Source organism: Antechinus flavipes, chromosome 4 (assembly GCF_016432865.1).
Source record: "Antechinus flavipes isolate AdamAnt ecotype Samford, QLD, Australia chromosome 4, AdamAnt_v2, whole genome shotgun sequence".
Classification (NCBI taxonomy): Eukaryota; Metazoa; Chordata; class Mammalia; order Dasyuromorphia; family Dasyuridae; genus Antechinus; species Antechinus flavipes.
In genome coordinates this window covers 218,711,621-218,779,517 of record NC_067401.1, presented here as the reverse complement: position 1 = coordinate 218,779,517, position 67,897 = coordinate 218,711,621, and the positions used below count along the sequence as shown (strand labels likewise).

The following is a 67,897-nucleotide window of genomic DNA, read 5'->3' as shown; positions in this document are numbered from 1 at the left end:
TCTAGAGCTATGATCCTATTACTTCATTTAATCACAATCAGTCACTGAAAATCTAGCAATTTAGACTACCAGTTTTCATGCTTTGGTTTTGAAGCTTCTTTATTCCCTTAAAACTTATTAAGGACTCCAAAGAGCTTTTGTTTATGTGGATTATGCCCATTAATATTTATCAAATCAAATTAAAACATAACATTTTAAGATATTATTTCATTAAAAAGCGACAAGTCCATTACATGTTATATAATAACAGTTTTATGAAAATAGCTATATTTATGAATCAAAAAATTTAGTGAGAAGAGTGGTAGTGTTTTACATAATTTTTCAGGTATTTTAAATGCTGTGACTTATATGACTGGATTCTTCTATCTACTTCTGCATTTTTGTTGTGATACTTGCTTTTGGTTGAAAATAACTGCTTTAGGTCTCTTTGAGGATTTAATAGTGATAGCTAGATAGTACAGTGGATAGAGCATTGGCCCTAGACTCAGGAAGACTTGAGTTCAAATCCACATTCAGACACCCAACACTTACTAGTTGTGTGACCCTGGGCAAATCACTTAACCCTACTTGCCTTACCAAAAAAAAAAAAAAAATTAAAAAGAATTAATAAAAATGCAGAATTCTAAATTTTTTGTGACAATAAACTTTGATGCTCCAGTGGATATAGGATTTCCCAAGCATAGGTGCAAGAGATTCAAGCCTTTCATTCTGTGTGATTCTTGTTCACATCCTTAAATAAATTCTCTAGTTTTTCAATCTCTCTGAATCTCAGATTCCCCATCTGTAAAATAAGAGGGTTAACTTCTAAAATCCTTTCTAGCTTTGAATCTATGAATCTATGGTTCTCCCATTCTATCTGTAATTTTGATTTTTCTAGATCCTTGCTGTTCATTAAAAGAATAAGCTAATGAAGTACTTAAATTGCCTATAGGGTGTATGGGATAAACAGTAGAAGGACTAGAACTTCTGGTGTGAGGGCTTGCTTAGACCTTTTCAAGGTTGCTCATCCACCTTTGGTGTCTACCTGATACTCAATTCTTTCTTATGGCTCCAAAAACTAGCGTGCACAGAAGCCACATCCCATTAAAACCTTCTGGACAAAAAGGCTAAACCAGTTTAATGGCAATGACTATTAGTGTAATAATTACACTATTCTGTTGATAATTGAGGCTGAGCAAGCCATAAATTTGCTTTCACAATTTTTATTTCTCTTTAAAACTACTTGATATTGTAATGATTGAAATTAAATTAAACTGAGACAACAAAATTCCAAACATATCCAATTTATTGATAAAGCTAGCAGTTACCAATAAAAGGGGTCTTTAGCTCATCAGCAAGTCAAAAGATGCTGAAATGGGGTATACAAGGCATCTTATAGTTTAGGGAAAGTGAATAAAAATAGAATAGCACATAGTTAGAATGTATGATTAAATCATCTGGTTTCTACTGGTAAGAAAGACGAGATTTTTTTATCCTGATTGCTAAGAAAAATTGATTGGTTGTGTCTATTCTGTATTTTTGCAAGGATAGCTAGGAATACAGAGATGATAGGTGTCCTTAACATAAAGATAAAACAGTGATTTACAGAAAGACTAAACTTCTGGACTTCTAGTCTTCTAAACTTAATTCAGAAATAAAGAAATATGATGTAAACACATATGAAAGATTGGTACAAAATGTCAACTACAACGACATCCATTTGATTTTCTGAGTTATCCTGTTTTGGTTTTGTGCTCTCAGGAATCCACAAGGTCCTCTGCTTGTTTGGATAGTGATTCATTTTTCATACTCCTGAAATAATTACTCAGCTATCTGGGCTTTTTTAGTTGATTTGGAAGCCACATTCCCTTCTGTTATTGATATCTATTTTTTTAGTTCATCTGGTTAGGTTCAAAGTGTTTTAATGTTTTTTTTCCCTCCATCTTTTTATTTAGTTGCAACTTTGTGAGAATATTGATGTAGTCCAGTTCTTTCATGAATACAGCAGTCAGTTGGTTTGTCAGTGGATTCACTTGTCCAGTACCAACAGATAAAGTGATGTTTGTAGATGGTCTGTGATTTCTAGCATCTTGCCATAGCCTTGGAAATTGCAAAACCAAAATCAGAGATACAAACAAATTTAGGAAAATGGCCCAGGCATTTTAGGACTGCCACAAATCTCTCCCAATTTCAGTTCATCCTCTACCTAATTAGTAGAGTGATCTTCCTAACATGTCATTTCTCAATAAACTGCAATGATTCCCTATGTCCTCTAGAATCAAATATAAAATTCTGTTTTGCATCTTCTTCCTCCTCCTCCTCTTTTTCCTCCTCCTCTTTTTCTTCCTCCTCCTCCTCCTCCTCCTCCTCTCTTCTTTTTTCTCCTTATTTTCCTTCTCTTCCTCCTCCTTTTCATCCTCCTTTTCCTCTTCTATCTCTTCCTCCTTCTTTTCCTCCTCCTCCTTCTCTTCTGTATGACCTTTTTTTTGGACTTCATGTGCCCCGTCTGTAAAGTGAGGAAGTGAGAGCATTGAAGATGACTTTAAAAGTGCCTTCTAGCATTAATATTCTATGAGCTACCAACATCTGAGAGTTCTCTAGGTATTAGTAGAAATTACAATTCAAATTGTAATTCTCCCCAACAAACACAGGAGGCCGCCATAGAGCTAGCCCTGTGAGTAGGCAAGAAGATTACCTTCAATCTGGTAGAATCGAATTCATTGAATCAGGAGAACTAAAAGGCAAGAAATCTATGAGACTAGAGCTAAGACCCCAGAAGAAGGTTTCTATGACTGTTTTACTCATATTTTTCCCATTAGTTTCAATTTGATGAATTGCCTTTTCCATCTTTCCCATTAGCTTCAATTTGGTGAATTGCATTTTCTATCTTGGTGAACTCCTCTTTCAGTTTTAGGGCCATTCTACTGTCGTTCTTTTCTCGTATATTCAATTCGACAAACATTTACCATGGGCATCCTATATATAAGTTCTGTCCTGAGCCTCAGGGATGAGTAGGTAGCTACAACACAAGCCCATTCTGATCTAACCAAGGGAAAAAGATAACACAAATAACCATGGAATGAGGGAGAAAGAATTAGAGAGTCGGTTTGAAGTGATGGATTGGAGTCAGGACGGCTGGGTTCACATTCCAATTCTGCCATTTACTGGCTGTGTGACTGTGGATAAGTCATTTAACTTTTTTGAGTTTCAGTTCTCTCATTTGTAAAATGAGCAAGTTGTACTACAAAGCTTGAAACCTACTATCCTAAGATAAGTGGAAAGAAGTGGTTCAGGTAAGATGTTATAAGAAATATGAAGAGATAGAGAGAAAAATACAGAAAGAGACAAATAGAGAGAAACAGAGAGACAGACACAGACACACACACAGAGAAAGAAAGAGACCTCTGAGAAAAGAGACAGAGAAATAGGGAGAGGCACAGAGAGAAACAGAGACAAAGATACACACACACACACACAGAGGGACATACAGAAAGAAACAGAGACAGAAAGACACAGACGAGAAACAGACTCAGACAGAGACACATACAGAGAGGAAGAGATAGACAAAGACAGAGAAGAGAGAGAGAGACAACGAGGACCTTTTCATTCAAGAAAGATTTAACAAACAAAGTGACTTCTCACTTGGGGCTTCAACGAATGGAGGTTGGAAAGAGAAAAAGATAAGAAGAAGAAAATATAATAAATTGTTTCAATGTGACCAGTTTCATGGGCAAGGTAGAATATAATAATAGAGGACTTTGACTATTTCATATAGTAGACCAGAGGTGTCACATATACCACCTAGGGCACACGTGGTACACAATACTACTGAGTGCAGCCAGAACCAGATTAAAGTATGATTGAGAAATGTTTAGCAAAATAAACAAAAATCCTTATGTACAGTATCTCCTGCTTCTATTTCAATTTTATATTACTGTGGTAGATGATGGGAAACATCTTAAGATGTTTGACTAGAGGAAAGACATGATCAGACTATATCGAGTTCTGATTTTTTTCTTATCTTTCCTCTTATAAGACCTTTTTTTCCCTGAGGCAATTGGGGTTAAGTGACTTGCCCAGGGTCACACAGCTAGTTAGGTGTTAAGGGTTTGAAGTCAAATTTGAACTCAGGACCTCAGGGTTGGTGCTCTATCCACTACAGCTCCAAGACCTTTTCTTTTAAATACAACAAACAAACAGACTTTCAAAAAAAAATTGTTTTAAAGACTGAGCCAGTCTTTCTGGGTCAAATTATATCAGAAGAGTTTTGGACAAACTCTGCCTGCCCTGACTTTCTGGGAAATCTTTGCAGTTTCCCAGTTCAAGTCAGTGTCCTTTCTACTGCAATAGAACCAACAATGTTCTTGGTCCCTTTGTCTAGTCAGCATTTCTTGCACAGTGTGTGCCACTTGTGCCCTGCTGCTACTTCTTACTAAAGTCACAATTCCTTGTGACAGAGTACTACTCTATCACAAATCTCAACTTCTCTTTTGAGGGGAGATGATTTTGCAGTATGGTCGGCTTCCTGGACATAGGTGAATCCTAGAGGATCCCAAGTAGAGCTAGACAGGACTTCAGGTATTATTTTTTTTCATTTTTTAATTAATAGTATTTTATTTTTCCAAATACATGCAAAGATAGTTTTCAACATTCACCTTTACAAAACCTTGTGTTCCAGAATTTCCTCCTTTCTGCCTCCCTCTTCAAGACAGCAAACAATCCAGTATAGGTTAAACATGTGCAATTTTTCAAAACATATTTCCATATTCATCATGCTGTGCAAGAAAAATCAAAAGGTAAAAAAATGAGGGAAAAAAGCAAACAACAACACAAGGGTGAAAAAACCTTTTATTCACATTCAATCTCCATAGTTCTCTCTCTGAATGTAAATGGCATTTTCCATCTTAAGTCTATTAGAATGGCCTTGAATCACCTCATTGTTGAATAGTCAAGTCCATCCCAATTGATTATCACATAATCTTGTTGCTATATTCAATGTTCTCTTGGTTTTGAGCATTTCACTTGGCATCAGATGTCATCTTGTAAGGATCAAATGAGATGCTTGTAAAAATACTATGGAACATAGAAGATGCTATATAAATATTTATTTTTTTCATCTACTCTTCTCCTGTCTGGAAATTTTACAGATGAAGAAACTAAAGCCCAATGACTTACTGAAGGTTACACAGATAGTAAGTATCAAAAGTAGTATTGGAATCTGAATCAGTGCTTTCTAATTATGGTGCTGAAGGAGACTTTTGAAAGTCCTTTAGAAAACAGGAAGATCAATTTAATCAGTACTTAAAGAAATTAATTCAGAATTCACTCTAAGTCAAATACTAAAGCTGAAGCTGAAATATCTTGGGCATATGATGAGAACATTGAACTTATTGAATAAGACTCTGATATTGGGAAAGATTGAAGGCAAAAGGAAAAGAGGATGGCACAGGATGAGATGGATAGAAAATGTCATGGAAACAATGAACTTAAACTTGGATAGACTTTGGGAAATAGTGGAGAAGAGAAGGGCTTGGTGTGATATGCTACATGGAATCATAAAGAGTTGGACATAATTGGGGAACAATAACCTCTAGGGCAAGTGCTTTTTTCACCATACCAAATTGAAAGGGAAGGAATAAGCATTTATTAAGCATCTACTTTGTGTTGATTTTGTCAGATGCCGAACTGGGATTAAGGATAGAAATGGTAAAAAGTGACTTTGGGGTCAAAGATACAAAAAGAAATGGAGGTTTTATAAAAATAAAAGTAGCAATATAATGCATTTTCTTTTAAAAATTAAAATAAAGGTACAATATAAACTAGGAAGTTCTAAGAAATTTTGATATTTTTTGAAATGTGCATCTTTTAATACCCCAAATTCTGTTCTCAATAGCATATGAGTAATTATTGTCATGTCTTACAGTGAAATCTCAAAGTGGGTAGTAATAATCAGATAGTTGATGCAGTGGATAGAATGTTGGTCCTAGAGTCAGGAAGACCTGAGTTCAAATCTGAATTCAGACTCTTACTATAGAACTCTGGGCAAATTACTTAACCCTGTTTGCTTCAGTATCCTCATTTGAAAAATGAGCAGGAGAAGAAAATAGCAAACTATTCCAGTATCTTTTCTAAGAGAACCCCCAATGGGGTCTCAGAGAGTTAAAAATGACTGAACAATGTAATAATCAATCAGTCAACAAACATTTATTAAGTACCTATTTTGTACTAGACTCTCTGTTTGGAACCAGACAATATACAGACCAAAGTGAGTCAATTCTTGCCCTTAAGTTTACAATCTATGACTAAGATGGCAGGAAAAGATAATGTTAAATTTTGGAGGGGATGTGGGAAAACTGTGACTCTAATTCATTGTTGGTGAAATTGTGAACTAATTTAACCATTCTGGAAAGCAATTTGGGACTATGCCTAAAGGACTATCAAATTTTGCATATCCTTTGATTCAGCAGTGTTTGAATACAATTGGGTCTGTATCCCAAAAAGACCAAAAAAAAAAAGGGAAAAAGACCCACCTGTGCAAAAATATTTTTATATTTTTATAGCCCTTTTTATAGCAGCAAGGAACTGAGTGGATGCCCATCAGTTGGAGAATGGCTGAATAAGTTATGCTATGTCAATATTATGGAATATTATTGTTCTTTAAGAAACGATCAGCAGGATGATTTCAGAGAGACTTACATGAACTGATGCTAAGTAAAGTGAATAGGACCAAGAGAACATTGTAGCAACAAAATTATGGGATGATCAACTCTGATGGATTTGGCTTTTTTCAACAATGAGGTGATTCATGCCAATTCTAATGTATTTGTGATGGAGAGAGCCATGTCCATCCAGAAAGAAGATTGTGGGGATAGAACATGGATTAAAACATAGTATTTGCACCTTTTTTGCTGTTGTTTGCTTGCTTTTTTCCCTTTTCTTTCTCATTTTTTCCCCTTTTTTGTTCTGATTTTTCTTGTGCAGCATGATAATTATAGAAATAGGTATAGAAAAATTGCAAATGTTTAACATATATTGGATTGCTTGCTGTCTAAGGGAGGGGGTGAGGGAAAGAGAGAAAAAAACTTGGAACACAGGGTTTTGCATGGATGAATGTTGAAAACTATTTGCATGTATTTTGCAAATTTAAAGCTATTTTTTTTTAAAAAATAAGTTTACTATCTAGTGGAGAGCAGGGAAGACAATATTACAATATAGACCTAGGAGATATAATTTTCAAATGTTGGCAGGGCACCAGAATGTCTTATATAGGCTCAGCTGAGTGAAAAGTCAGGACTTAGAAGATATAATATCACCTCTTAAATAGAGAATCACCCACCATGTTAGGAAACCACAAAATAGCAGTGCTAATGCAAAAGTATTCAGGGAAAGAAGTGCCCACAGAAAATCTTTCCCTCTCTCATGTACTTATGACAGGATAATATGAATTAATTTTTTTAATATTTGGATCTCAGAAACAGTTTCTATGTCCATGAAAACTAAAACTTAATAGAGGAGGGATACCACACCCACAATGTTTTTCCATCAGTGTCCCTGGATGCCTCTGACCTTAATGTTCAGCCTAATAGTAATAACCAGCTTAAATTTCTATTATCTGTCATCACAAGAACTCTATACTTCAGGAAGTATAAGAAGTATTATTCGTATTTCACAGATCAAGAGATCCACCGAAATAAATTAATTTAACTAAATCAGACAACCTGTTTATGGCTGGGACAGGACTGTCTTTCATAGCTACTAGACAAAAGAGATAGACAACCTTCAATCTTGAGAAAATCCTTAGCAGGGTCTCCTCACCTATTAATCCCTCTGATTCAACATAAGCCAGTCCCAGACAGCCATTTGAGGATCCAAAATATATACCCAATAATGTGTCAAAGGTGGGAAGGGATCATGGAAGCTGTCTAGTTCAGGTGTCTTGATTTTACAAATGAGGAAAATGAGACCCAGAGAGAGATGAGTGACTTGCTTAACATCATATAGACTGACAGAGGCAGAATGCCCACTTTACCACACTGTCTGTCACTGGTGGACACTTGTGAGTGTTAATTTTAGGGAAGATAATGACTAAGCACCTAAGCTGGGCCTGCTATAATTGTCCTCTGGGGAACCTGTCTTGAGAATTGAAGGAAGTTACTTTTAGGCAGTGACATATTTATCTCCATTGTTAACTTTTCAGGATGAACATTTATACTTTGAAAATCAGCAAATGCTACAAATCACAACTTAGTGTTTTGTTAATTGTCTAAACTTAAGAAAATGTTAATAACACAGACTAAGCTTAAAAGTCTGTTTGGAATACATTTTCCAACCACCCCTCATTGATTATTAAGCATTTAACAGCACATCTCCCCGCTCAGTGTTACAGAGGTCTCAGTTTCTAAGATCCAGATCTCTATTTTTATATATTTATTTTCAGAATAGGAGATTTTTATTTATTTATTTCTCACCTTTCTGTCTCAGTTTATTAGACTCAGATCTCCATGTTTATTTATTTATTTAAGCCCACAATAGGTGGGCTTTATTTATTTATTTATTTACCTTTCTGATTTGGCAATCAAGGAACTTGTATCCAACATTCCTTACTCTCTTGATCTCTTTTTTAAAAAATGCTCTTTTTTTCTCAATAGTATTTTATTTTTCCAAATACATGTAGAGATAGTTTTCAGCATTCTTATTTGTAGGATTTTGTGTTCCAAATTTTGTCTCCCTCCTTTCCGTATGTCCCCCCCGCCTTTCCAAGACAACAAGCAATGTGATATAGGCTATACATTTACAAACATTTTAAACATACTTCCATATTAATCATGTTGTGCAAGAAAAATCAAATCAAAAGGGAAAGAAACATGAGAAAGAAAAAAAAGGCAAAAATACTATGCTCAGATGCACATTCAGTAGGCATAATTCTCTCTCTAGATGTAGATGGCATTTTCCATCCCAAATCTATTGGAATTATCTTGAATTATTGTATTGCAGAAAAGAGCTAAATCTATCATAGTTGATCAGATATCTACTTTTAAAAGAAATCTTCATAAATAGAAAAAATCAGCAGTATTAGGAAGATCTATTTACAGAGATTAGGATCAGTGGATTCAAATAGATCTATTTACATAGAGATTAGTATCAGTGGAATTCAGAGCTAGCAGGGATTTTACAGGAAGCCCAACTCCCTGATTTGACAAATAAAACTGAGGAAGGATTCCCCAGGGAGTTACAATGATTTCCTTAAAATTACCATGTGGAAAGTGGGTCTTTTCATCACACTGAGCTGTTTACCCTATAGAAAGGAAATGTGTACTCCTTTATGTTTCTTCTTTTCTCTTTCCTACCTTTTGACATTTTTTTGTTTGTTAGAAGGAGGGAACAAGGGCAGCTAGAGGAAGTGAAATTCCATTCAGCCTATTTGGCCTCAAGTGAACAGGCTTAGTAAAACCTTCAAAGGGAGAGGCTGTGGGAATCATAGCGAGAGAAATTGTGGATTTAGCTTACCCAAGTCACCCTTATCAAGAGTGGAATTCCACAGAGGGTCAGATCCGTATCCTATAACACCAAGGGTCGTTTTTGTTCTATTCATTTCAATTTTGAGATTCAGGGATCTAATACAAATCACCCTTATTTCCTCTCAATACCATAATCCAACATAATTCTGTTTCCCATAAATTCACAATAACAGCATTTACTTATATATATAATTATTATGTATATACTTATATATTAAGATATTAATTATATAAAGATATAATTGATTATAATTATTAAACATTAATAGATGTTATTTGGATAACAGTTTATGATACTAAAGGGGCATTGTGGCCACTACATATGTGTATGTGTGTGTGTGTATACACACACACACACACACACACACACACACACACACACACATAGTTTATGTACAATTGCATATATATGCATATGTATATATAACACCATGTTTCCAGCTTGTGCCTTTTATGGCTAAACCAAAACAGTGTTCTTAAAGGCAGAAGACCTTGTCATGATAAATATATAACCATGGCCAAACAGCTATTGGGGGCTTCAGTTTCTTCATAAGTAAAACAGGAATATACTTGTGTTGAGCTAATGGGGTGCAGTCAGACTCTCCTTTTATAAGACCACCAAAATGATGATGTATGAAGGTGATAGCCCAAAAGTGTGCTAGGTTATGGGTCAGTGTCATGTCATGTCAAAAGAATTTGTAGGCTTACTCATCCTTCAAATTAAAGAGAAAAGATTTTTATTACATTGCTAAAAGTGGGCTAAATCATAAGTTTTTTGTAAGAAAGTGATTTTAGCAATAAATAAAGCAGAAGACAAGTTCCCTAGCAGGAACCAGAATGAAGATGCTATTAATGGCATTACATCATTCATAGGAGGGTTAAATTTCTAATACATTTAGCAAGGATCTACCATAATAGCAGATTTTTTTACAGGGGAAATATAATCTCAGGGGTTTGACATCCTAATTTGGCTTTCTGATTGGATAGGTGGAGTTTCTAGAGACCTCCATCTGGGGTGGGACTGTAATCAAAAATCTAAAAGGCTCACTTAAGGTTGAGCTGATCCCATTAGAGTTTCTTCTAGTATACTTCAGGGAGTGGCTAGATTTCCAGATTATATACTATAATTTAGGCTCTCTTTCAACACCCATCTAGCAACCCAGGACTTCATCATTTGTATTACCCATCTCATTAGGGCAGTAAGAAAAGTATGTGACAAATACTGAATAGAATGATGGATCTGGACTCAGCTATGTTATCCTGGGCCAATCACTCAACCTCAGTTTGCATCAGTTCCCTTAATTGTAAAATTAAGACAGTAATAGTATCTGCTTCCCAAAGTTATTGTGATGATCAAATGAGATATTATCTCTAAAATACTAATCATGGTACCTGGCACAGAGTAGACATTTAAATAAATGTATATTACTTTCCTTAAGGAACTATATAAATGGGAGATGATGATGATTGTTATTATAGTCTCATTTTACATCTAATTATTCACCTAGGGCTACAATATAGAACATTTGTGTACAATGTTTTGGTTCTGCTCACCTTATTTTGCACCATTTCATATAAGTAAAGATCATTTCCTCTGAGTCTTTCATTTGAAAGATGAAGAAATTGAGATCCATGTAAGAACTTTCATGGAAATTTGCTCAAGGTTACACAGATAATAAATGTGAGAGCTAGAATTTGAACTTGGTTCCTCTGACTTCAAAACCAGGTTTTTTTTCCACTATAGCTTAAGTACAGAATCAGAGACTACAGCCCACAATACATCTCGGGCATATGACTAGAAAGGGGCCCTGATAAATAACCCATGTTACTGAGTTACACTGTATGTTCTTCTTTACATGGGTGGGGCTTCTGATATATAACTACAAGTCCCAAGCTCTCATTCTGTCAAGAACAGCGGAGAGACAGCTCAGGAATAAAAGGTTAGTGGTATTTTCATAGAAATGTCTTAAGATTGGGTCAACAAGAATAGATTTATAAAAATGCATCTTTAACAGCTTAATTCAGCAAATCGGCTTCTTCGGGAATTAATATCTTGTTTCTAGATTTCACACCTCAATGCTAATTGACTGTTTTTATGCTTGTCTATAGAGGAGAGAAAATCCCATCTGCATAAGTGTTTAATTCATTTGGTTCAGAGATAATCCCGATAAGTGGATAAAAAAAAAATACAAGGCAAATTGTTTTATATAAGCAAATCTATTTGGTATTTTTTTTTTGGGGGGGGGGATTGTTTATTCCAAGTCAGCAATTTGACAGTATCACAAAGTTTGGTGTATACCTGTTATAAGTGTGGTGCATGGGCAGTTTGTTGGGATGAAGGGGGATGACATGACAAAACTCAAGAGTCTTTGGAGAAGAGATAGAGAGGAGGTTTTCTAAGTTTGCCTCTCTCTGGGAATCTACAAGTGATAATTAAAATTGCAGTGAATTAGATAGAACTAAAAGGCTGTCTTTTTTCTTAATAATAAGCTAAGAAACCTTCATGCCTGCTTATATAAATTCATCATTTTTAGCTGGCTTAAGCCATTTGGAGTTTAAAAAAAAAAAGAGGTATGAGTATATAAGGCTGATTTTGAATATCCATAAATTGATCCTGAAGGAAAATCCCCCAAATAGGAATTTTATAGGCAATGAGATCATTGCTGAAACAAGGGTGTAGCTTCCCATTCATCTGGAACTCTCTTCGTAAATGTAGAAAGCAAATCCAGCAGAGATGGAAATATTTTCACCTTGCACCTGGTTGTGGTTAAGAGCTTGATGAGGCTGTCATGATTTTTCATATTTTTAAAGTGAATCAATGCCTTTGGTCATTCATGTCCCCAAGTAGACAAGTTTTCCATTTTTCAATATGAAAACTCTGAGACACTGTCCCAAACTGTTGGTTTTTCCTATCTGGCCCCTTCCACTCTTGGAGTGTTTCAGTAACATATGACAGATAAAATTCAACTTTCTCTTATCCTACTAGAACGGAATGTTATTTTCTTAAAATAATGACAACTTTTTCTATTAATGATACTGAGGGTATAGGTGTGAACTCTGCTTCAGTTTGCTCAAGAGCCTGGGCTGTCCTGATAACATGTCTGGAGAAAGGGATGTCCTAATCTAGTGGTTTTGCCAGATCTAACCTATTGCTCTCTTGACCAGAAAGGAGGTTGAGGTCAATTTCTTTAGGGTTCGGTTTGAATATTCAAAATAGACTTTATCAATAAGCATTAATTCAAAAAACATTTAGTAAGCTGTTATTATGTGCCAAGTGCTATAAAAAGCAAGATCAGTCCATGCTCTCAAAGAGTTTATATTCCAATAGTTACTTTTCATGTATTGCTTTATCTGGGAGGGAAATATGGAAGAGTCTCTTCAAAATGCTCACACCCATCTGGGTTTGCTGTATTCTCTCTTCTAAACATGGTGTCCAGTAATCTACTGCTTTCTAGAAAATCCTGGGCAGTCTGCAAGATATTTTCAGTGATGCTTTGTTCACAGTGGAATAATGCTCATTAGATCAAACATGTCTTTGTGTGCATCTTCATTTATTCCAGTGCTTTAATCCTTTAATGATCCAGAAACCTTTTCTATAGCTTATCCTCATACCACAGTATGGTATCCAGCTTCTTGTTATGAATAAATGAATAACTAGATGTGGTGATATACACCTGCAATCCCAGATATAGAGAAGATTGAGGCTGGTGGATTTCTTGAATTCTAAAAAAAAAGGGAGGGAGGGAAAAAAGTAGAGATGAAGAGAAGCAACATTTATTAAGCACCAACCAAGTTCCAGGAATTATGCCATTTCTTCCCTCTTAAGTTTTTTTTTTTTAAATTAAATCTTTTTAATTTTCAAAAGATATGCATGGGTAATTTTTCAACAAATTAGAAAGCCTTGTGTTCCAACGTTTCCCTCCCTTCCCCACCTCTCCCTTAGAAAGCAAGTAATCCAATATATGTTAAACATGCTAAAACATATGTTAAATCCAATATATGCATACATATTTATACAATTATCTTGCTGCACAAGAAAAATTAAATAAAAAAGGAAAAAAATGATGAAGAAAATAACATGCAAGCAAACAACAACAAAAAGAGTGAAAATGCTATATTGTGGTCCATACTCATTTCACATAGTCCTCTCTCTCGAGAAACACCTTTCTTTGGCATCAGTATGGTGACCCTTTGAGAGCAGGGATAACTATTTTTTTTTTCCTTTTTGGAGGGAGAAAGCAGGAGTTAAAATATTTGAAGATAGATTTGAACTCAGGTCCTTTTGAGGCCAAGGTTGGTGCTCTATCAACTATGCCAACTAGCTGTCCCCCAAAGTATAGTCTTAAACCAGTGAATTGTAAAGCAATGCAAAATAAATATCACTAATGAATATTGATTCAAAAATTTAAAATAAAATCTGAACAAAAAGACTACATCAATATATACCCCAAAATCATTCACTATGATCAAGTTGGAATTTTACCAGAGATGTAGAAAGGCTGAATATTAGGAAAATAATATCAATTAATAATACAATTAATTACCAATGTAAAATATAGTAGATTAATAATTTAAATTAATGATTCATAAACTACTCATGCAAAACCTTGAAATAGGGCAGCTAGATGGTTCAGTAGATAGAGCACTGGGGCTGGAGTCAGAAAAACTTATCTTTCTGAGTTCAAATCCTGCCTCAGACATGTATCAGCTATTTGATCCTGGACAATTCACTTAAACTTATTTGCCTCAGTTTCCTCATTTGTAAAATAAGCTGAAGAAGAAAATGACAAATCACTCCAGTATCTTGGCCAAGAAAACTCTAAACAGTCATAAAGAGTAGCACACAAATGAAACAACTGAATAGAAAATAGAATAACAACAAAACTTGAAAACTAAACTACAATGCTTTTAAAATGGCCACTAATCCCACAAGCACCAAGTCTTTGCAAGGGGTTAGGCTCAAAGGTTGCAAATGCAAAAATAAATGCTACAGTGGATAATTCTAGAAGGGTACACTTCAGAAAATTTTATCTTGGGCCATATACTTTACTATTCCATCATCCCATCACAAGAAGTGTGGTGTAGAAAATAAACCAGTCTGCATGGGAATGATTTGGTTTTAAGTTCTGAAAACTAAGGACCTCACAGAATAATTGCCTGAATCTCCCAAAGCACTGAGAACATCCCTAAGCACAGAATCAACATTCAGAAAATAAAACTTTCAATAACCAAATATATCATCAAATGAGTGATCTGATAAACTACAGTGTTACCTGATCTCAGTCTTTTTTAGGAGGTACCACTGAACTATGAGGGTTAGTTCCAACTCCTGGTAAAGAAGGAACAATCGGTTTAATTATAATGATTAAGCTTGTCCCTAAAGAAAAGGTTAGAAAACATTGCATCCTCCCTTCTTTGCAGAAGTGGAAGATTATAGGTGTGGAACATTGCATATATTGTTAGAATTAACTGACAGGTTGTTCAATTTCTCCAAGTTGCTGGACTATTTTTTTGTTAAAAGATATGTCTCCTTGGATAGAAGGGATACATCAAAAAATGACCATGACAAACATAAAGGATATGGATAAAAAATTATTGGGGAGGAGAGAATACAATTCCTTCATGACTCTTTTTAACAAGGAGGTGATTCAGGCCAATTCTAATAGACGTGATGGAGAGGTCCATCTGTACCTAGAAGAGAACTATGGGGACTAAATGTGGATCGCAATATAGTATTTTGACCTTTTTTGTTATTGTTTGCTTGCTTTTTGTTTTCTTTCTCATTTTTTTTCTTTTTTGATCTGATTTTTCTCGTGTAGCATAATAAAGGTAGAAATATGTTTAGAAGAATTGTACGTGTTTAACCTATACTGGAGTACTTGCTGTCTAGAGGAGGGGTGGGGGGAAGGGAGAAAAATTTGGAACACAAGGTTTTGCCAGGGTGAATGCTGAAAATTATCAGCATATATTTTGAAAATAAAAAGCTATTATTAAAAAAAGGAATACAACTACTTGTGAGATATATATATGTATATATATAGTAGATATATAGCTTAACTACACATATAAGCTATGTATATCTCATATACATACACATATGCAGGTATATATATACATATATATGCATTTATGTATATATCTATATACATCTATATCTCTGTGTGTTTATAGATATGTATATAAACACACACACACATATAAAACACACACAAAAGCTAAAAGTCAAGGTGACTAGAACTCACCTCCAAGAGATTGTTTTTTTCCTATTTATGTTTTTTGGACCTTAAAAAACCCCTCTATATTATACAAAAAATATACACACAAGAGGTACATGCATACTAATTAGCCATGCAAGTCAAAGATGTCCATTCTTGTCTCTGAGAGTTAGAAGCAGCAGAAAGGCAGCTCTGGGACACCACTTATGCCCATAATGTCAGATTAGATCTAAGTAGCCCTAACAGTTAGAGCTAATATTATTTTATAACGGGAGAGGAAAAGGAAACAGGGCCCCTTTTCAAATTCACTAACCTAAGATAAGCTGACTCTAGGTACCTTTTGAATAAATTCATTAATAATGAATTAGGTAAGAATGCACATTGATAGAAATTCTTTTGTTATCAGGGGCTCCACTAATGGACTTACAGTCATTTTATCATTTTGCATCTAAGGGAAAAAAGGGACTTGTCTGACTATACTAGCTAGAGATAGAAAGGTCACTCAACTATCCATTGTGATTCTTTCATACAGAGACATTGCTTTTGGCTTGACCATCTCATCTTTGATTGTGAACATGTCACCTCCTAGAGGGAGGTCATAGGTGGACTTCTTTTACCTAAGGACCCAATTTGATCATCTCCAACCAAAATAAACAAACAAAAATGCTATTGTCATCTTTTTTCTCTTAATGGCTTAAATGTATGTGACACTTTAGGGAATTCAAGACATTTTCCTCTCAATAACCCAGTGAAGTAGAACATGCAAATAGTTGGTTTTTAAGAGACTTAGAGAAATGGCAGATTTCATCATGTGGTGAAGTGAAGGTCAAGTTGAACTTGACCTTCCGCCTTCTTAGCCTAATATCTTTTCATCATATTTCATCATCTACCCTCATTATCATCTGTCCATAACACCACACCCTAACTATCCAAGCTCAAGCAATTCACTCTCATTATTTTCCAGCTAACTCACCGTAGGCATTGTGTGATTAGGGATTTCAATGGTATGTTCTCTGTGAACTCAGCACATCAGGTTTCAGGTAAAGCTGCTCTACTCAGAAAACATTCTCAGGTGTACAAGCTCTGTAGAGCTTACTCTCAGCTGGAGTGGGGAGTACTGGGAGGGTGTGTCTCAGAATCTGTAGGTATCAGATTTTACTTAAATCAAGACACACCTGATAAGGATCAAAAAGCCAGCTCACAAAGCCACACTTGAAAAGGTAGAACCACAATAGACTTGTGATGGAGAGAGCAATCTGCATCCAGAAAGAGAGCCATCATGAGTGAATGTAGATCACAACATAGTTTTTTCACTTTTTGTTGTTGTTGTTGTTTGCTTGCTTTTTGTTTTGTTTCTCATTTTTTCCTTTTTAATCTAATTTTTCTTGTGTTTCATGATAATTATGTTAATATATACATAGAAGAATTGTACATGTTTGTCATATATTGGATTACTTGCTTTCTAGGGGAGGGGATAGGGGAAAGGAGTGAGAAAAATTTGGAACACAAGGTTTTGCAAGGGTGAATATTGAAAACTATCTTTGCATATATTTTGAAAATAAAAAAACTATACCAAAAAAAAAAAAAAAGAAAAGAAAAGAAAAGAAAAGAAAAGGTAGAATCATTTAGCCTTAGTTTACAGGGAGTGTCAGAACTCCTAATGTCTTTGCTGTCTTCTGGAAATCCAGGCAGTCCTCAGGGTTCCCTTTGTTATCATCTGGGTTTTTTTTTTTTTCTCACTGGTACAATGCCTACTTTACTGCACCTGCTGTTTTGATTTGTGGTACTGTTCTACTCTCACAATGAGAATAATTGATTTTCACAGCTATCCCTTCCACAGGGCAATTTTTTCCATCTCAGTTTCACTATATCTCAAGTTGGTATAAAAAATTAAATGAGAATTTTTGGGGAGTTTGCAGAAGCTGGACAAGACACCAAGACCAGAAGATGATACAGAAAAAGTTTAGAAACTCAGAAATGCATGAAATATATTATATTATATCAAGATATTTTATTTTTTAATATTATAATAATTCAGAATTCTTCTCTGGCATGAAGGAGAGCCAAAAAATTTTATGTGGATTTTCCAGATGGCAGGATGGCACAGCCTAAACTCCTTGATGTGGAAGGAATATGGATTCGATTTTAGGAGGAGGCAGGGTGATAGAGGGATGATAGAGCTAAGATCCCTGGATTGGAATCCTGGACCTGACACTTCTTACCAGTGTTATTTTGGTCAAAATAAAACAACTTTGGGCTTCAGCTTCCTCATCTATAACATAAGGGAATTGGACTAGTCTTGGAGCTTCCTTCTAGCTCTAAGTTGATGTATCTATGAATTGTGCCATGGTGGGAATAGAAACAGAGAGGAAAGAAAGAACGTCAAAGATATCGTAGAAGGGGATTTCAAAGAATATTGTAACTGATTGAATGTGAGAAATAAAGGAAATTTCCAATAGAGAAAGTTTATTCAGTTGAAAAGCAGGCCCACTGACAGAAATGGCTAAGTCAGAAGGAGGAATAATTTTAGGGGTAGAAAGAAGGTAATATGATATAGTGGGGAAAGAACTGTATTTGGAGTCAGAAGTCCTGAGTTCGAATACTAACTCTTTTTTTTAGCTTGGGCCCAGACCTGCATGCCAGGTCCAGGCTGTATTGTCACCATGACATTATTATTCTCGTTCATCCAATCTGAAACTTTGCTTCCTGGACCATATAGATGTGTTTTATCCTATGTTGCTGATGCTCAGGCCTCCACACCAAACATATCCCACCTAAAAAGAAGGACAGTAAAACTGGAAAGCCCACGGACAAGAAGTGCATGGGAAAGTAGTTCCCCAAGTTTTGTCCACTCAAGGAAAGGAGATACTCCAGGGCACTGAGCCATCCTGGGATAGGGGACAGGCTGCTAAGCAAGAGAGAAAGTGTTTCTCTGTATTATATTCAGTTTGAGAAGCATGATAGCCCAGTTTCTGGGCTTTCCTGGGATAAGAAGTGAATTGTTGTTCCGTTGTTCAGCTGTGTCTGTGACCTAATGGACCACATTCTATTCTCTATTATCTCTCTAAGTCTTTTCAAATTAATGTTTATTGTTTCCACAACATTATGCATTCATTGCATCCTTTTGCTGTTCACTTTTCCTTTATCTTTCATTTCCAATGAGACCCATCTTTTCATTATGTAACCAAAGTATTTAAGCTTCAGCTTCAGTATTTGACCTTCCAGTGAATAACCCGAGTATTGATTGATTTACTCTTATTACTGTCCAAGAGACTCTCAAAAGTCTTCTCTAGCACTACAATTTAATTCTATGGGGCTCAGCTTTCCTCATAATATTAGTTAGAGAGAGATATAAATAGAGATGGAGATAAATATGAAGATAGAGATACATAGATATAGACATATATAATATGTATCTCTATCTCTCTCTATCTGTATCTCACATCTGTACTTTGCTACTGGAAAAACCACAGGAAAGTTGTGGGTTGGCAGACTGTAACTTTGACCATTATTAATACTACTTAACCTGTGTTTTAGTAGCTTTGGCAACTGAATGTGCTCTAAGTATCAGGGTTACTATTTATATCTCCAGCTTCTTAAAGTGTGAGTTGTGACCCCATATGGGGTCTCATAACTGGATGTAGGAGGGGGTCACAAAATAATGATCTATTATCAGTAAATGTTTGACTTGAACACCCAGTTTTTCATTCTACATATCCTATATATCCAGGGTTGCATAAAAATTTCTCAGGTGAAAAGAGGTCACTGATGAAAAAAATTTAAGAACCCTGGTCTAGACAATCTCTAAAGTCTCATCCGACTCTAAATTCTATGAATTAAAGCAAATGCATGTTTCTTTGTTCCCCAGTTGGGGCTTAGGTGACACTGTTCAATGAAATTAAATAGGGATCAAGGGAAAGAGAAGGGATACAAGAAAGATTTGAGGTTAGCTGGAAACTTGAAGGGGTTAGTTTTGAAATATTGCTTAAGAAGCATGTACTATGTAAATAGAACCAGGAAAATTAGATACGCAATAAGTAGAACAATGTACACAGAAAGAACAATGACCACAAAATAATTGAAAGTAAACATTGATGGATAATATGGAGATGTTTTGCATGACTGAACATGTATATCAAATTGCTTGCCTTTTCAAGGAAAGGGGAGGGAAGGAAAGGAAGAAGAGAACATAGAACTCAAAACAAAAAAAAAGTTTTAAAATTTTGTTTATATATAATTGGGGGGAAAAAAGAAAAAATGAATATTGAGAAATTGTAAAGAAAAAATTCAGCCCCAAAGAAGAGATATAAGGTAAGTCTCTTATAGGACTTTAGAATTGATTGTGTGACATGAGAGACAATGGCAGAGGACTGCCTAGCATGGCATGCTGCCCATATCAGAGAAGAATTGAATTAGTTCAGAAGAAATGCAAGACACTCTAAGTTAGCCAATCCATCCCAAATGTTCATAGGGACTATTTGTGTCAACCTGTGGCAGGGCATTCTGAGTTCATATTGGTTTAATCAGCCATAGGTCAACACACTAACTTGACTCTAACAGTGATATCATTTTGGTCTTCTTCAAGAACAAAGGACAACAACCAACCAAAATTAATATGTATTGTTAACATTTTTTTCCTTAGTTTTTTAAGTTTAGACAATTAAAAAACAATAAATTAATCTCTGATTTGTAACAGCCTTTGCCTTTTTTACACTAAAATTCAACAAATGGTTCTCATGAACCACTATGAATCCAACACCGTCTTCAAATGGGGCAATTATTAGTTTGCCTGAGGCTATACTTCCCTAGTTTCACCTGTAACATCTTGATCAACTGGGACTGAATGTAAATAGCAATCATTTCTGCTTTAACCAGAAACCCTAAAGGGCTTCCCTTTCCAAATTTACACATACACATTATATATAAATACATACATATATACATGTATATACACATATACATATACATACATACATGTATATACACATATACATATATACACATATACATATATATATATATATATTTTTTTTTTGGACTAGACAAAAAAGGAGATTCTTTGCCTCGATTGCTATCTAGCTTTAATCATTGAATGGATGCACCTCTCAGTCAAACCTAGACCTGTTGAAGACGTTAGCTTACGTATATATTTATTTTCTCCCATTCATCCAGGACCATCTCCAGTCATCCTGATCTATATCTGGCCACTGGTCCCAGATAGTCCTGGAGGGGAAAGTGATCTTGTACAATCTTCCATCTCTTAAATCCAATTCACTTGCATGTCATGGTATAACCTCCCTGATGTCTTGGTCCTCTTCAAGAACAAAGGACAAACAACAATATCATCATGTTAGTCTACTCACAGTTTGCATAGCCTAGCTCTCTTATGACCTGTATTTTTCTGTTCCTCTAGCTGAATTGGTTGTCAGTGTCAGCTGAATCTCTTCCTCATCAGATCTATAGGTCAGAATTTCAAACACCAAGCTTGATGAGAACCGTTATCAAGATTTTTTATCTTCTGTGAATTGCACTTGGACATTAGCAATTTCTAGGGGCATAGATCTAGACAGAAAAGGTCCTCTGGGCTCATATTTCTCCCTCTGTCTGAATTATCATTCTCTTTAGTTCAAAGCAAGGTTATTGAGTTACAGACCAATGTTTTCTTTCCTAGAAATATGATTTTCTTAGTCACCATCTGGTTCAAACAATTTTTTTACAAGTGCTAGTGGCAATTTTTACTCAGACTCTGCTAGAATATGTGTCCAAGAGTGAAAATCTTCAGATCAGTATCAAGATCTTCACTGAGCTAAAAAATCTTGGTGTTTATGAAATATCTAAGTTAACAGGTAAATAGAATGGGCTAGAATTGGTTTCAGGAAATGCTGATACTCCAATGAGCTTTGGTGGATCTGGCTGTACCAGATCCACACAGTACCTATCTTGTTTCTGACACCATGAGCTTCCTTCTGAAACTTCTGGGTAATCTCCATATAGATATTTGGTCTATCAAGTCCCAACCATTTCACAAGATATACCAGTAATTTTTTTTTCCAGTATGTCATCTAAAATAATTGAAATATAATAATCCCTTGAAAGCATTATCCAGGATAGTGGACCCATAAGGGATTGATGATAAAGTCATTTTATTATTTTTTGAGGCTGAATGACTTCCTTCCTCTTCCTAATGCTTAAATCTTGAAATACACATCAATATTCTGCATTAGTTCTTCTCATAGGAGCAAGCATCATTTACATCTACCCAGATCACAGTTTTAGTCCAGAGTAATTCTGTCTCCTTTAGTTGTGTCTTGCTGATGGTGTTGTTGTTTTTTAAAATTTATTTTAAACTTAAATACAAGAAAAGAAACAAAATTGCCATGTGCACAGCAGAACCTCAGAGGGTTCAAAATATGAAGTAATAAATTTCCATGTCAAGAAAACCTATATAATAAAATATATTATGTTTAGAGCTGTCCATTTTTTTTTGCTTCCCTGTAGATTTTCTTCTCTTCTCTATTGTGCACTTTTTACTTTATTTTCCCCCTTTCTCCCAAGAAGGCTACAATTAATACATTTATCTATCTATCTAGAGATATACACACATTTATACATACATACACACATATACATATGCATATATTGATATCTTTAATTATACACACACACATCTATACGTATGTATGTAAGACCATATTATGCTTATTTTCACTTGTCCTCTATTTCTCTGAGGGTGGATAGGCTCTTCTTTCAAAAATCCAAATCTTTCCATATTTTAAAAAAACCTACCAGCTTATCATTTCCTACCCCAGCAATATTCCAACCTTATACTGTCCAGTTATTTTAAATAGTCTAAAACTAGTGTGGTTTCCCTACTTTTTTCTTCTGATTAAATCTATTTTACCTTTAGCTTTGAGATTGTGATTAATATTCCTCGCTTTTTTACATAATTCTACTACTGATTTTTATTTTATGTTAATGTGTATCTCATTTTTATAACATTTCTTGAAAGCAATATATTATTGAGTTCAAATTTTTAATCTACTAACTGTTTCTATTTTATGGGTGAATTCATCCAATTCACATTCTAAGCTATAATTACTTGCTTATTCTCCTCCTTCTTCCTATTTTCATAACTGTCCTCACTTTATTTCTATTCCTCCTAGCTCTTTTACTTCATTTCTACCTTTTACCTTGTCCTCTAATTACTTAATCTGCTCCTCCTCCAAGAATCCCTCCTTTATCTTCTCCCCCTCCCTTCTTATATCTATCTGAATTTACAAGACTTTTATACGCTTCCAAATATATGTGTGTGTTTATACCCATATATAGAGAAAATGAGAGTTCCTTCTTTATCCCATTCCCATTAATCTTGACATCCTTCTATATCCTCTCCTATTCACTCACTCTCTTATTTTTTTTTTTATAAATTTAAAAGACTATTGTTCTTTTCTAAATATATATGTTGTTCTCTCTTTAATCCAGTTCTAATGTGAGTAGGATTCCCTCTAAAAATCCCTCCCTTATCCTCTCTTCCCTCTATATATCTTTACTCTCTTGTTTCTTTCTGAATTTAAAAGATATCTATCTATCTATCTATCTATCTATCTATCTATCTATCTATCTATCTATCTTTAGGCTGTCCAGACTTACCAATCCTCCTGTACCATCTAATAGCTCTGTATCAGTTCTTTCTCTCACATGCCTCATTTGTGTGAGATAGGTTTTGCTTTGTAGAACCATATCATACTTGGCTCAATCCAAATCTTTCTTTCAAACTACCCAATTAATAATGACAATCAGACATATGGCTTACATTTCCATTTATTAAAAGTAAACACGTTGTCCTCATTGAATCCCTCGTAATGAATCTTTGATGTTTATCTTATATTTCTCTTGCATCTTTTATATCAAGTTTTCTATTAGGTTCAGATCTTTTTTGCAACAAAATCCTGATAGTTTTTTCACTCATAATCATGTTTAACTTTGCTAGATATGAGATTTTTGTCTACAACTCCAGTTCTTTTGCTCCATGACATATGTTATTCTAAGATTTGTGGCCTTTTTACTATAGCTGGTTCTAGGTCTTGTGTAATTCTAACTGTGACTCCATTATATTTGATTTTTCTTTCTTGTTGCTTGTAATATTTTCTCCCTATTTTGGGGGTTTTGGAATTTGGAATATTACTGTAGGTTTTCTTCCTAGGATCTCTTTCAAATGGTGATTAGTGGATTTTTTCTATTTCTATTTTCCCTTCTTGTTCTAACACTTAGGGACAATTTTCTTTAATTATTTCTTGTATTATTGTATCAGGATTCCTTTTTTGATTTTGTCTTTCAAGTAATCTAATTATTCTTATGTTTTCTCTTCTTGGACTGTTCTCCAGATCAGTTATTTTTCTTATGGGATATTTCACATTCTCTTTTATTTTATCATTCTTTATATTTTGTTTCATTATTTCCTGGTCGCTTATGATTTTGCTAGCTTCCATGTATCTAATTCTAGTTTTCAAGGAATTGTTTTCTCCCTTAAAATTCTGGATTGCCTTTTCCAATTGGCTAACTTTTCATAATCTTGTTCTTGGATTGTTCTTATTTTTTAAATATTTTCCCCAGTTTCTCTTAGTTGATTTTTAGAGTCTTTTTTTTTAGTTTTTGTATGAATATTTTTAGGTGGGTTTGACATTATTCTTTGGTGTAGGAGAGGTTTTTTATGTGTCATTATCATCCTCTGAAGATGAATCCTCAGATTCTCTATTCTCACAGTAACTGTCTAAGCTTGGGTTCTTTCTCCTTTATCTGCTCCTCTTTTTTTTAAATAGCAGCTTGTTATTATTATCACCTCTAAGGTGTCTCTGATCTCAGGTCCTTTTTACTATTATTTTTTGCCCCACTCCATTGATTCTGCACTTACCAGAAGTGTGCCGGTTCCTTCTCACCCAGGGTCTTGTCTCAGGAGCACAACTGAGTGTGGTATCCCTTGTCAGCAGTTCCCTCAATCTGCCCCTGCTCACACACCAGGAGATGAAAATACCTGTGGCTGAGGCAGAAGCTACTTTCCAACTCTAGAGCCCTCAGGACCTGCAACTTGCTGTTTCAGAGGAATTAGCCTGGATGAATTTATACTTCACTTAGACCTTCCTGGGATCTTTTTTCAGATCTTCTCAAGACATCCCAGGAGCACCACTGTTCTTCCCCAATTCTTCTTTATTTTTGCTGAGGCATTATTTTGTTTGTTTGTGAAGGAAACCTGGAGAGCTTAGAATTTTCTGACCTATTCCTCTATTATCTTAGAATCTTTTCTCTTGATGGTGTTCTTATATTGAGTCATTATGATATCCATTCCCCTGATCCCTTATTTTTCCAAGAATAGTTTGGGCCATGATTCCATCGCTCAGTAATTTTTTTGTTTGTTTTTTGGTAAGGTCTTACATTTCTTGTTTTGTTCTTTTTCTTTGCTTCTGTGGTCTATACCTGAAAATATATTCCTAAATCAGTCAAGATTGAGCCTTCTTGAAGCAAATCCCTTTGACCAGCTTCTACCAACTGATATAAATCAAAGATCATTATTGATTAGATACCATTTTGTCTCTTGGCTATGTAATGTCACACTACACATGTACTATCATCTAATCAGATCCACAAATGGATGTTTACAACTACAGAATATCTGGGTGAAAAATATCCTCTAATCAACTTCTAATTTGTTTCAAAAACCTATTTCTCCTTATTTTATTCCCTAGGTAACTTGATAACCTGAAGTCATGGCAGAGAAACCCAAACTCTACTACTTTAATGGAAGAGGTCGGATGGAGTCCATTCGATGGCTCCTAGCAGCAGCTGGAGTTGAGGTTTGTTCTTTATAAGGCCAAGATTTGTACAGGATTTGGACTTTATTTTAAATAATCAGCACTCTAGCACAAAGTAGAAACCAGGTTCCATGGGTTGTTGTTGTTTGCCCTTTGTTCTCAAAGAAAACCATGATATTAGCCCATGACATACAAGTGAGTGGGATTTAAATGAGGGAGGGCTATGCAAAATCATTAGCCCCATTCTCTCTTCCAGAACCATCTGGGTCCAAAGGCAAGTTATAGATCAGAATGACTGGGGATGGCCCTCTCCATGGTATACTACTAATCTGCCTGCTTCTCCTGGTCCCACTTTTTAATTTATTTATTTTAAATGGCTTTTTATTTTTCCAATACATGCAAGGATAGTTTCCAAAATTCACCTTTTAAAAGCCTTGTGTTCCAATTTTTTTTCCCTCCTGCCCTCTTCTTCCCTTAGACATCAAGCAATCCAATATGGGTTAAACATGAACAATTCTTTTAAACATATTTCCATATTCGTCACAACACAGGAAAAATCAGATCTAAAGAGGAAAAAACATAAGAAAGAAAGAAAAACAAGCACACAACACTAAACAAAAAAAGTTGAAATACTATTCAGTCTTTATTATTCTCTCACTCTCTGGTGGCAGATGGCTCTTTCTATCACAAATCTATTGAAATTGACATAGCCCTACTTTTGCATGTAAAAGAATAAAATTATTGTCTGGAGAAAGAAACAGAGAAAATTAGAGTTCTTTGGGATATTCTTCTGTTCCAGTCAGGTCTTAGTCTACCCACTACATGTCCTGATCATTTATCTTCCCAGTCTCCACTGTCTCCCACTGTTTTATTAGCAACTAATCGTGGAAAGAGAAGTTACCAGGTACATAGAGAAACCTCAGAGAAAGGAAGAAAGGAGATTAAATCAGAAACAGATATAGAATTACAAGTTTTGGGGATTGAAGCTTTATGCTCCCTTCCACATGCTTATATTTTCATTCATGAATGCGTCCATTTTTAAGGATACATTGTAGGGAAGTGAAGGGGAAGGCTATGGCAATATCATAGAGAAGGAGAAACAAAACATGCTTGTATATGTTGGAATAATTTGGCATCTGGCCTCAAGAAAATAAACAATTTAATATTTTTTATTCACTACTTTAAGTTGTGGTTCTGATGAAACCCACTAATGAAAGAGCTTATTTTCCTATGTCTTTATTTGAAGTTGAATGGAGCTTTTTTTTTGCCAAGTTTCTGTGGGTAAAAAACTCCATCCATTGTTTCTCAGAATCTTTTTTTTTTTTTTTTTAAATCCATTTAGTGACATTGTGCTTAAGTACAAAGTCTGGCATTAGCTATGCTTCCACCTTGGTAGGATTTTCTGGGTGGTTGACTGGAGACCTCTTTTGAAATTCCTTTTTCTTTAACTTCCTTTTATTTGTTCTGAAACAGCTTGATAAGTTCCTGCCAATATGAATATGACGTGACAACTGTAAACAGCTCACCTATGTGGATTATAAAGATACTGCATTCAAATTTCATGTTCTTGTTCAATTCAACAGCTTAAACTCTGCTTGTTTAAGTTGCTATTATAATCACTAATGGATTCAATAACATAAAACCATTTGTAGTTTATTATTATAATTGTTAGCAGTCTATGGGATATAATCTCTCTGAGGATGGGAATTCTTTAATCTTTTTATGTATATACCTAGGATCTATCACAGTATCTGAATGAATAATTATGAAAATGGAATATCAAACTCTATTCAAGGTTCAACTCATATAAGGCACTCTGAGGTCTTTTTTTTTTGGTCCTTTTCTATCTCCTACCTTCCTTCCCCCATTTAGAATTTCACCACTTCCATGAAATTATTTAGAATTTATTTTTTACATATTTTGTATTTACTTATCTGTGTGCCATCCCTCTCACTTTGGATGTAATTCATTTAATTTCAATTCAACTCAATTTAAATCAATTCACATTTATTAAGTGCTTAAGAATAACCTTTACTATGCTAGGTGCTGGACATACCAAGTCAAAAACATAATAAACCTTAATCAGGACAGCTAGATGGTGCAGTAGATAGAGAACAATTTCTGAAGTTGGGAGAACCAGCCTCAGATACTTAACACTTACTAACTGTGTGAGTTTGGGCAATTGCACTTAAGCCCAATTGCCTCTCAAATAAATAAACAAACCTTGATCTCAAAGGAATTTATATTCTACTAGAGGCGGGAATCAAATATAAACAAATAAATAGATAAATGAATGAATGAATGAATATATAATGCAATTCAAGATCAAATCAGCTTTTTGGGGGGAGGAGAGAATACTATGTCATATTGTTGGCTCACCTTGAGATTTCAGTCTAGTAAACTTTTTTTTTTTTCAGATGAACTGCTATCTAATCATAATTTCTAAGGTAGTTCAAGTGACTAAGGATTATAGAAACCTCACAAAGCCAGCTAATCCAACTCTCTTTATAAATGGGAAAACTGAGTTTCAGTTATTATTTATACAAGTTCGCATAGGTGGCATAAATTTCACCTAGATCTTTTGGGAGGTAGAGGGTCTCGTTATCACTGGAGGTATCTGTACCGTTAGCTACAGTTTGGACTAGATAATACCTGAAATCCCTTCCAGCTTTGAGATTCTGTGTTTACAAAACTACTTTTTAATATTATTTTCTACTTTCTCTTTTTCCTTCTATGGTAGAAGTGTGTCTTTATCTAGAACTTTGGAAACAAAATAATGTCTCTTTTTTATCTTATCTTTTTTTTTTTTAGTTTGAAGAAGTGATTTTGGAAACAAGAGAACAATATTTGAAGTTACAAGAGGGTAAGCTAAATTATTTTACTGGTATCTTATGCTTGAAATAGAAAGTAATTCTTTAAAGAATATTACCATAGAATTTAAAGTACTTAAAATGTTTAGAAAAGATATAATATACTTTAAGCAAATGTATACATATTTCAATTCACATGTGTGAATAATTAAGCCCATTATGGTCCTACTTAATAATAATAATAATAGCTAACAATTATGTAGTACTTACTATGTGTCAGGCAGTGGGCTAAGCACTTTACAATCATTACCTCATTTGATGTTTGATGCTCACTATTATTCTGGGAAGTAGATGCTCTAATAATTCCCATTTTACAACTGAGGAAACTAAGGCAAACAGAAATTAAATGACTTGCCCCGATTCACACAACTAGTAAGTGTCTGAGGCCATTAAGTTTTCCTGACAGGCTCTGTCAAAAAACATTGACTCTAAGGTCAGGATGTTTAAGAGGGTTGGGGATGGGGAAGGATGGAATTTACTGTGTTGCTACACAGAGTTCTTCTAAATTCTATACTCCTTCAATAATTCTCATATTTAGCACCTATACGGCATTTATCCCAGTTCATTCTGAGGTGGGAAGGCACAATGATCCTGAGAGTAGATCAGCTTGGGAATTGGCTTATGTAACCACTATTCTCTTGAAGAATATGATGAAGAACATTCCACACATAGAGGTGGAAGATGAAATATTCATTATGAAGGGGCAAAGAAAACTTTCTTGCAGTATATCCTTTAAATAAATCTTATGATGATGAAACAAAATGACTACTTGGAGAGTTAACTCATAGGAATTTTTTTTCCTATGTTTGATAGTGTACCTGATGTTTCATGCAAATATTATGGGGTTGACTGATGAGTTCATGGTCTGGAATTTAAGCTGAGGGTTCTAGGCTTGAATTATATGATACTTTCTCACTCTTAATTTGTAATTTCACTCAAGAAACCTGGGAAGATATAATTCTACTCTCTAAGTATTTTAAGACTGACTTCCAACTTGCAAGCATTCACTACACTTTTATAGAAGATATTTTCATTTTCAAAAAAGAAGAAAACAAAACCAGAAAGTCCTAAAGGAACAACAATTAATTCCAAACATGTATGCACATCTCCAGAGTCACAGATCCAAACATGAGCTCTACCTGGGGAGTTCTTTTGCTCTTATTTGTTTTGGTTCCAAATGAAGATTTACTGGAAGTCTTCATCCTTCTGTGTCTTTCTATCTCTGCTCCTTTGTCTGCCTCTCTAACTCCCTTTTCATTTTATTTTACTTCTCTCTTCCTCTTTCACTCTACCTCTTTTTCTCTCCTTCTTTCCTGTTGCTCTTCATGTCTCCATAACATGACAATAATTTTCTTTTTTAGTTTAGACCCAAATTGAGCGTGAAAACATGCACTAACTATTATCAAACACTGTGTTAAGTGCTGAAGATAGAAGTAGATGAGCAAGACGGTCCCTACTCCCAAGCATCTCACATTTTAATTGGGAGAGAGATCACATACACAAGACTTCAGTTACAAGGGATATGGAAACTTGCTAGAATTTGAGAGAGGAGTTTGTCCTTTATCATGTTTGCACCTTACAGGAGACCAAGACTGTTTCTACTGTATCATACCATCTCCTCAAATGAGTCCTGATGGCATTCTACAGTTCCATGTGTGTATTTATAAATGCACACTCATATTCAATACACATACATATATACCTACATACATGTATATATACACAGAACTACATATACATATATACACACATAACACACATACATATATACATACATACATACAATTTATTTTATCCTCATAATATTTTTGGTCCACATTATTCCTGTGTCAGGTATACTCAGAGGATAACTGTCTGTCTTTAATATATGAAAGTTACTTTCATAGGGCCTAATTACCATGTGCTTTTGCATACTTATGTTCCCAATTATTTGTGAGTCTGAAAAGCAGTTTCCCAAAAGGCAGCGGTGTAGTGGGTAGAACACTGGACTTGGAGTCAGCAAAATCTGAGTTCATATCTTGTCCTGTCAGCTCTCTATGACTGGAGGTATCAATTGCTTAACTTCTGAGTCTTAATTTCCTCACAATAATAGCACCAACCTCACAGGATTATTATGGGGACCAGAAAACATATTAAAGTATTTTGAACACCTTAAAGCTATTATTATTATTATTAAATATAGTTTCCCTTTCTTTTCCATAAGATGCTCTCTCCAAGTTCAGTGATCCACTCAAGAGTTCAATGCCTAACACAAGGGAATTTATGCAAGATGAAAGACAAATGGTCACCATTCCTCTTTTGTTTGGCTCTTCCTTGTATTGGTTCCCTTTCCTAAAAGTTTTGCCAGCTTTTCCCTTGGTTTAACTGGAGGTAGGAATAAGCAAGCAAGGAAAACTCCAACACAGAATACACATTTATTGAATCAAGTCAGCTCTTTCTTCTTGAATACCTTAATTATTAACTTTTGAAACAATCCCTAGTATCTTGCTCTTTGATCCTGAGATCTTTGATAGGGATCCATGACTACTTTTATCAATTTTTTCCATGTTTGATTATCTAGGCTTTTGAGGGAGTTGCCTTTATTTTGTCAACTCCTGTGTATTATTTACTTCTCAAACACTCTGTGGATCTTGACACAAAGGCAAAGTCCACTGTCTATTCTTCTTTTGTTCCTAATTTTATTTGTAATTCTCTCACTTTGGGCTTTGTTCAGCATTGGAGGACCCAGCCGTGGGAAGTGGTCATGTCTCATTCTTCCTCTTTGGAGCATCTTAGCCTATGTTGTTCTAGAGCACACCTGTGGTTCTCTTTATTGTTAAGACTGTTTTTATATTTATTCAAGTGGGAGTGCAAATTGAAGAAAACATGGGCATAGGACTTAAGTCCTATTGTAGCAAGATGATGGGAAGCAAAAGCAATAGGTTAAGATGGAGATTTTAAACTCCTAACTCCAAGAGTCAGAGTACACCAAAACTCTACTTCTTTCTTAAATTATTACTTATTTCATTTTAAATTTATAAAATAAAAAAGTATTTTCATAACACAGTATAATAAAAAAGATGATTGTCGATCTCTTTCTGACATTAGTAGTTGTCAACATGTGACCCAATAATAAAAGTCTACATTTATAAAACACTTTTCCTATATTACCTCATTTAATTTTTACAACTTTGTGAGGCAGGAAAAACAATACCTATCATTTATATAGCACTTTAAGATTTATGAATTGCATTATATATGTTAGTTATCTCATTTGCTACTCACAATAATCCTGTGATTATGTATCAGACTATGTATCAAACACTATGATAAGTGCTGAAGATACAAATAGATGAGTAAGACAGTCCCTGCTCCCAAGGATCTCACATTTTAATTGTGAGAGATCACATGCACAAGACTTCAGTTACAAGAGATATGGAAATACCCAATTTCAGTGACAATAGCTATTATTATCCCCATTTTATAGATGAGGAAATTGAGGTTTAGCAAGGTTAAGTAAATTTTTTCAGGATCACACAGCTAGCAAGTATCTTAGGCAAAAATTGGAACCCTGGTTTTCTTGAATTCTAGTCAAGCACTCTAATGACTATGTCATGCTGCTTCATTATTTTTCTCATTTCATAGGTTAAAAATGGGATTTCAGAGAGGTTGAGTAATCTGTATAAGGTCAGAGAGTTACTAAGTGATAGAGTGCAACTTTGAACTTGAGATCCTGTGAAATGTTCTTAAAGTTTAACTATCTTTTGTATTCCTAATCACAGCATAGAAATGATATTCAATGTAGAAAAGTTCATGATCACTTGGGGTAGAAAAAGAAAAAATACATTAAATCTTAGTAGGAAATGACTATTTAGAAAGTCTCAGTCAAAAAATGTTAGGAATTCATTGATTCACTTCATTCATTCATTTATCTAAAAAAATGTTTATTTAGTGCTTCTCCTGTGCAAAGTACTATACCAGGCACAGAACACATGCACTGACTAAACTTACAGTCTAGAAGTAGAAGATGCAAAACCAGATAATTTTATGGCATAAAATTATGGGATAAATGCATGAAACAGATACAAAACAAAATGCTGAGGTATAAAGGACAAGGCTGTCCTTGTGATTAGGGAAGGTTTCATGGAGAAAGTTGTACTGTTTCTTTGTGTGATATGTTGTTCATTCATTTTTCAATCATGTCCAACTTTTTGTGGTACCCTTTAGAGTTTTCTTTGCAAAAATACTAGAGTGGTTTGCCATTTCCTTCTCCAGCTCATTTTACAGATGAAGAAACTGAGGCAAACTTCAAAAGCGGGGAGTAGCTATGTTCAGGGTCACATAGCTAATAAGTGTCTGAAGTCAGATTTAAATTTGGATCCTCCTAACTCCAGGGCTGGCACTCTCTCTACTATGACATTGATCTTCCAAAAAGTACAGGATTAATTAGTTGGGGAATTGGGGGTTGTTGTTTAATCAATTAGTTGTACCTGACTCTTTGTGATCCCATTTGGGATTTTCTTAACCAAGATACTGGAGTGGTTTGCCATTTCTTTCTCCAGCTCATTTTTATAGATGAGGAAACTGAGGTAGACAGAGTTAAGTGATTTTCCCAAGGTCATACAACTAAAGTCGCAGGCCACATTGGAACTTACTTCTTCCTAACTTATGACCTATTGCATTATTTTATCTGCTTTCTTTGTATGACACTTTGATATAAAAAGTGAGTTTCTACTTGATATACAAGCCCACCACATAAAGCCTCAGTCTTATGGGCTCCATCTTGTTCATACATCTTGGGGATGTTGCTTAGTAGTATTGCTGGGAAATGAATGGGACTAATTAGTGGCCTATTTAGTCAATGTCTTTTGCAGCTGTTGAAAAAGAACAGCTGCAGTAACTTTGCTTCTTGGAAAATTTAGTTTTAAAGGAGATTTTATTACCATCCTTGCCAGAAACCATTTCTGCTCATCTGTACAAATAGATGGAAAATACTTTTGAGCTTTTTATCCAATGTATTTAGTGTCTCCTACATGCAAGACACTCTACAAAGTTCTTCAGAGACAAAGATAATAATAATAATCATAATGAAAAAGGATGCTGATATCTTAGAAAATATTTTAGTCCTTACTGTTGTTCTGTTCCTGCCCCACAAAAAATAGCCAATAAAACATCAATGACTCAAATAACAGTCATAATTTTTGGAGATACTGGACTTATTATGTTATTGATATATATGGTGAATTACTGATGGAAGAACTCTTTTACTGATACAAATTGTCATTAATTTCGCAATTTATAGCTTTAGAAAATTTCTTGGGATACTGAAAATTTATATGATTTTCTCAGTTCAGGCAAACAAGTTTTTTTTTTAACTTTTTATTGCCAGAACCCATGCCAGGGTAACTTTTTACAGAACTATCTCTTGCACTCACTTCTGTTTTGATTTTTCCCCTCCCTCCCTCCACCCCCTCCCCAAGATGGCAAGCAGTCCTTTACATGTTAAATAGGTTACAGTATATCCTAGATACAATATATGTGTGCAGAACCAAATAATTCTCTTGTTGCACAGCGAGAATTGGATTCAGAAGGTATAAATAACCCGGGAAGAAAAACAAAAATGCAAGCAGTTTATATTCATTTCCCAGTGTTCTTTCTTTGGGTGTAGCTGCTTCTGTCCATCCTTGATCAATTGAAACTGAATTAGCTCTCTTTATCGAAGAGATCCACTTCCATCAGAATACATCCTCAAACAGTATCGTTGTTGAGGTATATAATGATCTCCTGGTTCTGCTCATTTCACTTAGCATCAGTTCATGTAAGTCTCACCAGTCCTCTCTGTATTCATCCTTCTGGTCATTTCTTACAGAACAATAATTTTCCATAACATTCATATACCACAATTTACTCAACCATTCTCCAATTGATAGGCATCCATTCATTTTCCAGCTTCTAGCCATTACAAACAGGGCTGCCACAAACATTTTGGCACATACAAGTCCCTTTCCCTTCTTTAGTATCTCTTTGGGGTATAAGCCCAGTAGAAACATTGCTGGATCAAAGGGTATGCACAGTTTGATAACTTTTTGAGCATAGTTCCAAATTGCTCTCCAGAATGGCTGGATGTGTTCACAATTCCACCAACAATGTATCAGTGTCCCTGTTTTCCCACATCCCCTCCAACATTCCGCATTGTCTTTCCCTGTCATTCTAGCCAATCTGACAGGTGTGTAATGGTATCTCAGAGTTATCTTAATTTGCATTTCTCTGATTAATAATGATTTGGAGCATATTTTCATATGGCTATAAATTTAATTTCTTCTTTTGAGAATTGTCTGTTCATACACTTTGGCCATTTATCAATTGGAGAATGGCTTGATTTCTTATAACTTAGAGTCAGTTCTCTATATATTTTGGAAATGAGGCCTTTATCAAACCTTTGACTGTAAAAATGTTTTCCCAGTTTATTGTTTCCCTTCTAATCTTGTCTGCATTTGTTTTGTTTGTACAAAAACTTTTCAATTTGATATAATCAAAATTTTCTATTTCATAGTCAATAGTGATCTCTAGTTCTTCTTTGGTAGTTCAGGCAAACAGTAAGTGTCAGAGGCAGAACCTGAATTGCAGACTTTCTCAATTTGAGACCAGCTCTATCCACTATACCACATTACCCATTTTAATGTTCTATTAAGAAATTTTTATGGGAATAATCTATATTGAGAACATCTTTCATAGAGTAATAGAAGGTGACAGGTAGGCAGACTGCATTATTACAGTCACATAATTGACTGAAAAATAGAACAAAGAAAAGATTCTACTGTGCTTTTTTGTTTCTTGACTTACCAGCATGTTCAGAAGAGTTAAGAGTTTTGCGTTCAAATCCCATCTTTGCCATTTACTACCCAAGCAACCTTGGGAAAGACATTTAACCTCTGTTAGCCCTAATTTCTTTATCTGTATAATGAGGGGATTGAACTAAATGGCATTTATGTTCACTTCCAATTGAGATTACCAAACCCTTATACACAAAAAGTAATTGTAAACCCAAGCTTGACTGGACCTTGGCCTGCCTCCAATCTGTTTACACAAAATCATGATCTCAGTTTGTTTCTCACAGACATCAAAAAAATAAGCTGAAATTCTACTTTGTATTTTAATTATGCTGCTAGAGTTGCCTGGTGACATGCTCCAGATGGGCAAACCCCATTTGTAAGGAGTGCATTCACCAGAATAGATACACCCTGATGTGCCCAGGCCATAACCATTCCAACTCTACACTCAGATTTCCTTCCATGAATGAGATTGGGCCAGCTGTGCCAGAGCCATAACAACATGCCAAGGATTATAGTGAAAAGATTACAGCCTTCCCAGTTTAGGAGATTATTTGAACAAAAGAACCATACGTTTAATGAGGACTTAAGTGCTGAGTCACCTTGAATGTCCAGCCATGGGGAGCAATAGCTGGACCTTACTATTGCCAGGGTCTTACTATTACTCAGATTACCAGCTTTTAGCAATAGGATATCCACAACCTGCACAATCAATCAAATCAATATGGAGCCTCTTTTGCTATGGTTCATTGCTCTCATTAACTCATCTCTCCCTGATTTAGAATGGTATGTAACTTCAGATCTGTGGGATTGTATGGACCTAAACTTTTAGAAAAACAATTACTATAGCTGTCCAATTTATCTTGTTCCATTAACAATTCAATGGCCTCATTGTTTATCTGCCTTCAAAGCAACTATATGTACTAGAGGATAGGGAGGAATCAATAAATAGTGAAAGAAATATTAAGCTTCAATAAAATAATTCAATAAAAACCCCACAGAAATATACACAAAACAGTTTAGAAAGGAGCACAAGCAAACAGGGTAAATTTGTTGTTACTGAGTTTAATATATACTTTTTGAAAAAAAATTATATAGCAGAAGTTCACAATTTCTAATATACTTCTTTTTGTTCTTTGCAAACTGAAATATTCATATATGATGTTCATAGTTAATTTAATAATTACAAATACACTTTTTAAAAGCGCATAAGTAACAGTATCCTATATACTGGATGTGCAATGAGAAGAGTTGGATTTGAATTGCAGGGTCTTTGATGTACCCAGGGCTCTGTCCTGCATCATTTTATCTTCTTTTTATCTCTTCTACTATTTTACTTATTGATCTCAAACTCCCATGGATTCAATTATCTTTCCTCTAGTACTTGTTTCTTATATCTAATGATTCAGACTTGCCCTTTCTCCTAAACCCTAATTTCCTCTTTCCAACTGCCTATTGAAAGTCTCAAACTATTCTTGTTGACATATTAAACTCAACATGCCCAAATCTGAATTCATCATCTTTCCCCCAAACTTTTCCCTCTCCTGAACTTCTCTGTGATTGTCATCCGACTCCAAATTCCCCAAGCTTGCATCCTGGCTTTTATTCTTGTCCTTTTTCTCTCTCAGTTCCTATTTCCAATCTTGCCAAGGCTTGTGGATTTGATCTTCATGATATCACTCATATATACCTCCTTCTCTCTTCTGATATTGCTATCATCCTGATACAAGTCCTATCATTTCACTCCTATTAGTTTAGTAGCCTGAGCTGAGGTCTCTCATCCTCAAGTCTATCCCCTGCCCCCTCACTTCAGTTCATCCTCCTTAGCTATCAAATTGATCTTCCTAAAATGCAAGTCTAACCATGCTTCCTTTCAGGACTAGATCTGTACATTCTTTTCAAGTTCTAATGTTCTAGTTTACTCAGACTTGAAAGTTTGGACTTTTCTGTCTCTTGACCTGAATCTATCCCATATCCAAACCTCATCCACCTAATCAATCAATTTTGATTCTATCTTTGCAAACTCTTTCTACTTAAATTGTTGAAACCCTTGTTCAGGGTTCAGTTATCTCTTGATCTTACTCAAAGCCTTTCTTGGGGGTGGAAGCCTTGGCTTTGAGGGGAAAGCACTCATAGTTCTTTAGATGCTAGAAGCATCTGTGTGGTAGATTCAATCTTTGTGGAAACAGAAACATTATATACCATTAGGTAAAACCACCAATTAACTGGATCTTTTCTCTGATATATTTTGAGTGCTTCTAGAATGAGGTGCTGGTCTACTGTTATGTTAGGGGTCATATATTCCTGTGTCTGATCATGAAGCCTTCAGACCTATTTTTCTCTCCTCTCTAAGCCTTACCATCCTAGTACATGCTGAAAGGTCAAGATTATACCTAAGCATAATAGTTTGGGGAGTCTGTGTCCACTTGGCTAAGTATCAGATAGCTAGTAAAATATATGGATAGGTAACTAAGAATTAATAATTTTGGTACTTGGGGCTACCCTCAGGTTTCATTATAATGGAGGTTATTTGGAGACAGAAACAATGGGAGCCCAACTGGAATACTAGAGTGGATAAAGTGTGGATTAAATAGCTGATCAGGTGGTCTTTGTGTGGCCCATCTTTAGTGGGAAAAGAACATAATAGCAACAGTATTTATAGAGTACTTTAAAATCTTCAAAGTGAGCTTTATATATATTATCTCAAAAATAATCTTCTCAAAATAATCTTCTGAGAAAGGGGTGATTTTCCAGGTATCCAAGTATATATTAGTATAAGGTATTATTTTCCAGGTAAGGAAATGGAGACTGAAAGATTAAATTATTTATTTAGGGTCACAAAACTAGTAAGTGTCCAAGGCAAAATTTGAACTCAGGTCATCCTAATTTCAATTTCAGTGCTTTATTTAGTAGGACATAAGGCCCCTAAGCTTGGTATCCCAGGACCTGAGAGAGCAGGTAGTCAGTGGAAATATAAGTGTGCATAAGGGTCAAGATAGGAAACAGGTAGGAATTAAGGGATTTGATAACCAGAGCACAACCTTAGATGTTTTTTACTAGCACTCTATACAATGTATGTTAAGTCCTTGTCCATATGATGATAAGGCTGCTAGGGAGCATGGTGGATAGAGTTCAGGAAGGCTTGACTTCAGATCTGGCCACAGACACTAACTATGTGACCTGACCCTGGACAAATCAATTAACCCTGTCTTCCTCAGTTTCCTTATTTGTAAAATGAACTGGAGAATGAAATGGCAAATCACTTTAGTATCTTTGCCAAGAAAACTCCAGATAGAGTCACGAAGAGGATACAATCGAAAGAACTGAACAGAAACAATATGATGATAATTTAACTTGTTAATTTATTCAATCAGTAGAACTGAGTCTAGCTAGCTCAGAGGGAAAGAAAAACTAAATGAATTGCTGAGTCAGTTCTGTTAAAATAGTTGATCTCCTAAGTCTCTTTATAAGCCTCTGTATCCTATGAAAATAAAGAAGATTGGGTTAATTAATACATGACAATTGTTTGAACTCACTGGCCTCCTTCAGATTGATTTACTACCAACAGAACAGTATCTGATATCTTGTGTTGGGCAAGACAGAATCTCTCCTCATCTGAAGTAATTGCTACCTGCCTCACATGGCTGACTAATCAAATTGAGATGATGTTTTTGAAATTACTTTATAAGTATACATTAGTGTGAGGTATTATTTTTCTACCCTAAAACTGATCCCTTCTCAGTATCTTCTTTCTTCAATTGCTTATGGATAAGTTTATGTCTCTATCTCTCTGATAATACCACCAAAAGCCAACACTTACTTAGTGCTATTAAGATTTGTTTTGTTATTGTTGCTGAGTCATTTAGTCCTGCCTCATGACCCCATTTAGAGTTTTTTTAGCAAAGATACTGGAGTGGTTTGCCATTTACTTTTCTAGCTCATTTTACAGATGAGGAAACTGAGGCAAATAGTCAAGTGACTTGCCCAGGGTCACACAGTTACTATGTGTCTGAGGCCAGATTTGAACTCATGAGCATGTCTTCTTAACTCCAAGTCCAATGCTGCATTTATTATATCACCTAACTTCCCTGGATTCCTTTGTAACCCTATGTATTTAATTATATGCATTTAAAAAAAAAATTATTCTGAAAAAAACTCCATGGCTTCTCCAGACTACCAAAAGAGTCCATGACAGAAATAACAACAAAAAGATGGAAGATGCCTATTCCAATTGGAGATGCTAAGAGGTTAAGTCCACAGTCATACAATTAATATGTATCAGGATCAGGATTTGCATGCAGGACTTCTCTCTTGCAAGATTTGCCTTCTTTCCATACAGTATATTTCCTTCTTGTATGTAATGTACAGGCTAGCTCCCTGGAGGGTCTCAGGGTCAGCCAGAGTCAGGATAAATCAAAGTCCTTGGTCTTTAGGGGGAGAAGTGAAGGAGGCAAGCAAGCTGCCAAGCAGCTTGCCAAAGATGTATCCAGGATTCTGGAGTCCAGAGTACCCAGACTCTCTCCTCCTCTCCTGCTACCAAGTCACACTGACTTCTCTCCCCCAACCCTCCAATTGCCCTCCAATACTTCCTAGGATTACCTCACTACCACCCATTCAGCCAGAGCCAGTGGTAAGGAGAGAACCATCATCTAAATATATACTAATAGAGCCATTGTCTTACATCCAATAGGTAATTAGCGTCAAGTGCTCTGCATTCTCAGATTCAAGTACTCCTATTCAGAGTTTCAGTCCTCTACACTTGCAGGAACTTAATTTGTTGAATTGAATTCAGAGATATCACCAGAGAAATCTCCTTTTTTTTTTTTTTTTTAACCTCCCTAATGTTCTGATCTCCTTTTCTAGCTCCTCATTTCCTCTCAATTACTTAGATTATTGTACTGGATACATGTCATAACATGTCACTAAGCTCCTGGGAGTCAGAGAATGTTTTTTATCTTTTGTTTTTCCCTTCTGTTTCTTCATTAATTGGAACAAGACCTTGCAAACAACAGGTGCTAATAAAGATTAATTAAATTGCCCCCATCTTTTCAGATTTTTGACATTTTGGATGGGATGCATAAGCATGACCACTTAACAGTGGTCACTGTTAAGTATATTGGTTTAAAAAGCAACATATTCAATTGAATTATCCTAAATACATTAAAAATATGTCCTTTCAAAGATCTAAGATGTCATTGTTCAGTGGAAACACAAGAGGGAATTAAGTCAAACACTCCTTTACCATGGTAGCATCACCCATTGAGATCTGGGAGGAATCTCATAAGCTACTTCAGCCTTTTATTGTACAAATTAGGGAAATGAGGTCTCTGGAAGTTAAATGACCTTCTCAGGATCACACAGGCAATCAGCATGAGAAACATCATTTGAACCTAAGTCTTTTAACTGAAGTGTTCTTTCTGTTTGCTGCAAATTCATAGATTAATAGACCTAAAAGCAGTTTTAGAAATTATCTAAGTCAGGGGTCCTTGGTCGGATTTCGAGAAATAGTGGAGGATAGAAGGGTCAGTATGCTATGATCCAAAGGGTCACAAAGAGGTGGACATAATTGATTTACTGAAAAACAACAAACCAGAGGTTGTTAATGGGTGTGTGTCATGGACCCTTTTTAGCAATCTGATGAAATCTATGGACCCACTCCCAGAATTAAATTTTTAAGTGTATAGAATAAAACACCCAGAATTACAAAGGAAGCCAATTATATTGAATTATAATTATGAAAATATTTTTAAAAACAAATTCATACACCCTGGGTTAAGAGATATGCCCAAGATCACAAAGATAGTTAGTGGCAGAGAAGAATTAGGGTTCAGGTCATCAGCTCCTTAATCTGGAGTTTTTCCTATTTTTTTCTCTTGAAAAACTAATTCATCATTAAAACTTCCAAAAAAATTATCACAATCCATTGATGACTTTTGGCTTCTGATTCTTCTTCCAAACAATATGTAATAACATGCATAGAAACCTATTTTTGCAACATTTCTTTATTTTGTAGTTTTTTAATGTTTATTTAGAACTTACTTAATATTTTATTTTCTCCCAACTAAATGTAAAAACAATTCTTAACAATTATTTTAAAATTTTTTGATTTCAAAATTTTCTTTCTTCCTCTCATTCCTCACCCATTATTGAGAAGGCAAGCAATAGATTAGACATGTGCAGTCATGCAAAACATGTTTCCATATTCTTCATGTACAACATTTCTTTAACTACAGTGTTTATTCATCCAGGTAATAAAAGGCAATGAAATAACTTTTCCTTCAGAGAATTATAGCAGATTTCTACTCTATGCAAAGTTGCAACTAGTAACATCTGGGCCAGATAGAAACAAATGTTATTTCTTTACCAGTTCCTACAGTCATGAAAGGCGACTGAATGAACCTGTCTGTTTTCATCCCACAGATGGATATCTGCTTTTTCATCAAGTGCCATTGGTCGAAATTGATGGAATGAAACTCACCCAAACTCGAGCCATTCTGAGCTACCTGGCTGCTAAATATAACCTGTATGGGAAGGACCTGAAAGAAACAGCATTGTATAGTATCAGCTTTGCCCTTACTTGATTTTGGCACAATATAAGTTCCACAAAATAAAGAACCTATTCTGATGTTACAATCTTTGGGAAAAGACCAGCTGAGGGCTGATTGATTATAAGGGAATGAAGGTGGTATCTCACCTTTTTTTTTTTTTAAGACCAGACTGATCCTAGAGAAATTTTTTAAATTAATCCTTTTCAATTAAAAAGCATTCATTTTATTCATCACTCTTCTCTCCCCAAACTCCATCCCCAAAGAAAAATAAAAAACCCTTGTAACAATACACATAGTCAAATATGCATGGCAAAACAACTTCCTATAATGGCCATGCCCTCCATGTGTGTTATTCTGAATATTTAGACTTCACATCTCTGTCAGGATGTGGATATCATTCTTCATCATATATCTTCTAGAATCATAATGGATACACTGATAAGAATTTAAAAGTTTTTCAAAGTTGTTTTCTTTACAACATTGTCATTATTGAATAATTGTTCTTAATAACTTTACTCACCTCATTCTGGATCAGTTCATATAAGTCTTCTCAGGTTTTTCTCTTAACCTATTTATTTCATCTTTACTTACTTAGCTAGCGTACTCCATTACATTCATGTGCCAAATTTTATTTTTGTCATTCTCTAATTAATGGGTACTCCCTTATTTTCCAGATCTTTGTCACCACAAAAATACTCATGTCAATATTGATCTTTTCTTGTTCTCTTTGTGTATAAGCCTAGTCATGGTATTGCTGGATGAAAGACTATAGTAACTTGGGGGCATAGTTACAAACTTTTTTCCAGAACTACTGAACCAATTACAGCTCTAACATGCCTGTTTTACTTAGTTCCTCCAACATTTGTCCTTTGCCTCTTTTTTTATTTTTTATCAACCTTGTCATTCTTGATGGTAGGAATTGAAACCTCAGAGTTCCTTTTATTTTCATTTCTCAAATTTATTTGTGGTTTGGTACATTTTGTCATACAACTATTGGTAGCTTGGATTTCTTTCTTTAAAAATTGCCTGTTCATATCTTTTAATAATTTCCCACTAGAAAAACTAGCCCTAAAGAAAATTTAGAAATGGGAACAGTTTGACTTTATTTTCACCTTTTCTCCTTTCTGAGTCTGTTCCCTAACGATAACCTTTAGTGATACTTTACATTCCCAGTGTTTTCACATTCCCTCTTGTACCTGCTATCAAAATCTGTTCCCCAGGAAAGGATCAGATAAAAAGGGGAAAACTGAAATAAAACTATCTAAAAGGGCTTAATATGTTATCTATCCCAGAAATATTTTAGGATCAGAGAATTTACAGTTAGAAAGTATTTGAGATACCATCTATTTCAATTCCTTCATTTTAGAGGTAAGGTAATTGAGATCCAGAGAGAAGTGACTTCTTCAAACTAATAAATACATGCAGTAGGAAGCAGAGCTAGGTATAATCTCAGGTTTTTAATGGCATGCATAGAGAGTGGGCCATCTCTAAAAGGCCTTGGTGGGGATGAGCATTATTAGCACTTGTCCTTCTCTGGAAAGGATAATGTTAACTAAGAAATATCTCCTCTTTGAGTTCATGTGGTAGGTCACTGTTGCAGAAATAGATCTACCACAATGCAGAAATTATAGAGATAACAGCCTAGATTTTATTATGCTTAAGCATAGGTTCAGGAGGTAGAAAAATAATTAGGATTATAATGAGGTTTTTAAATAGATAAAATTATATCAGAGTGACAGAGAAATAATTCTCTTAAATATTGTAATCTTGTGCATTCTTTGGGCAATAAAAATTAAACAAGGCAGTTTTACAATCCCATACTTCCTTTCATGTCAAAAAGTTGAACAAACTTAAATAAAATCAAAATCTCATATGTATGCTAAAGAAACAAACCTAGTCAAACATTTTCTATAGGTAAACTAAATCAAGTTAGAGATTAAATTATTTTTAGAAAGTTCACAATGGTTTGGTAGAGAATAGAAATTTACATGCCTACAGAGTGAACAACAGATGAACTTTTTATCAAATAAGCCAAGTCAATTACTTGGGAAGCCTTAATTCACTTTTTGACTTCTTATCTGAGACCTTAACTAAATTTTCACATTAGGGTTTCAGCCAGCTCAATAATTTCCTAGATAGGAGAAATGCTATCTCCAACTTCCCAAGAAAAATTAATAAAATAAAATAATATCTCATAACAATAATAGTGATGATAGTAATGGCCATCTTTTTAATGATATAGGGTTTTCAAAGACTATTATTTGCATTATCTTATTTGATCTTCATGACAATTCAGTTAGGTTGGTGCTATAATTATTCCCATTTTAGAGATGAGGAAACTAAAACTGAAAGAAGTTAAATGACTTGCTAGGGTTATAGAATTAGTTGGTGATTGAGGAAAGAAGATTCCCTTGACTCTAAGTCTTATGCTCTAGTATTACACCATGATGGTGAGTTTCTCTCCAAGATGAACCAGCATGACCGGGTGTACCTAACTTTTGTTCTAGTTATGCTTGTGTTTCTAATTATCTTAAAATGAATTCTAAGATAAGATTCTTTCTACCATATTATTCAGAAAAGGATAATGTAGAATTACAGGTATCAGCAAGACGGCTGCAAAAAGTATTTGGTAGACAGAGATCACTTCTCAGTACCCCTGAAATCTCATTACCATTGCCTATATCCACTTATAAGACTGTCCCAAATTAAGCCCAGTTTCATAGCTCCTAAATGCAAGAGATAAAAAAAATGATAGATGGGAAAACATAATTTCTGCCAGTGTGTTGTAGTGAATACTAAAATCAAAAAACACCTACTACATGCCAGCATTATTTGGTTTGAATCTTGCTTTAAACAAACTCTGTGTGACTCTGGACAGGTAATTTTATTTGTCTGTATCTCAGTTTCTTCATCTATAAAAGGGTAGACTAAACCTAAGATCTTTGGCAGCTCCAAATCTATGATCTTATGACTTACCAATTATCACAGAAAAGATTGACATATAAGTTAACTTCTCTAAAAATACAGCTTTGAATGAAACTTGAAATGCTCTGCTTTCAGAATTAACATGTATACAGATGGCACTCTGGACCTGATGTTATTAATTGCATTGAGTTATTTCAAGCCAGCTGAACAAAGGGAGAAGGATACTGAGCTTATTGTAGAAAAAGCCAAAAGCCGATATTTCACAGTCTTTGAGAAGGTAAATATCTGTGAGGTAATACATGTTCTAACATGCAGATTCCAGTTCTTTGCACCACAGAGCTGTTATAAATCTTTTTAGAACATATAAGTTCTTTTCCTTTTCCCCTAATGATATATATTATGGAAATGCTTGTTTTATTCCATACGTTAAAAAAAAAACAATGAAAATGAAAAATGCCCCTTTTTCTTTCTGGTTTTGAACCTACTCTTTGTTCCAGACAGACGCCCTGAGGGTTGCTCCCTGTGTGCAACATTCTAATTCCTAATTCCATTTTGCATAGATGCAGTGTCTGGAATGCATTTCTCTCCTTATTTTCACCTAACTTCTATTAAAGCATAATTTAGGACCCTTTTCCTACATTATCATTTATGATCCCTTTTTCCCCATCCCACCTTCTCATTGGAGTTCTTTTGCTTTTGAATTTATTTTGCATTTACTTTTCAAATTTATCTATTTCATGTTGTATCCCCTCCATGAAACTCCTTGAATGTAAGGACTATTTTGTCTCTGTTATATCTAGCATAAGACTTTGAATAAGAAAGCACTTAGAAGTGTTTGTTGAATTGGATTGAATTAAATTGAGGGTTGTTTAAAAAGAACATATTTGTATATTTTAAGATCATATCAGACCAGAACTTTGGTCAAAGGCCATTGAAAAGTTTTGAAAGTAAATAATAGTTACAATGCTAAGAGAAAAAAACAATAATACTTTAAACAGAACAGCTTGAATGAGTATAGGAGTTGGAAAATATGTAGCATTAGATTTCAGAGTAGCAAGAGGATAGAGCACTAAGCCTGGAGTCAGGAGGACGCAACTTCCTAAATTCAGACCCTTACCAGCTGTGGATCCTGGGAAAGTCACTTAAACTTGTTTGCTTCTGCTTCCTCATCTGTAAAAAGACCTGGAAAAGGAAATAGAAAATCACTCCAGCATCTTTACCAGAATACCAAAAGGGATCATAAAGAGTTGCATACTACTGAAAAGACTCAACTAAAACAAAAAACTATTCTCCAACTGCTCCTCTCCTCCTATCAGCTTTCTTAGTTCATTTTTCTTAGTTTTGCCCCATCTTATGAAGCAGTTAATCTCAAGAGCCTTTAAGAGGATTAAATTTTGATCTAAATACCAAATGAGGAAACCAGTTCAAGTGAAGAACCCAGTTCTATTTCCAGTCTACAAAGACACGTAAACATTGATGTGTCTGATTCTTTTTGACCCCATTTGGTTTTTCCTGGCAACAAAATACTGGAGTTATTTGCCATTTCCTTCCCCACTCATTTTTACAGATGAGGAAACTGAGGCAAACAGGGTTAAGTGACTAGCCCAGGGTTACACAGCTATTAAGTGTCTGAGTCCAAATTTGAACTCAGAAAGTCGAGTCTTCCTGATTCTAAGCCTAGCATTTAATCTACTTCATTGTACTACTTAGTTGTGCAAAGCAATGTCCACAGATGACTATAATCCACATGAATAAATGATAGTATACTTTAGTACAGTGGTTCTCAAAGTATGGTCTAGAGAATCCTGGGGATCTCTGAAACCCTTTTAGAGGGTCTACAAATTCAAAAATAGTTTTTATTTCCAATATGGTAAATGTCTATAAATATAATCCAGATAAACAAAAACTCTTTGGAGAAATCCTCAATACTTTTTAATAGGATAAAGATACTGAAAACAAAAGTTTGAGAACCACTGCTTTAGTATATCCTGAGCAAAAATCAGATAGTTCTTACTTTTATCCAACATCCTTTTATTGTTTTTTTTTTCCTTCTTATGTAGATTTTGAAAAACCATGGACAGGATTTTCTGGTTGGCAACAAATTTAGCTGGGCAGACATACAATTGCTGGAAGTTATTTTAATGATTGAAGAATTATGTCCTACTGCTCTCTCCAATTTTCCTCTGCTACAGGTAAATGGTTAAACTTGGAGGATAGAGGGGGAAAGCAGGAAACCCGTGGCCCCATATACATTTGAAAGAAATTAGCAGGAACAAAGATTGAAATAGAAGTAATATATCCAGATTGATCCCTAAGGGCTCCATGTGGTAACCAAAAGAAATTTAAGACCAGCTGGGTGTTTCTATTTAATTTTGTTCTTTTGCTTGCCTAGGATCTAATTTAGAGACATCTTCTGGATAGGGAAAGGATTAAATTCTGGGGGCCTCTAAAATTTGACTGTTGAGCAATTTGCAAGGGTGTTGTTTGTTTTGTTAATGGAAGGATGGACTGATCCTGGCATATATATTTATACTCATATCCCTTTCCACATGATGCTAAGTGTTCCATGCAATCCATTGGCTGCCTAGAATGCCAATCTCATAGCTCCCTTCATTGAAGTGATTTATTCCTCTATTCTGTTTATTCTCTGAGCTATAGCTATAATATATAGAATATATATATATTCTCTTCTATAGCTTCTATATACTTGGATGTATATTTTCTTCTGTCTCTAGACTCTATCCCTTTATCCTGGCTAGCTCCCAGGCCTAGAATACTTCTTCCCCCCACCCCATTTATCTTTATATCTCTTGGCTACCTTAGTCCTTGTCTTCCTCCAATACTTACATCAAATCTGACCAGCGGAAGGTGGCCTTTAAGGGTCCCCTTCACTTTCCTTCTCCTTCTTGCTTTCCCTCTGAGATTGCCCTCTGTTTATTCTGGGTAGAATAATGGAGTAGCTGTGTTGCAAAGGATAGAGTGCTGGATCTGGAGTCAGGAAGACCTAAGTTCAAATGTGACTTCAGATACTTAACTAGCTGTGTTACTCTGAATAAGTCACTTAAATTTGTTTGCCTCAATTTCCTTATCTGTAAATAGAGATAATAATTGTACCTACATCCTAGGTTGTAGGCCCCATGTTAACTATCATCATCATCATCATCACTAGGCTGCTAGGTGGAACAATACACAGAGTTGGGAAGACTCATTTTCCTGCATTCCAATGGAACTTCAGACACTTACTAGCTGTGTGACCCTGAGCAAATCACTTAACACTGTTTGCCTCAGTTTCCTCATCTATAAAGGAGAGATAATACCTACATCCTAGGTAGTAGGATATTGTAAGGGTAAAATGAAATGTTATTTTTAAAGTGCCTGGTATATAGTAGGCCCTATGTTAGTTTATTGTTATTATTATTTTGGGGAACCAAGGTAGTTTAGTGGATAGAATGCTGGACCCAGAGTCAGGAAGTCTAGCATCAGATACTCACTAGATGTATGATTTGGAGCAAGTCATTTAATCCTGTCTATTTCCCCATCTATAAAATGAACTAGAGAAGGAAATAGCAAACCATTCTAATATATTTGCCAAGAAAACCCTAAATGGGGTCTTGAAGAGTTAGACACGACTATACAAAAACAATTATTATATCTTTTTTATATACTTAGTTATGTTCCTTTTATCTTCCCTATTCAGATAAGAGCTCTTTGAGCGTGGGGTAGGGTTGTTTTATTTTGTTTTGTTTTGTTTTTTAGTCCCTCATGCTTTGTGAAGTGATTGGTACTTAGTATGCTCTGATTCTTCCCTCTACTTTTCTCCAACAGCAAAACTTAGCTCTTCTCTGTTGCACCTGCCACCTTATTCTCTTCTTAAATATCTCTTTCTATGAGTGGTGATTTCTTTGAATCAGATAAACTAATCTCCACTAAGAAGCTGGGTTAGCTCCTTATTTTTCCTTCTTACACAATGTCTTAATCCATATAGGTCAAATATTTCTATCAATATTCAGGTTCTAGGGGCCTGCCCTCTTTTAGGTAAATTTTTATTTGCCTTGTGAATTGTGTAGCGTTTTGTAATTAACCTCCTAATTATGTTTTTTTCTTAAATTAGGCATTTAAAACAAGAATCAGCAACATCCCTAACATTAAGAAATTCCTTCAGCCTGGTAGTCAGAGGAAACCCCCACCAGATGACCACTATGTGGCTACCGTGAAGGAGATTCTACAGTTTTAAGGGTCAAGGGTGGACCAATTAGACAATAGAAAGAGATTCTGCTTATGAATCACAAGATGTGGGTTCAAATCCTGTCTCTGATGCTTACAACTTGCTCCTGGTCCTCAGTTTCCTCATCTGTCATTTAAGGGAGGGATGTAACTGATTGTCCCTTTGAGTTCTATATCAATGAATCTAAGAAGTAGAAAGTATAACAGTTTTAATGATGTTATTATGAATAGCACAAATATATTATGGTAAATAACTGAAGCATATTTCTAGGTACTAAAAATAAAATGTTAACTGAGCACAAAACTGATAATTCCACTAAAGGCAAAAGTTGAAATTGCATGCAAGCTGATTAAATTTAAAGCTACATTTGTTTGGTGTGTGAGTTTTTTGATTTATTGCTATTTTTATATTATCTTTATTTCTTAATAAACCCTTTCTCTCTCTCCCTTACCAAGAAAAGCATCCTTTAAAATAAAGGATAAAAAGAAAGGAAAATAGAGCAATTCAGGAAAACATCAACAAAGTCTGACAATATTGGTATATTGGTGTTTTTTTTAAGCAGCTGTTAATTTGGAATGAAATTGTACAACTTATTTAAAATAGACATATTATGGAAGCACTCATACATATAGTAAATTTAATTAATCTTCAAGTTCTGGATCTCTCTGACACTTTCCTGAGGTCCTCTTCATCGCCCCCCCCCTTCCTCTGCCAAATGTTTTCTTTTTCCATGCAAAGACTCCTGGAGGATTGAGAATTCTGTTGTTCAGATATAGCATCTGTTAGGATTCTTGCTTGCTTGCTTCCAAGATACAGTATCTTCTGAACTTTTAGGTACCAGTTTGGGTACACACACACACACACACACACACACACACACACACACACACACACTGCTAATCTGCAGTCTGGTACCTTTATCCCTTTAAAGTTTACCCTCAATCCTAATTTGAAGATTCAAACCCAGGGACAAATCTAACCCTTCAAAAATATCCATCCCAACATAGTCACACATTGTTAGGCAGACCATCAGGGCTCATTAACAACCTGCTGGGAAACCACCTTGGACAAATCATTATACTCAGCCATCCAAAGTCTGATTCAGCTCTATTCCATAACATTCCTTCTTTCTCCTCTCAGGCTACCACTGCTATTCATTCTCTCAATATCTCCTCACAGTTCTCTAAGGATCCAAGAGTCAATTTTCTATTGATTACCAGCCTCTAGAGAATGTCCTAATTCACCCTTTTAACACCTAAGAAAACCCGGTCAGAGGCTATGCAAATGTGAAGCAGATGCTTTGAGGGCATTGGTATAAACAATGATCTGGAGCTGGACCTAGAATTCAGTCTTTTGGGAGAATAAATGGCAAGTGATGTGGGAAGGGCATTCACTCCAGCCTGTCATTTAAATTATCTGGACTCCCAATGTTTAAAAAGAGAGAGAGAGAGAGAGAGAGAGAGAGAGAGAATTAAGGGATGCTCATCCTGAATTAAAGGAATTGCACTTGAGTCATGGAGGACCACAGTTATGGACTCTGAGTGATACCATTGAGAAAACTTCAGGTAATGCAGTGTATAGAGCGCTGGCCTTTGGAGTTAAGAAGACTCATCTTCATGAGTTCAAATGTGACCTTAAATTTCTATCTGTGTGATCCTGGGCAAGTTATTTAACCCAGTTTTTCTAAGTTTCTTCATCTGTAAAAAGAAATGGCAAACCACTCTAGTATCTTTGCCAAGAAAGCGTCACAAAGAATCAGAAAAAATAACAAGAGGAATCAGGAAAAAAAACCAAACTTTTTTTGGCAGCTGAGGGGCTCTTATCACTATACATGTCAATTTATTCAACAAGTGTTTTTACTTCAGTGTAATGGTTCACACCTATGTACCCTGCTGCTGGGCAGACTAAGGCTACTGGATCACTGAAGTTCAGGGGTTCTGAGCTGCTATAGGGCTAAAATTAACCCAATACCATACTACATTAGGTACTAAAATGGTGATATAATGAATCCATAATGAATCACAGGTCAGAAAAAAAAGGAAGCAGGTTAAAGCTTTGCTGCCAATCAGTATTGGTATTGCACCCATGGGTGTTCATTGGTTAAGGAAAGGAAATGCAGTCTCAAAAAAAAAAGTCTTATTGAGTGACTATCATAGATAAGACACAGGCAAAGCACTCAGGGAGCTAGAAAAGTGAGAGGAGGTCCTTACAAAGCAGGATCGGCAATTCATATTTTTAATGTAAGAGTTATATAAAGCGTCTCTCCTACTAACCTTAATAGATGGGTCATTTAGCATGTGTAGTTATTCCCATTTTTAAAATGAGGAAACCTAGATGCAAAGAAAGGTTAGGTTACAAAGCTTGTAAGTTTCAAAGCTGGGACACAAACCCAAATCTCTTTAAACTCCAAATTGCTTATTTTCTTTTTTTCTTTCCTCTGCTACTTTATGGAAACCTCATAATTTATAATCCTGTTGAGGAGATAAGTTAGAATACAAAAGTTAGAATACATACAGGAGCTCAGAGGAAGGAGAGATCATTACTTCATGAGGAGATGTGGAAGATCATAGAATTTTGACTAAGCCTTGAAAAGCCTGTAGAATTTGGACATTAAAATGTTGCCATTGTTGAGAGCCCGAGTATGGGGCAGTAAAAAAGGATTATATTTGGATTCAGAAAATCTGGATTTGAAGCCCATCTCTGTTACTTACTGTGTAATTATGGACAGATGACAGTCTTTATGGAGCCTCACTTCTTCACAGCCTAATGATGGAGTTTCTAAGATTTTATTTAGTTCTAAATCTATGATTTATTTTAAGCGGCTTGGAAACAACTAGGCTCATCACCTGATTAACAAGAATAATTAGTGGAAAAAAAGGAAGTTGTAGGTAGCACAAGGGCAGCTAGGTGGTGCAGTAGACAGAAAGCTAGGCCTGAAGTATGAAAGATTCATCTTCCTATTAGAATAATTTTGAAACCCCTATTCAATTTAATCAGTGTTTACTTAGTTGATGGTGATTTATGGGTATCAGTGATTGGTGATTTACAACTTAGATAAATAGCATAGAAGTAAGTTTGATTTAGTTAATACTATTACAGTATTAGGATCCATGTATCCCATTCATTAATATGTATTGATTATATGCTTTTAATTGATTCACAGTATAGATATATATTGTTTTAGTTAAGCCTGTTTTAACTTGTGCTTTTATTATGTTTACATTATTTATGTTCATTATTTAATTTGTGTATTAATCTTGCCCTCCCCCATTCCTATGAATGTACTATGAGAGCTGTGTTACAAAAAAAACAGTTCTCAGTTTCTTTCTGTTCTTGGATAGGAGACACTAAGTTTCTAAACACACAACCATACTAACAAATTTGGTGTAATCAGGAAACATATAAACCACAAGCCTGAATTTATTAAAACAGGGGAAATATTCCATATTGCTCTAAACACTGCTTTCATTGTCTATGGCACAAGCTTACATTTTTAAAAAAATATTTATTTAAAACTAAATTCAAAATAAGAAAAAAATAAAATAGGAAAAAAAGGGGAGAAAACACGTGCCCATCAGGGAGGTTTCAAAATATGTAACAATAAATTTCCATTTCAAGAAAGCATACATAACAATAAAAGACATTATATTCATATCTGTCCATCTTTTCTTTGCTTCCTTGTAGATTATTCTTTCGGTCTCTGTTTTTGTACTTTTTATTTTATTCTTTTTTCTTCTTTCATCCCTCCCACCTCCCTCAAGCAGACTACAGTTAAGCATAAATACAAATACACACACACACACACACACACACACACACACACACATATATATAGTCACACCTGCACATACATATACATATACCTACATGCATACATATATACACATACTTATCCACAAAACATATTTACACATATGTATACATGCATCTAAAACAAATTTTTCTCTTGATTGACAGGTTTACATTTTTAAAGGTTAAAAGGGAAAATGATCCATACAATAATAGAAAACAGTGGAGAAATAGAAGATTTTAAAAATAAGTTCTAATTGATTGGTTGCAAGAGATAATCTTTGAATTGAGATGAAGGATGGATAGGAATTGAAATCGGATGATTAGGGTATTTCAAGAGCATGGAATACCAGGAGGAAAGACTTGAAGAGAAAACACTGCATGTATTCAGAGAACAGAAAAAAGTCCAGCTTGGCTCTAATATATGTTAAGTTATTGAAGAGTCACACAAGATTATAGGATTTAGAATTGGAGGGAATCTTAGCAATCTCTACTCTTCTTCCCTTGCTTTACTAATGAGGAAACTGAGGCCAGGAGAGTTTAAATAATTTGAATAAAGTTATATAAAATTGGGGGGGAAAGCCTAGATTTATTCCAGGCCTTCAAACTTGTTTCTCTAGTTGTATAAAATAAAGTGGAGAAGGTAAATTTTTTTTTATTAGATTTCAAAGAGCTTTGTTCACTGCATGAGGTCCTGTTGCTTGGCTTCAGACCAACACTGTTGATAGTATCTATCAAAAACTTCAACCTTAGAAAGTTAGTTCAACTATGCCCAAAGGGCTATCAAACTTTGCATACTCCTTTGATCTAGCAGTGTCTCTACTGGGCTTGTTTCGAAAAGAGATCTTAAAGGAGGGAAAGAAAATAAATATAAAACGGGGAAAGGGACCCACGTGGGCAAAAATATTTGTAGCAGCCCTTTGTAGAACTGGAAACTGGAACAGAGTGGAGGCCCATCAGTTGGAGGATGGTTGAATAAGTTATGGTATATGAATGTTATGGAATATAATTGTTTCATAAGAAACAATCAGTAGGAAGATTTCAGAGAGGCCTGGAGAGATTTACATGAACTAATGGGGAAATGAGCAAAACCAGGAGATCATTGTACATGGCGACGCAAGATTATATGATGGATGATCAATTTTGATGGATTTGACTCTTTTCAACAATAATGGAGAGAACCATCTGTATTCAGAGCCATCTGTGGGGATTGAATGTGAATCACAATATAGTGTTTTCATTCTTTTTGTTGTTTGTTTGCATTTTGTTTTCTTTTTCATTTTTTTCTTTTTGATCTGATTTTTCTTGTTCAGCATAATTGTGAAAATATGTATAGAAGAATTGCACATGTTTAACATATATTGGATTACTTCCTATGTAAGGGAAGGGGGAGGAAGGAGGAAGGGAAAAATTTTGGAACACAAGATTTTGCAAGGGTGAATGTTAAAAATTATCTATGAATATATTTTAAAAATTAAAAAGCTTTAATGATTTTAAAAAAGAAAGTTCAATATTTCGCTATATCCTCAGGTCTTGATCTAGATATGTCTTCTACCAGTTTATATGCTGATTTAGAATGACACAACAATTTTGAATGCTAGAATAATTTAGGAGGTCAGAGTCAAGTAAAATGTTTGACTTTGATTGTTAACATAATGATTTTGCCTGAGATTAGGGTTGGGCGCTTTTCACCAAAGGCTGCTAGGTTGCACTGCCCCATCCTCCAATAGCTACTAGAAGAATGATAAATAATCCTAGACTTTAGATTCCAGTATCTGTATTTTCCACTTTCCTCTTTTCTTTTCTTTTTTTAAAATTGGACTTGAGATTTTGTTAATGTAAGGAACTCATACTATGAAAATTCCCAGAAAACAGATTGGTGTCTGTAATCAGTGGTTTTAAATAATTGCCTAGGTACTGAGAGGCAGGGCGTTCTAATTGAGAGACTATTTAAATACTCCAGATGAGAGAGGTGATGAGAGCTTGACCTAGAGTGGTAACCTGTGAGTAGAAAGAAAGGAATGAATATGAGATAGGATGTGAAGGTAGAAGCAATAACACTTTGCAAGTGATTGGATGGTAGGTGAAGTTAGGAAGTGAGGACCTGAGGATTACTCCAAGTTTATGAACCTGAATGTTTAGAAGATTGGTGGTATTCTCAATAGAAACAGGGAAGTAAGAAAACTGGTGGGTTTTGGAGAAAAAAATAAAAGTTACTAACCATTTATAAAATTTTGGGTATGTTGAGAGACCTGTGGAACACCCAGGTCTCAATTAGGTAAATGCTCAATCAAGTAGTGATGTGGAACTGGATTTTAGAGCAGAGTGGGGAATGGATACATATACATATGTATATATGTATATTCACAACACATGTGAATATACATATATACATACATATACATACATACAGATAGATAGATAGATACGAGTTAAGAGATAGATATTTGCTGATAATTGAAACCATGTAAGCCAGTGAAGGTCACCAAAAAAAGAGTATAGAGAAAGGAAAAGAGGACTGAGGATAGAACCTTGGCAAACATGTGAAGGGGCCAAAAACGGATGGTGATGTGGCAAAGGATATTGAGGAATGGCATAAGAGAGGACCAAATGGAAGTAACATCATAAAGAGCTGAAGAGATGAGGATATTCTGGTGCAGAGGCACTAGTTCTAATCAATAATATTGAGCTGGTGGGAGAGTACTCTTTTTGTGGAAACACATAGTTCACTATTTGTGTCCCCTGAGGATGGACTTGAGTAGAATTTTCATCAGAAAGTAAATCACTATAAGACAACTTTATTGTCTCCTCAGTATAGATTGGATCTAGTTAAGAATAAAAGGGTCAACTTGAAAAGTCTCAAGTAAATACCATAAAATCTCTGTTCTGCACACAGCTTTGCTCCCTTTTAATTTTCCTTGCTTTGATTGTTCAGGTGTGGTGTGGTGGAAAGAACACTGGACTAGAAGTTATAAGACCTGTATGTTAATTCAACCTTTATCTTGTGGGATTTGGTGAAACCCTCTGACTTCTCTACACCTATTTTTTTAATCTATAAAATGAAAGGATTGGCCTAAAGTTCCTTTAATGTCCTATATTCTCTGCCAAACTATATGAAATAATATATAAAATAATACAAAATATATTTTAAAAATACAATGAAATCCCTTCACTAAAGTTTCCCTGTGATGCTTTTTGATGGCATGGAGGTGATTCTGCATTGTTAAAATCCTTGTCAGCAGAATTGGCAGTTCCTACCAAACTAGAAAGACTTTCAATTCAGTATGCATTTATTAAGCATTTACTTTCTATCAGTCTATACTAAATGCTGGAAATGCAATCTTGCATATAAATTCTGAGGATCTTTATCTCTAAGTCACATTTACACTGATGAATTGGGTTGGTTATACATATTAATTAAGCACCTATCATGTGCTAGTCTGTTCTAAGTGGGAATACAAATGTAGCCTTTCTAAAAGCTCTGAGGAAACTTATCCCAATTCCCACTCCTATGACCTAGCTTTATGCTTTCTGTAGGATTCTAGAGTACTTGAAGAAGGGAGCTTCTAAGCTTTAAGAATATAGATTTGGAAGATGGGTGGATGATGAATTATTGAGACAGAGAATCCTACTGGAAAGCTATTATAGTCTAGTCAGAAAGTGATAAGGGCATAAACCAGGGTGGTAGCTAATCAAGAAAAAGCGATGAGTATAGGTCCAGTGATAGACTATCTGTCATCCAAAAACCAATCTTATTGAGTTCAGAGAGATTCATCACCAGGTTAGCCATTCTGTGATAACTCTTTTTCAGCTACAGAAACTCACTAACATCTTCCAAATATAAAGGTTTAGATCTGCATTGCTGGAATAAATATCTACACCAAGAAAATTGTCAATTCTTGCAATATTTCAAAAGTCCATTTACCAAGCATTTGACATGCATCATTGTGTGTGAGTGTATGTATGTGTGTGTGTGTGTGTGTGTGTGTGTGTGAGAGAGAGAGAGAGAGAGAGAGAGAGAGAAGAGAGAGAGAGAAGAGAGAGAGAGAGAGAGAGAAGAGAGAGAAGAGAGAGAGAGAGAGAATATATGTGGTGGATGGGAGTGGGGTGACTGATAGAAACTTGTTTTTTGCTGACAGTGAGAACAATGAACAACAAACATGTAATCAAAGACCAATGGAGCATAACCTGTGGACAAATTTCTAAATGAAGAGAAGGATCAGAAGCAAAAGATTAGAATCATAAACTCAGAATCTTAAATCTAGAAAGAACCTTGGAAATGGTGAAGTTGGACCTCTTCCTTTAAAAATATATGTACATTAATTTTATAACTTTTCTTTGAAGGATATCTGATCTGTGGTAATAAATTAATTTTTTTTGTTTTAATAGCTTTAATTATTGTTTCATGTTAAAGAAACCTAGGTTGACAATGTATACAAGGTTCTTCCTTAGTAGCCAATCAATCAATAATTGTTTTATTAAATACTTATTTTGTATATTGTACTCTGCTAAGCAATAGAGTGTAAAAGACGTCAAAACACAGTCTGTGATCTCAAAAAACTCATAATCTAATGGGGAAGACAACATACAAACAAATATATATAAAGCAAAATAAATAAGAAATAATGAACAGAAGGAAGGTACTGTAACTGAGAAGTTAGGAGAGGCTTCCTATAGGAAGTGGGATTTTAGTTGAGGGAAGGAAGCCAGGAAGGTCAATAGTCAGAGTGGAGGATGGAGAGTGTTTCAGAGACAGATGACAAGAGAAAATGCACAGAACCAAGAAATGGAGTGTTTTGTTTATAGAAGAGTTAGGATGTCAATGTCTTTGGATCCAAGAGTATGTAGAATTGTAAAGGTAGGAGAGGGCTAGGTTATGAAGGGTTTTGAATGATAAACAGAACATTTGGTATTTGATCTCCTTACTTTTCTGTTGTAAGAACATTATATTTGCTGAGAACATCACTAACTTTTCTAGGAACCAGTAAGGAACAATCCATGGGACAAAACTGTTATTTTAAAATGTAAAAACCTTTCTTAGTTTTGTTGACAGTAAGTAAGTGTTCAGTGAATAAAATGAAGATTATTGAGAAAATAGAGATAAGAGAGGGGGCAATCTATGGGAGAAGATAGTACAGAATGAGATTACTTATGCATATAAAGGGGTTTACCTTTTGAGAAGGTTCCCTTCTACTTATAAGGGTAAAGGAAATATTGGTGGAAAGGATCTGAATGATGTGAGAGGAGGTGGCAACAAAAGGAATCTGTCCTTGAATGACTTCAATTTTTTCAGTGAATTACAAGAAAAGTTTCTCAGCTGTTGGGGTGTGGGAAAAGAGGAGAGCCACAGGATATCTGAAGTGTGATAAATAGATTTGGAAAAAATGACTGCAGGAGATAGTGAATTGATTAGGGGAGATATAAAAAAATTACTTTGCTATAGTGAAGTCCCAATTGAGATTGTGTAACAAAAATTTATAGTGGACCTGTGCAACATAGTTTCATGTTTCCTCCAGGTACTTTAAGAGTATGTGAATAGAAGTGAAGAAAGTGGATGATAGGAATAATCCAAGACTGCAATTTAGAAGGGCTTTATTGTAATAGATTAAGTGAGGTAAAAGACCTAGAGAGAAGAAGACAGTATACAACCAATTTGCTTGACCAAGAATTCAAGATAGTAAAGAGAGGAAAATAATCCAAGCAAAGTGATGACCTGAGAAAGACCAGAAGGACTGCAAGGCAGAGGGAGAGGTGGAATGTGATAAATTGTGATCAGGTAAAGAAATTTCAGAGTTGAGATTAATGCCCAGGATACATATGAGTGATTTTGGCAGGGCCAATACTCTGGGATTCTGTGTTCTGTTAAATCAAATATTTTGACTAATAAATAATTGCCATAGGTGAAAGAAGATGGGGTTTGGATGAGGTGACAGCAAGGCAGGGATGAGGTTGCCACCTCTTCCTTCCTCCTTCCAATGTTTTGAAGTGGCTCCTTGAGGGAGATCAAAGCTTTAATATAATTTTTAAATGGCCTGTACACCATCTGCCAAAGTCATTATAGAATTTACTCTTCCCAACCTTAATATTTAAGAGGATAGGAAAATTACTTTGAAGGAGAGGGTTGAGCATTATTGGAAAAAAAAATCTTGATAGTAGATTGAGGATCTAGTTTATTGGCCAATACTGGCTGTGGGCTTGAATAACAAAGAGTTGAAAATGGTGTTAATTCCAGGTGTGCTGGTTGGCAAGTCTTCTCCTTAATCAAATATACTGACTAATAGATAATTAAGTTATGTAATGGAGAGTAGGTAAGTTGTATAGTGGCTAGAGAATGGGGCCTGAAGTCAGGAGGACCTGAGTTCAAATTTGACTTCAGACTCTTACTAACTATGTGAATCTGGGCAAGTTACTTAATCCTGTTTACCTCAATTCCTCATCTAAAAAATGAGCTAGAGAAGAAAATGGGAAGCCACCAAATTATCTTCGCCAAGGTGGGTCACAGAGAATAAGACACAGCTGAAATGGCTCAACAATAACCAACAAGGTCAAGGTATTGGGTGGAATGACAGGAATGCAGGGATGCTAGCTCTGTCCTCACATCACATAATGTTCCTAAGTGGATCCTTGAAGGTTATTAAAGTTTTGAAATAATTTAAAGTGGCCCTGACACTATCTGCAAAACTGTTGCTTTTTTAAAAATTTCGACAAATATTTATTCTTTCTCTTGTGTGCAAGATATTATGCTTGATGTTTGGATTTCAGGGAAAAATTAAAACAGTCTGTTTTACAATAAATTTTACTATGGGAACACTTAAGGTTTATCTGCAAAATTCTTGATTGGAACGAAAAGGAATTTGCTTTCCCCACCCAAAATATCAGGGAGGCTTGGAGAATTCCATTGAAGGAGGATATTAAGCAATGTTAAGCTAAAAGAATTAAAAATGGCATTAATTCCAGGCATGTTGCCTGGATGATCCTATAAAACAGTGCTAACACTTTTCTGAAGGAGACCTAACTGTAGTCCCTTATGAAAACTCCAGAAACTTTAGAAACAGGTTAGAGCATCATGGGGCATACACAATTGTATGGAAAAGGAACCATTAAAGGTATTCCAGCTGAGCCATAATCCTGGGATCTTGTGAGTCCTATAAGTAATACCATACGGAGAATGCCATTCTCATTGCCAGCATGGGAATCTATGGGGAATTGTATGGGAATCTATGGGGAATTGTATTTCTTTATGTTTGTTATTTTTATTTGAAACGAGTCCTTATGGCAAGGCAACAATATATTTTCTTGGAATGGATTTCTATAATGGAGAGGAAAAAGAGGTGTTATGTGTAGACAGACAAGCCACCTCAGCCTCAGGAGCATCTATGTTCTAATCTTGTCACTAATCCTGTCTGGCTGTGTGACCCTGGGAAAATTGTGTTCCAGGCAATTCTCAGACTAAAAACCCCAGGACAATGACAGATCCATATTGTTAGAAGGAATTTCCTCTCTGGGAAACTCATTTCATAAATCAAAGCCCAGGTTTTTATCATTTATTTTGTGATTTGTCTTAAATGATTTTTTTTCTATTTGATTTATGATTCCTGGGTTTTGATTGTGAACTCCTTGTATATGGCTATGAGCCATATCTGCTTAACTAGAATTACTCCCAAATAACACCAGGAGTAAAAAAGGGATTTACATAGGATCCATAATTTCCAGACTTGGAAGACCAATTTTAATATAATGAAAAAAAATTATCCTAGCAGATATTCCATACACAATGAAAGAAGTTCCATCTTTCTATTTCAGATATCTTGTGTGGATCACATTGAATTGATCAGTTACTAGTCATAAAAGGTCCATATACATTTCAATCAGTTAAATAGATTGATGCTTAGCTGCTTCAGCCTGTTTTTTGGGGGAAAGGAGAAGTCTGAATTCTGCCTTTCACATGATTCTCCTCCCCATTCCCTCCTCCCCAATCTGCTCTCTGAATCATTGGCCCTTAGTGTTTGGACTTTCCTCATGTATTCCCAGTGGAGTCAAGATTACAAAAAGGACGGCTTGTATGTCTAAGTACTAGTCAGATTGTTCTCTGTTGTTTTTCAGAAAACCAAGAACTGAAAAATCATGGCTGGGAAGCCCAAACTATATTACTTCAATGGAAGAGGCAGAATGGAATCAGTGCGCTGGCTTTTGGCAGCTGCTGGTGTAGAGGTAGATGTTTAATTTCTTAAATGTATTCTTTTTCTTCAGACTGACTGAATATTTACTAGTGGAAAAATCACAAAGAATTCACTTAATGACTTCCTTAAAAAAAGGGTCTAATTATTGTAATCAATTTTTTTTCTTTAACAGTGAATTGAGTCTCAGAACAAGTTGAAGGTCACATTTATCTTGATAATTAAATCTTGATTGAGTTCTCCTTCTGAAAGTGGAAACAGTATAGATCATTGCTGAGCAGATGTGGGTCCAAGTCCTGATGACACTACCAGCTAGCTATATACACCATTAGGCAAAACTTAAATCTCTGAGACTCAATTTCTTTATTTGTAAAATAGAGGAATTGAATTATATCAACTCTGTGATCTCTTATAGCTTTGATATTCTGTGATTCTATGATTTAACTATACTGTAATAACTCTAGAAAAAAAGGTTTTTTATGTTTTAACACAAAGAACAATTCTCTTTCTGATTAATTACACTAATAGAGAATTATTGCTTACTGTTGTTATTAAGTTAAAAGCCCAATGTTTTGAAGAATTGAAAAATACCAAAGAAGGGATAGCAGTGGAGAGCACACTGATCCTGAAATGAGGAGAACCCGAGTTCAAATCAGACCTCAGCTACTTAATAGTTGTGTGGCACTGGGCAAGTTGCTTAATCCTAATTGCCTTGCAGAAAAAAAAGGAAAAATTAAAAAAAAAGAAAAAGACAAATATGGAGAAATGGAGGTTGTATTAGTTTCTAAAGAGATTTAAACAGACTTCATTTTTGTGGATGTTTTTAAAAATGCAGTCAGAATTGGGGAAGATTTAGATTCATTATATACAAGATCTTCCTAAATTTGTATTTGTATTGTAAAATTGTAGTTTCTAAACTTTAAATACTGAAAATTCACATTGATATGATAAAAAAAAACTTTTGTAATACACTTTCAGATGGTAATAAATAATTTTTTTCTCCCTCCTCTCAAATATTGGTCAATCACTTTACCTCTCTGAGGTTCAATTTCCTCTACTATCAAATGAGGGGATTGGACAAGATAGTCTCCACTGTCCCTTCCAGCTCTTGTCTGCATCCTGGATCCAAGGGACTTTAGTTCTGTTAATCATAAGACCCTTTCTCTCACAGGATTGAAAAAACAACTACTACAACTACAGTTGTGTAATGTGGTAACTGTAAACTTGAACAAACTTCTTTTTACATTTTGAAACGTTCTTTCTATTGTACCTACAACCTAGCTGAGGCTTAAACTCTGCAGAAGTTTTAAGAGGATCCTGTATGGACACATAAAAGTTAATATGTAATAGATGTATTATTATTATTGTAAGTGAATTAAAACTGAAAAATACATATATATATATATAAATACAACATATTAAGTTTTTATGTTTTAATGTCTATGTTCTGTCAATAGATAGAACTCACATGAACAAAAGACTTTTAGTAGATAGTCAAAAATATTGCATTAAGAATATGAAAAGGGATTCTTAGAATAAACTGTTTAAGAACAGTCTGATGAGAGCATCAGAATCATTGATGTATAGCTAACAGGAATCTATTTAGTCTAACCTTCTCATTTTTTGCAAATTAAAAAACTGAAACCCAGACAAATTAAGTGACTTGTCCAGGATCACCCAGCTTATACAAATGTATATCTAAGGTAGGATTTGAATTAAAGTCTTTTTGACTCCTACTCTTGTGCTTTACCCATTATACCACTCAATTGTCTTCAATGATCTCTAAGGTCCCTTTCAATGAGAACATTCTATAATTCCATTGCTCTAATAGTCTCATGTGTCCTTCTCCTTTCTAGTATGAAGAAAAGCTTTTCAAAACAGCTGAAGAATTTGAGAATTTAGTTAAGGGTAAGTTCAGAGCCTGGTTATGTTGTGCTAATCCATAAAAATCAGATTACCTACCATTGCCTTGCCTGAAGATACACAGAAAGTCTCTGTGATCCCTTGAAGCCCCCAAATTTTCTGATTCTACACTTGTGAAAAAAGTACCTTATAAATCACAATATAGGTGGGCAATTACAAGTGTGCTTCTCTGTACTTCAGATAGAGTTTGAATTTCAAAATAACTACATCAGAAAAGAAAGTAAAGCTTGTTTTCTGTCTCCTGAAACTACTCTGGCTTCTGTAGAGTAATAACGCTAGAAGGAAAAAGTGATGGGCTTGAAGACTGGAAAGGTGAGGCTGGAGTTGGACCATTCTGTGAATGTGAAGAAAGAGTAGGAAACCGGGAGTTACTGGATTTTTTGTTTTGTGTGTGGAAATAACTTGATAATTACGCTTTCCTTGTTGTTTCCTTGACTGCAAAATGGGGTGATAATATAGTACCTGCTTCCTAGAGTTGGGATGATCAAATGAGATATTATTTAGTTGAGGTGAAGGTCCTTTATAGTTCTCAATCTATTATCCTATAATCCTAATTTTTACCCCAAAATTACACATATATAAATATTAGCTGGTACATGAGTACAAAGTACTGCATTATCAGAAGATCATGGAAGACTGAGTGGAGAAAGTGGTGTTTGAGTTGGATCTCCCATGATGGGCAGGATGCTAATAGAAGGAGATAATAGGGAAGTGCATTCCCGAAGTAAGGCACAGAAGTCTGTGTATGCATTTGGGCAAATAATCCATGATTAGCATAATGAAAGAGGTTTCATATTCCTGGCAAGCTGTCCTTAAATGAAGCAAAAATCAGATTAGAATGTAATTGGGAAATGTTTAGGAAAATAAATAAAAATACAACACAGATAATGTTAATTTGTGGTTTTCAAAGTCAATATGTAGCTTACAGGGAATGCATTCTATTTGAGTTTAATTTTACTAGATGGCATAGTGGATAGAGTACCAGGTCTAGAATAAGGTTGACTTCTCTTCCTAAATTCAAATCTGGCCTCAGATACTTATTAGATGTATGACCCTAAGTAAGTTACAGGGTTGACACTGTTTATCTCAGTTTCCTCATCTGTAAAATGAACTTGAATAGGAAATGGCAAACCACTCCAGTATCTCTACCAAAAAATCCCCCCAAACTGGTCATAAAGAATTGGGTCATGACTGAAAAATGACTAAACAACAAATATGAAATGAGATTGGAAAAGTCCATTGGATCTGGACTGAGAGTGGGAGATTGTAGTTTGGACTTTATTCAGGAGGCAATAGGGATCAATAAAAGTCTTTTTTGAACAAGTATGGATGACACGATCAGACCTGTGTGTCAGAAAGATCAATTTAGTATTATATTGAATGGAATATTGAATGGAATGGTCAGGAGGTACCTGTTGTAAGGTAATTGCAAAAAGAGCAGAAGAAGGTGCCTCAGGGAATAGAATTTTGCCAGAGGGGTTTATTTGGTGACCTTTCAAAGAACAGTTTTAGAGTTTTTTCGATAGTTTCTGTACTTGTAAAGATATATGCAAAATGCCTCTCCCCACCCCCCTTCTTACATGAAAACAGAGGTACAAAACTGGTATGAAATGATCTACATTGGTATGTATATGGAATCCATAGAGAATGTTAAGTAACCCAGTTTTACCACTGCAGGGATAAGTGCATAGATGAATTAAAAATCAATTATTAAGATTTACTGTACGCCAAATACTATTCTAAAATCTGGGGATACAAAATCCCAACCATAAATGTAGACAATGCTTGCTCTTACAGAACTTATATTCTAATGGGGGAGACCACACAGTTTAGAAGAGTGGTGGTCAAGAAGGTATATTTTGATTTGGAAAGTTACTGGAGTGGTGAGTGGAGCCTTAGAAGAGTACATTGATATAACCTTTCTAGTAGTGATAGATGTATTGACTTAATTGTGGTTCCAGTCTTGAAAAGGAGATAGAGACTACAAAGAATATGAGCCAAGGGCAAAGTAGCTACTATCAAGAGACAGCTGGGGAAAGAAGTAAAGTCAAGAATGAGCCAGTCTGATATAGGAGACTCGAGTTACTTATCAGTCCTACAAAGGGTCTCAGAGCAAGAGTTCTGGAATTGAAAGGACTAAGGAAGGGCCTCTGAGCCAGTGAACAAAAGCAATTAGTCTGGCCGGAAGCATGGGAAGTAAAAAATGATTGGATCCAAGATTGGAAAGATTTTGGAGATCATGAGAAGAACATGAATTTTTTTTAGTCTTATGATAATTCTTTAACAGATTTTTAAAATGACAATAAAGCTCATACTTTGACAAATTTCAGTAAGTAATCTAATTACAACAAAAATCACTAGAGAAATAAATCTGATTTGTTACCTGTCCAAGCACAGCACTTGTATGATATCAAAAGGACTAAGTTTTAAATTCAGCAAATACATTTTAGCTTAATGAAAAATGAAAAATTAATGAAAAAATGAAAAATTACTACATATCTTGGTTATAAAACTTTAGCAGAAAATAATCAGATTCAATCTTTTATTTACTTAATTTACTTATTCATTTACTTTTATTTATTTACTATAAAAAAGCATCTAGTGAATCAAAAGGCATGGAAAAGTTTGGTTTCATATGAGCCCCCAAATTATTTTTCAAGTATTTCCTTCTAATTCTTCGTCCACAGTCAATATACATTGTCAATATAAATACAACATAAAAACTATGTATGTCAGCAAAGCTATAAAGATCCATTAAAATTTTTTTTTTTTATGAAAGGGAGAGAATGTAACTGAAAAACTAACAAGATTTAATCATTATTACCCAAAGCAGAAACACACTATTCTGTGGTACTACTTCATCTCTGTAAAATTACAAATATAGTTCCTGCCTTCAGAATAACTAAAAGTAAAGAGTCTGCAGTGATATTTTTTGGCCATTTTTTAAAAACATGCTAAAGTTTGTCTGTTAACTGCTCAAAAAATGAAGAATTTCCATCATATAGTTTACTTATCATGTGTTACATTTAAATAGAACAGTATTAAATATGCAAAATCTACATTATAGAGTGAAAGTTATGAAAGTTATTTGTGCAGCAAAGTAATTTGATAACTGTCATCCTTCCAAAAGACTAATTAGGAAGGACAGATTGGTAAATCTGGATACTGGATACTGGATACTGGAGGTATGGAGATCAATTAGAAACATATTGAAACAATCTAGATGGGAGCTGATGAGAGCTGAGGTTTGGTAGTGGGAGCTGGGGAGAGGATGGATCGATCTATCAACATACAATTATTAAGCATCAACTGTATAGAGAAATGGAAGTCTTTTCCTTCAGAGAGCTTATATTCTTTAAAAGGAAGGAATCTATATAAATATAATAAATAATAATAGTTTATATAGCACTTTAAGGCCCACAAAGCTCTTTATGAATTTAATTCTTACAATAACTTTGTAAACTTGGTGCTATTATGGTACCTATTTTATAGATTATGAAGCTGATCTTACAGGTTAAGTAATTTGCCCTACTGAGACAAAAATTAAAATTAAAATTTGGTCTTTCCAATTCTAAGTTCAGAACACTACCATGCCACCTATGTAAGTGACAACAAGGGAAGGGAATAAATATATATTAAACAAGTTTTGTAACCTTCTGGGACTTCAGTTTCCTCTATGGTAAAATAAGAGAGCTAAATGGGTTCCTTATGGTTCCAGAACTATGACTCTATGACCCTACTCCAGTGAAGGGGAACATGCTACTGACTTGATTTCTCTTTCTGTTTTTAGGTGGAAAACTCATGTATCAACAAGTGCCAATGATTGAAATGGATGGAATGTGCATAGTGCAAACCAGAGCCATCCTGAAATATATAGCAGCAAAATATGACTTGTATGGGAAGGACCTGAAGGAGAGAGCATTGTACAGTATCATTGCATGCTTATAATAGAACATAGAAGCTACCTTTTTCATTTTAGAAAATTTCTTCTTAATAATTGAGATTGATAACTGATTTGTCCTGGGTCCAGTAGAGTTCAAAGGCAATGGATACATAAATGACTTGCTCAGGAGAGAAGATATGGCTTTAGATCTACAAAACAAAGAAGCACAGAAACTCCCAACCAAAAAACCCAATAATAAATAAGAATAATTTTTACTGATTTGAAAAAAGCATAAATTCAAAAGCAACAAATATCTTTATTACTTATTAACTCAATGCAAATAAAGGTATTAGATCTCACAGTGGATAGAACACTGACAGTTCATAGCTGGCCTTAGATAGTTGAAACTAGTTGTATGACCCTGGGCAGGTCACTATTAAAATACTGCTTGCCTTGCCAAAAAAAGTTATGTGTGTATAATAGAAAACAACCCACACTAGATGAATCAATCAATCAACAGGCATTCATTAGGCACTTAATATGTGTTTATGCTATTCTAGGCTATGAGGATGTTAAAACAAAGAATGAAAAATATATTGAAACTTTTTATTCTTAAGGAGTTTTTTTATGTTCTGTACTCAGAAAGAACTGGATTCAGGTCCCATCTTGGACACGACCTGACCTTGAAAGGTTATTTAACCTCTTAGTGCTTTCCTAAAATGATAAATGGCAGATGACTTATAAATTTGCATAGTTGCAGGAGTGCAGATAAAAACACAAAACTGAAACAACTCATGGTGAATTCTGCTTTACAATGGTGGTCATGAGACTGTGAGTTCCTTAAAATCAAGGACTGTCTTTTGCCTCTTTTTGTATTTCCAGCATTTAATACAATCTCTAACACCTAGTAGGTGCTTAATAAATATTGATTGATTGATTAGTTTTGTATGTCTATCTAAACCAAGTGAAAATGTACTTTAAAACAAAGCCTAATGTTTTTTTAAACCCTGAATCAAGCTTTTTTCCATTTTAAAGAATATCCTAGTTGCCATTTTGTAGGTGGACCATTTTCAGTATCTGAACCTCGGCAAATTTATGATGATTAGAAAGAGTTCTTATCCTGGGGTCTGTGACCTTGTTTATTTAAATATTTTGATGATTGTATTTCAGTTTAGTTTGCTTCCTTTGTTGATTAATATATATTGTAAATTATTATGTATTTTTTATGCA

General features: G+C 35.0%; 2 protein-coding genes across 3 annotated transcripts in view; both read left to right on the top strand.

Moving 5' to 3' along the window:
- The first annotated feature begins 11,347 nt into the window (after positions 1-11,347).
- Positions 11,348-49,261, top strand: LOC127561854 (glutathione S-transferase A4-like). 2 transcript variants are annotated; one of them, XM_051997155.1, is made up of 7 exons: positions 11,348-11,437; positions 25,453-25,560; positions 28,330-28,381; positions 41,618-41,720; positions 44,806-44,947; positions 46,731-46,862; positions 48,782-49,261. In XM_051997155.1, exons 2-7 carry the CDS (start codon positions 25,474-25,476, stop codon positions 48,902-48,904), a joined length of 639 nt encoding a protein of 212 aa, XP_051853115.1. In that variant the 5' UTR covers positions 11,348-11,437; positions 25,453-25,473; the 3' UTR covers positions 48,905-49,261. The 2 variants fall into 2 exon arrangements, with proteins under 2 accessions (XP_051853115.1, XP_051853114.1); XM_051997154.1 differs by having other exon boundaries at positions 41,618-41,750.
- Positions 49,262-60,723: 11,462 nt separating this feature from the next.
- The window catches only part of LOC127561853 (glutathione S-transferase-like), an 11,953-nt gene continuing 4,779 nt past the window's right edge, over positions 60,724-67,897 (top strand). The window contains exons 1-3 of the mRNA XM_051997153.1: positions 60,724-60,895; positions 62,718-62,769; positions 66,575-66,707. Of these exons, the coding sequence (XP_051853113.1) occupies positions 60,809-60,895; positions 62,718-62,769; positions 66,575-66,707 (272 nt within the window). The 5' untranslated portion in view covers positions 60,724-60,808. The remainder of the gene's footprint in view (positions 60,896-62,717; positions 62,770-66,574; positions 66,708-67,897) is intronic.

Coding starts and splice junctions, on each gene's coding strand:
- LOC127561854 (XM_051997154.1), top strand. CDS start 25,474: ATGGCAGAGAAACCCAAACTCTACTACTTTAATGGAAGAGGTCGGATG. Junction 28,382..41,617: donor ATATTTGAAGTTACAAGAGG/GTAAGCTAAATT, acceptor TTCATCCCACAG/ATGGATATCTGCTTTTTCAT. Junction 41,751..44,805: donor GACCTGAAAGAAACAGCATT/GTATAGTATCAG, acceptor CTCTGCTTTCAG/AATTAACATGTATACAGATG.